At 41.4% G+C, this 72,089-nt stretch overlaps 1 protein-coding gene across 1 annotated transcript; it reads left to right on the top strand.

The window, feature by feature from the left end:
- Positions 1-16,261: 16,261 nt before the first annotated feature.
- On the top strand, positions 16,262-71,414 carry LOC105927980 (armadillo repeat-containing protein 4). Its single transcript, XM_036125198.1, has 21 exons — positions 16,262-16,336; positions 16,796-17,027; positions 17,597-17,754; positions 18,015-18,195; positions 18,403-18,509; positions 19,005-19,141; positions 22,549-22,665; positions 24,077-24,234; positions 24,755-24,877; positions 26,189-26,342; positions 41,107-41,253; positions 41,586-41,795; positions 42,821-43,054; positions 45,997-46,107; positions 46,270-46,424; positions 54,462-54,642; positions 54,728-54,789; positions 61,618-61,732; positions 65,274-65,462; positions 65,644-65,865; positions 70,884-71,414. The coding sequence occupies exons 2-21, from the start codon at positions 16,804-16,806 to the stop codon at positions 71,007-71,009; spliced, it is 3,111 nt and encodes a 1,036-aa protein (XP_035981091.1). The 5' UTR covers positions 16,262-16,336; positions 16,796-16,803; the 3' UTR covers positions 71,010-71,414.
- The last annotated feature ends 675 nt before the right edge of the window (positions 71,415-72,089 follow it).

Genomic DNA, 72,089 nt, shown 5'->3' with positions numbered 1-72,089 from the left:
AGAAACCAAACTTAAAACAATAACTGTAAAAGAAACCTCAAAACTCACACTAAGACACAAACCAAAACTAAGACAGAACTCCAACTATGACAGAACCCCAGAACCTAAAACACAAATAAACCAAAAAGCAGGGAAAAGCTAACTTTAACCAAATCATAAACAGGAACCAAGACAGAATATTACAGTCTCTGCTCTTCTGTAACCCCCAGTCGGTCGAGGCAGATGACCGTTCACACTGAGCCCGGTTCTGCTGGAGGTTTTTCCTTCGCGTTAATGGGAAGTTTTTCTTTCCACTGTCGCTTCATGCTTGATCAGTATGAGGGATTGCTGCAAAGCCATGAACAATGCAGACGACTCTCCCTGTGGCTCTACGCTTCTTCAGGAGTGAATGCTGCTTGTCGGGACTTTGATGCAATCAACTGGTTCCATTATATAGGAAATGTTTTGGCCAATCTGTATAATCTGATTGAATTTGATTTTGTAAAGTGCCTTGACATGACATGTTTCATTAATTGGTGCTATTTAAATAAAATTGAATTGAATACTGTCACTAGATGTCGCCACATCTGTTTATATTTATTAATCGCGCCTGAGAGGAAATTATTTTTTGATTCAAAACACTATCAAGCTTGATTTATATAACCTTATTTTATCATGATCAAACGGTTTTGGTCTTTTTATAAGCATATTACATGGCTATATACCTTTAAATTACAAAGTACTTCATCTGCTCTAACATTTCTATGTTTGTTTGGCTCTGTTTGACTTAAAGGAGTCTGAGCTGGGTTTGATTTCACTCAAACTGCTGTAAAAAGTTAAGTCTGGACTCTTCAGACATGGTTTATGTTCCAAAGAACTCCTGATGGAGTGTCATCATTGGCAATGAAGGACACACTGGTTCAGCTTCTCTGTTATTAAAATGCTGTCAGCTTGTACCTTGAGGAGTGTGTTGGAGCAGCCCAAATGCTCTTTATTTGCTTCCAGTTGAAGATGACAGAAACATGTGTTCACAGGTCAGGTTGGTTAAAGAACAGACAGGATCAGATATTTATACCAAGGTACTTAAGATGACTGATGATGCATTCCTTTGATTTTATGTGTGTACTTTACATGTGATATATTAAATGGCATCGCACAATGTAAGCACACTAATGGCAAGCTTCATAAATCTTCATTTAATGCAATCAAAGGAGGCTGCCTGGCCTTAACTGAGTTAAGATAACAAATCCCTTTTTTCCCCTTTTCTTCATCTTTCTCTGACATTCTTTGAAAAGTGAACTGTCATGTAAGTAAGGACCAGCCAACGGCCTCCACAGCTTGGTTATGAACACCAACTGCCACCAAATCAAAAAAGCTGATCCATGTCTGTTTCCTCCTCCTGATGACTAGAAGGTTTACCTTAAAAACTCTGGAAGTCTGAAGATTTATAGGGAGGAAAGTTTTGCTTGCGTCTCAGAACCAGGAGATTCATGTTGCTCTGTGGTACGGTCTGATGAGTCGCTCTCTTCCTTTGTGATGTATTTATATTCATGTCTGTAAATCTATGCAGAGCTTTCGTTCACGAGAAGATGGAAACAGCCAGAGAAGCAGTGCTGGAGGAGGGGCAGTGGAAAAGTCAGAAAGACCGGCCCAGTCTGAGAGACCAGCCATGGTGGTTCTTTCAATGTTCCCCTGCTGCAGTTTAGAAACCATTAAACCGAAATGTCTCCCATCTCAATATATTCTGCAATCATTTTTATTTATGGACCATATCCTAACCAGAGCCCAGACCGAGAGCCTCTGTCTAGATAATATGCCTAATTATTCAGCATCAGAAGGACGCAGTCTGTGGACTCCTGCTGAGGAATCTGGGCTTTTTCTTAAAGCAACCTTTCTTTCTGAGGTTCCTGCTGCTTTTTCACGTCTGTTTCTCTAGTCGGCCTTTTGCCCGCCTTTCATGCAGTGATTCACTTCATTACCTTTACTTCACTGTATGAGCCAGCCTGGATGCTCAGTTTTCTTCATTCTCTGGTAAATGTTCTTGACCAAAAGAGACTATTGGTGACAAATGGAGCATCAGGCCTGGAGCGTCCATCAACTCTGTTCTCCACCTAATCATTCTCACTGTTACCTCATGTCTGCAGCCAAACGTCTTTAGGCCATGTTATGCGGAGCTGGATTTCTCAGTTAAAGGACGTCATGACCAGGATGGATGAGAAGTCCTTAATTCTCTTCTGGAGATTTGAGAAATTTAGAACATGCTCAGTATGATACTCACAGACCAGTTGGTCATTGACGTGGGATGTATGACACTGGCTTGTGGGCCATGCAGCTTAATTCCTCACTGAATGAAAAATTTATCCATTTGGTCAAAGTTAATCTGTAATGTCATCACAGCTGAAGAGTTATTCTGACCTATGTGGAGTGAAAGCAGGGTCCAGGGGCCGAGGCTGCAGAAGGACTCTGGCTCCTTTCTAGAAGAATTCACAGCTGGATTTTCTGAAACTTTCACTGTGACCTTCTCACAGCTTTACTGGCCTCTGTTGAAGCAGTTTGTAATTGCACAGATTCAGAGCTGACATCTTTTAAGTTGGGGTTCTCTGGAGGTCAGAAGCTTTCTTCTTTTCTCCAAATTAGTCTCAGTGCTGTCATAAAAAATTGCGGAAGAAAGAACAAAACGTCCTCTTATTGCCAAGCTTTCTGTATTTATTGCTGAGAAATATTCTTCTTCTAGTGGGTATTATTAACTTGAACAGATTTAATTTCGTAAAAGTTCTACATATCCACTGAAGGAATGTAGAAGAACATCTAGCTGATGTATGAATGCCTGCAGCAGCAGCCATGGTGACCCTGTTTAATGATGTTAAGTGGATTACAAGGTCGTTGTGGCCTCTGGTCATTAATACTGAGTCTGCTGGAGTTTCCTCCATGTGGCAGCAGCTCTACCACAGGGACGGAGCTCAGAACCTTCAGTGATACCTGAGAAGCTCACTGGGACGAGCTGGGCCTCAGATGAGCTGACAGTCCTCTGAAACTGGAACGCTCCTTAGACATTAAGAATGGTCATGGATGACAGTTGATGGGTCCAGGAAATCTGTAAAATGAAAAACATTTATCATAACTGCAGTTTGTCTTTAAAATGAGTTAGATCCTGAAAGGTGTTTAAAGGATTTAGATTTTTTTCTGCCTGGAGTTGAAAGATTCATCAGGGACACAAATTCCACAACTTTTATAATTCCTCTCCCAAGGTTTGTTCATGTCAAAAAAGTAACAGATCAATAAAGTTAAAGGAGCAATAAGCAAAATTTCATTTTAGATAGAACTAAAAAATAGGTATGTGAAGAAATAAAGGTAATATTTCAGATGGACTATGGTATGACGTCACATCGCATCTCATGTTGTTCTCCAGTCTCTTCTTCACATTGCTGGGCCGGCTAGCAGGGACGTACGTGCACGTGTGGCCGGCTGTTCACATGTAAGTATATGTGAACAGCTGTTGCTTAGTGCTTAGCCCCTCCCTGCCCTAAAATGCCACCGTCAGAGCAGTGCCGCGTTGGAGCAACATGGCAAAGAGCACCCCCAGCGGATCAAAATGTTCTCTAGCTAACAGCATTTTAAAGTTATGAGTTACTTACTTCTTCACTAGAAATGTTTCTCTGAAAAGTGATGCTGTTTTGCTGTGTTTTTATCCTTTACAAATATGTGCATGGAAGGCGATGCGTGAGAATGGAAAGGATGGACCGGGTGGCAGCTGAAGTAAAAGTAGAGAGAGGCGTGGCTTGATACACATCTTTTCTTGGTCTATAGACAGTGCCAAGTGGTGAAATATTGGTTATTGCTCCTTTAATGTGGATTGACTATATTTGTCATAGTTTCAGAAATCTTTTTGACCCACATACAGGAATCAATCAGGACACAGAGTTAAAGGCATACTATGCAACATTTTTCAGTTAATCAATGTGTTCCATACCGTTTTGGATGATTAAATGAGTCATTTCAGGTCGAACAAAGGTTTTCTCCGCCGCCCTGGTGGTCTGTGGGGGAAATACCGCACTTGCAATTGCAAGAGCCCTCGGCCCGCACCCACAGGCTCAGAAGTCTCGTGCAAGACCGCGAGAGTCGGTCGGTCCATGTGTTTTTGCCCTGCCATTCACTATATGCACGCGCGAAAGCAACAAAGAACCGCGTGTTAACCTCAAATAAACATGCAAGCATATCGAGTTTTATTATTATTATTTATTTATTTTATTTTATTTTTTTTGAATGTTGGCGAGACGCTACCGCGGCGGCCGCCTCGCCAAGATAGCGCTGCGGGAAGAATTGATGTTCATACCTTCACTGTGTTAGTCATTGTTTGTACTGCCATTTTTTCCACTTTTCGTTGCGTTCGCCTGTCTGCTAAGCTCAAAACAACCGCTCCTGGCTTGACGGAGAAACCAGAACATCTGAGCATATTTATTACAGTGCACTTTTACTTTCAACCTCTGGGGGGAGCCTCGCTGGAAAATCAACCCCGGTTGCATAGTATACCTTTAAGTTCAGAAATATTTGTTTAAAGCACAGAGTGGGGGTAATGGGAACAGCTGGTTCTAGTTCTGGGTTGTTGGTTCTGGTGTCTGGGGAAGAAGGAGACCAGTTAGATGTGGTAGTTGTAGAGAAAAGGTGGACATTTCTGAGAAAAAAACTGAGTGTAATTCGCAGGTTCAAGAGATGACAAAGGACACTGGGAAAGAAGAGAATCCCTTTGTGTGAATTGTCCAAGGTCAGTTTGGTTCCAAAAGATTCATCTGTCAACCGAAAAGAGAGGGGAGATTTATCGGCAGGTGGTTATGCCGCTGGCGGAAGGGGTGATTGAGGAGAGCTGCAGTCTCTGAGTGCCACCTGTGGTCCCGGTCAAGAAGAAGAATGGTGAGTGGAGATTTTGTATTGACTACCGCCATTTGAACTGTGTGACAGTCAGAGATTCTCATCCCTTTCCAAGAGTGGGCGATACTTTAGATGCACTGTCAGGGGTCCTCTGGTTTATCACACTGGACTTTGCTAACGGTTATTGGCCGGTAGAAGTTACCGAGGGAGATAGGGAGAAAATCACTTTCACAACAGGACTATTAGAGGCAGTCAACGCCTATAGGTCTCACTAACTTGCCAGCAGCATTTCAACCCATGATGGAGTTAGTACTGCGGGGTTACCCTGGCAAGTTTGTATGGTTTATCTGAACGATGTGTTCATATATAATTCCACATTTAAGGATCATCTGACTAGCCTGCGGGAGGTATTTTCCCAGATAAAGGCAGCAAGTCCAGTCTGAATCCTGAAGTGTCACCTGGCACGGGACCATGTAGTTTTTCTGGGGCATGTTGTTTCTCGGCATGACCGTCAAACCGATCCAAGAAATACTGAGAAAGTCAGAACTAGGCCAACGCCTACAAATCTGACAGAGGTCAGAGCATTGGTGGGCCTTTGCTCCTATTATACAGTAGACATTTTATCAAGGACTTTGCTCAGCATGCATCGCCATTGCACCAGCTGACCTGTACAGATGCCACGTTTGAGTGGTCAGCAGAGTGTGACAGCGCTTTCGAGTACATAAAACACCAAAATAATAATTAGTATGCCAGATGGACGGGATGATCTTTCATAAAACGTTGTATGCAACCAGATAGAGCTCCTGGTGTATATAGAAAAAGAAAAGTCAAATAACATGGCTATGCACCTTTAATGTTTTTAACTACTCCAGGAATAAATGCTTTGGTTTTTCACCAAACCAATCTTCCTATGGCCATTGTTTACATTAGCTTGTGTTTAGCTTAAAGCTAAACGAAACACCATTAAATCGACATTAATCTTCCCTATCAATGCTGTACTAACGCTCGTAGCACTTTCAAACGATGGCGGAGCGAGACGATGACCAGCATTAGGTTTAAACGGCGTAGTTACGTTTACTAGGTGGTAGCTGTAAGTTAACTTGGGAGCTAACATGCTGCTAATGCTAGCAAGAGCATCTTGTGCTCCTTAAAAATACTTTTAAGCTCTATATTGTCATAATGAGCAGAACAGAAAACACAAACATTAATGTCCCATTGATAAATGGAAAATAAAGATTGTAATAACCCTAAAAACACACTGAAAACATATCAGCATTGTCATGGTTTAAGTTTTGTCTGGCTTCTTTCTTGTTGTTTTGTAGTTCACTCAGCTATTAGTCACACCTCTGGACACTAATTAGTCTTCATTCCCGTCACCTGTCAGGCTGCAATTAGCCCTGATCTGTTGCCACCTGTGTTCACCTCTTTATAAGACTCACCTCATTCTATTCTCGTCGCCGGTCCATAGAGTTCACTCCCGCTCAGTGTCTGCCAGAATCCTTTGTCAGCGCAGTTTTTTTTACAGTCAGCCAGAAGACTTCCTTCAACTTTGGTTTTTGTTCCAGTCAGCCAATAGACTTTCCTTCAGCTTTGTTTTTGTTCCAGTCACTGCCTAGATCCAGCTCAGCTCTGTTTCCACTCCTGTCCTCAACTCCTGGTGAGCTGTTCCGGTCTCAAGTCCTCAGCTCAGATGTTCTGGTCTCAAGTCCTCGGCTCTGATGTTCTGGTCTCAAGTCCTCGGCTCTGATGTTCTGGTCTCAAGTCCTCGGCTCAGATGTTCTGGTCTCAAGTCCTCGGCTCTGATGTTCCGGTCTCAAGTCCTCGGCTCTGATGTTCTGGTCTCAAGTCCTCAGCTCAGATGCTCTGTCCTGGTCTCTAGTCTTCGGCTCCAGAGTGCCTCCCGGTCAGTCTCTCTACACGCCTCCTGCCGGCCAGCTTCTGCACCCTACACCTCCGTCTGTTGAAAGACTCTGGTCTCATCAACCATCTTCCACACCATTCAATAAAACTCACTCCTAAGAACTAGCTCTGTGTGCGTGCTGTGTCCGGGTTCATCCTAGAAAAATATCATGACAAGCATAGCATTATCTCAAAGGTCGCTAACGGTTAGCTAAGCCTAAAAGCTCTGTCTTGCTATTGGGTCAAGCCTTAAAACAAAACCGTAAAACACATTAAAAGTGAACAATTTTAAGCTTTCCCTGCTTATTCTCTCTGCCCAAACCTCTGCTTTTGAGTCTGTACGGTCAACTCTGGGCATCCCATTGGAAGAAAGTGCTCCAGGCTGAAGCTAGTTCAAAGCAGCAAGCAAGCGACTCTCACTTATTGTGAAACCCTTGTACGGGTCTCCTTGTGGTCTGCATTCAGCCGGTGGGATTGGGGGGATGATCGCAGCATGAGTGATCTCTGCATTCTTGAAACAGTGTGGCTTGGCTCAGTTTTCCTGCAACAACTGAGAAAAATCACAAAAGCTGCTTTCGGTAGAAGCTGGTTACCCTGGCGTCTGATTACGCAGAAGACAGACTGCAGACTTAGCCATCCTTCCAGCTTGAACACATGTTCATGGGTCTCAACATTGTAGGACTCCTCTACTCAAGGACCGATGGACAAAGAGAAAGATGAATTTGATAGCAGTGTTGGCACCCCTTCCTGTGATGGGCAGTCCCTTGGTGTCTGTAAAAATCTCACATTTCAGTGGGTTTAAATGTATAATCCGATTTTATTCCCCATGGCTGATTGCACAACAATGCAAATCCTCCAGAGAGGGTTCCTATTGTTTTGTATCATGGCCAACGCTTTGAGTCTACCTATATATAAGTTGAAAGTCCCTCTAATCTGTTTATCAGGGGACCCTGCTAATGCTTATTAGAGTAAACCTCCACCTAATTTCTTGCAGGGTGTGCATAATAATCAAGCTTTTATTCATCATTTTGTAACCATATTGAAATCTTTTACATTTTTTATAAGCGATTAACCATAACTTACAATCAGCCCATCCTGGATCAGCATTCTGTCAGGGTGCAATCCTGCCTACTGCACCCTGAACCTTTCAGAACCTTCCATCTTCCACCCAGCTCTGTCTCCACTCCACTAATCATCCTCACCTGTTCAGTAGTGATGTTACGTGATGCTTCGAGGCTTCGAGGCGTGTGTGGAGTAATGGAGGGGGCGTTTCCGTAATGCGCGTATCGAAGCTTGCTTCATTTAGGGGAGGAGCCGAAAACGATGACGTCCGAAGCCTCGCTGCCCGGCTGTACCACGTGACTGCTTCGGGAAGTGGCTCAGATTTTGGTGCGGATTTTGACAGCTTTAGAAACCCCACAGCAGTGTTTCCCGCAACACTATGTTGGCGAGGCGGCCGCCAGTCATCCGCGCGGTTACTATATTACAAACACACCATCACAATTTTTGCATGCTGATGTTTGCTTGTTGTGCAAATAAAGACAGACACTGTATGTATTCCCTTTTGACCAGCCACCAGAAAACAAGAGCTGGATGAAGCTCTAGTCTCCATGATAGTGAAGGATACGCAGCCTTTCACTTTTGTGGATGACGTTGGATTCAGGACATCTGTGCCATGTGAGCGTGTCTTTTCAAAAGCTGGAGAAGTAGTTTCAAAAAAGAGAAATCGTTTGAAACCAAAAACTGTGGTGAAATTGTTGTTTTTTAATAAAAATGCATGAAATCATCCAAGTTACACAAGCATTAGCCTATTCACTACCCCCTCCCTAGTTCCACAAGCAATTTCACTGTCCTCTGCCTGATTAAGCCCATGCCATTTTTCTAGAGTCACAGAAAAACATTACACAACATGCCATATCACATGACACTACTATTTTGGGAATAATTACACACAGAGAATACATTCAAACAATATTTTATTATACACATATGTGTATACATATTTTATGTAGACAAATGATTTCGTCCTACACCTTTTGTGAAGTTATTCCCAAGAGCCATAATAGACAAAAAAATCAAATCATTACACGTGTTAAGATACAGCTGGCTGTGATTATACACCTGGCCAGTAGGTGGTGTCGTGTGCACATGAAGCTCCAAGAAATGAACCCTTTCTCGAACCAGTTGGCTCAAGTGGTTCAATGCCTCATGAGGCTTCATCTCACCATCACTACTGTTCAGCCTTCAATCAGCCCGGACTCTTTCCACCTGCCAGCTCCTCTATAAAAGCCTACTCAGTCAGCTCCTCAGGTCCGGTCTGTCATCGGTCTCCTCTGACTCCACGCCTGTCAGCCAAGAACTTTCGCAGCTGCACTACTGGATTTCCTTCTGCCCCAGTGTTCCATGTAAGCTTTCTGCTATGTTGCTGGTTCTCCCTGATGTGCTGCTGATTCTCCTGCGACCTCAAGCTTTCCAGTGCTCCAAGTGATCTCTCTTCTGAGCTGCTGGTTCTCCTGCTACCCCTGCGTTTTCTCACCTGCTCTGGAGGTTTCCTGGTTCCTGCAGCACAGCACCCGCAGCTCTACAGCTCTCCATCTGCTCCAGCCCAGTAAAGACTCAAGTTCTCATCCTCCACAACTCACCTTCTTTAATAAACTCTCTAACAGTGCTCAGTGTGTGTGGTTGTGTAAGGGTTCATGAAGACAACTCATGACACATTCAGGTTTTACAGCTAACTTCATACTTAGTTATATGCCACCTCTTCCACATGTGTGTATGGATGCTTCAGGCTCCGCTTATGGCTCTGCAGCTGCTTTTTTTTTTTTCATGTGTCCTGTCTAGCAGGGTAGCCTTTAGAGTTGTATCCTAATGCCAAAGAGAGCCCAAAAGATTTTATTTTCACAAGTGGAGCATTACTGCAAAAAGCTTTACTAGATTTTATTCTGGGACTATTTCATGTTCAATGGACACACAAACGGGAAGGGAAAAGAGAACAGAAAAAGATGAGATAAAATGTTGAAAGTGAGAAAAGTTGGAAAAAAGAGGAGAGGAAAAGAAGAGACCACTATAACATCTTCTGAGTTGGCTTCTACACCTGCTAAGAGAGATATAAAAAGAGCAGCAAAACCAAACCATAAAGTATTACAGGTACAAACAACCAACGCCTTGATACCATCACTGAAGAATACACAGTATTATTTAATATGAAATGCTACAGGCAACCTTTAAAGACCTCCTAAATAATTTTAGAACCATGCACCATGTCTGTTTTACAACCATTGAAGAACTCAAATAACTGACTCGATAAGTGAATGTCCACAACTTCTAATAAAATTGTATATGCTTCTTTAATTAGTATGCTTTAGCAGGGAATTAGCAACAGCATTAAGCAATTTAACAAATTACAAATTAAAATGTAATCAACTTCCCAACTCTTATCTAAGGCTGCTTACTAATGTGTTCAGGAGAGGCTTTTAAATTTAGAGGAGCAGACTTACCCAAACGTTGACAAAGTCCCAAAGTGTCATTGATTTCTGGATGAAGGAGTTGTTCAGCTGAAAAACTTCCCCCCTCTTGATGGCAACGCTGATGTCCCATTAATGTCCCACTCACAAAGACTCACGCCTTGAGCAACTGCTTTCATGCCAGTGTCCGAGGTCCGTCTCTTCTGCTCGACAAGTTGGTTCAGCTTCAGAACTCACATCCCCGTGGGTGCGACTACCATCTCTGGAACATTCGGGTTGGTTTCATCAACTAGTTCAAAACTTTAGGTTACTTTCGTAACCTCGGTTCTCTGAGTAGCATGAGTGAGTGTCTCACATTGAGAACGCCCTCAGCGTGACCTCATCACGCTGAGGGCGTTCCCAATGTGAGACACGAAACGAATGCTATGAAAGAGAACCACAGCGATTCTTCTTGATAGACTTGCAGATAGTTGGCCCCAAATTGTGGAAAAACACGAAAAAGTGGGTACAGCATGAGGTCAGAATGAAATGAGTGAAGAAAGAAGCTTCTAATTAAAGTGTCAGAGAAAGATGTCTGGGGACTCATTAGGCAAAGGCAGCAGAATCAAAGGGATTCCTTCGAACCAGCATTCAGAACCTTCATGCCAGGCCCTAGTAGGTGTTGATGGTAGAGAGTGGTTCTGAAGTGCCTGGGAGAGCATTTAAACTTTTGGCCCTAATGAGAGATGTTTCACCGGGACTGGTGTACAACTAGTTAGATGAGAAGGAAGGGGAGCTCTGTTTGTAGAACCAGAAACATCTGGAAGAGCAGAAATGTTCTTCAAATTCTGGCTGCTTGATGCTCTGACCACTCTGCTGAGGGATCTCCTTCATCTGGGGACCCTGCTTCAAGGCTAAAACTAAGCCCTCTTTAGTCTATGCAGAGAAACTCACACACAGGCAGCAGAAAGGCTGATTAGTCCTTGGAGCTTTGGGATTCAGCTACAGAGTTAGCTCTGGAAAACCTCTGGCTGTCTTGGACTATTCAACAGCTGTAGAGAAATGTCTTCTCACTTCTAAACTCCAAAGTGGTCGGAGAATTACTCCCTATAAGCTGGGTTTTTTTTTTTTTTTTTTGGAGAACTGGAACCCTTCCTGTTTGAGCCTAATGGATTACTGATTATCTAAGGATCAAGTTAGGCCTTTTTGCATTAGATCACTGCTTTAAGATAGGAAAGAAATGCCTCACTCAAGATGTTGAGATCTACAACTTTTTAATGTGATGAAACATAATGTTTTATGTCACTTTTAGTTTCTCTGCTATTTATAGAAACGGTCTTTATAAATTTCAGCCTTGGAGTCTGCAGTAGCTTCTTGGAAAGAACTTCAATCACTCTAATGCCTCACAAAACAAACCTGCCTCACTAAATGTTTGAATAATTACATTTGAGTACTTTGGCTATTTTAGAGCTGAATGCATTTTACCACTTGCCAGGACATTTAGTTTCCTTGTAAAACACCCTTCCTGTGCAGTAACACAGTCGGGCCCCAGAAAAGGAAAAGAGCCCAATGTTTTAGATCAGCCACATATTTCTCCTTCTGTAAACGCACCACGGGTCAATAGAGGACCATCAATGTCCTCTATGCTCCACCCTGGAAGCCTGCTGAGGCTGATATTGCCGCATACCTGGACCCCTGCTGTGGCTGCATGTTAGTGCACTGTGTGAGGTTAACAGAGGCTCTGAAGGAAAAGGACAACTGAGGGTCAAACATGTGAGTTCTGCTTTGGAGAAAATGAACCGCACCTCCCAAACTAAAACCTTCTTTCTCAGCTCAGCCGATGCATAGATGGTAATAAGAGCCCACTCTACTCACGTTTCTTCTGTGCTGAGATAGGTAGCGCTTAATTACTTAATCACTCCCCTCAAACAATGATGAGTCCCCTATGCAACGTGAGTGTTTCTAATGGCAGAAATGCTGTCCTATGACTCCAAACAGTTGCCCTTCTTAGGTGCTTTCAGGTGTAGCTGGTAACCATATATCCAGTCAGTTCTATATGGCTACTTTTTCCACTTTCAACGAGTTAAGAAAATCTATTTACTGTCAGAGTATTCTGACTGTCCTTGTTCAGTGCTGAAAAAAAAAACCCATATTTGTTTAGTTTTATGATTTAAACGTAATGGAAAGTACCTTTTTTGTGTCCCTTTATTGATTACCAGTGAAAGAAGTGAACTTAGAAGAAACACCGGCTCTCCTCTTGATCAGCCAGCACCAGCCTGCAGGTATGCACTGTGGTGGTGCTATCATCCTGAACCAAGCAAAGAGTCCAGAGACTGGTGCTGTTAACCTGCTCACAACAGTGAATCAAATGATTCAATGATAATAAAAAAATAATACTAATGCAACATGAAAAGGACTTTTACTCAAGATGACAGCAGTGCAATCTGCTTTTGATTAAGGATCAAAGTTTAAACCTAACCTACCAAACATAGTTTTCCTAAGACCAACAAAAAACATCTTTCAGTAGAATAACAGAGCTGCACTCTGCTGAGCTCACAATAAATTATGTGATGAACAACAAAGTTGTCTCCAGCTTGAATCTTCTCCAAATGGAATTTGTCTGCCTGCAGGAATGTCTGTTTTCCCTTCTTCATGCCTTTCACGGTGATGTCATTATTTCTCTTCCTTTCCTCTCACTGATTGGCCTGGTAGTACCAGCACTGGAACCAACATAAAGGTTTCAGGCATAACCTCCAAATGATGGGAGAAATTATTAGGAGGTTATGTATTTTGTAGAAGGATTCTTGAAGAGCATTGCTCCCATGGTATTATACTTGTTCTTCTATTTTTATAACTTACAACTTGCAGACCTGAAAGAACCAGCATGGACATCAGCCAGTCAGAGCAGTAGAAATGATTTCTAGTTTATGATGATCTGATTTTCTCAGATATATGTTTTGTGGTCACGTTCTTATTCAGCTTCTGTGGGATCATGTTAAATCTTTTATGAAGCACCTCAACTATTTCAGAAAACGGAGCCCAGTGTCTCTCAACAGAACTGCAACCAAAACTAACAAAGTGTTTGAACTCATGTATGTAGTTTTTGACATTGGGTTTCTCCAGAAGCTTTTTCACCATAAATCTCACAATACTTCTATATTTGACAAGAGTCCATCCCCTCCAAAGAAAGCAGTGGCACCAAGGCCCAGCCCCTTTAAATACATACAAAACACATTATTCCAAAGCCACAATTGCAGGTTTGTGTATATAAGAAGCCCAAGCAGTGATATGGAAATCTTCTCAGAGGTATCAGGGTTTGTTTGCTGAGACTCATTTAGATCAGATCTGATTCATTCTCATCTAACAATCATTTTGTCTCCAGTTTGAAGTTGCATGTAGTCATTTTCATTAGGGCGAAATCAGCATGATGAGAGATTCAGAAAGGCTGATCTGGACGTGATGTTTAGACACTGACTGTCACGGTTTCAGCATTAGTTATAGTAATAGTTAAAATAAGCAGACTCTCTTACAACTCAGAAACCTCCTTTATCAGGTCAGAGTTAAAAACAATCTGAGCTGGTCAATTTGCAGCTCCGAGACTAAGAGGAGTTTAACACAATGTCAGGAAGGAAAGAAAACAGCAATGATTGTTGTTGCTGGAGATCTAACAGTTAGAACAAGTCATTTCTATTTCCTTTCAGCCATAACTGCAAGTTTTCCTTCAGAAGTCTATCTGATGAATTTTCTAACAATAACTCAATCATTTAGAATCACTAAATGATCTTTCTACCATCAGCTTAAAAAAATTGAGCAGCTAAACTGTGACTGAGTACAACATGTGTACCATTAGGAAAAAAGCATGTTTCACCCCTAAGTTACCAAAGTTTTAAAGGCTATATCATTTTTTTCTGTTTGACCTAACCTCAGAGGATTGTGGGAAAGGACAGGCTGGTCTTGGGAGTATTTTACAACTGTGGGATGTGGTCACACATATCTACCAGCTCCTCGCTGCTATGACCAGAGTCACCTCCATATTTTCCTGCTTTAACCACACTGCAATGAGCCACACTGAACTGGATTTAACACAGAGCCAGGAAAACAAATGAACCCCTTGGAAGATGAGAATCTGTGACTGAAAAAAAAAAAAAAAACGACAACAGAGACTCATTCCGACTCTATCCAAACCAGGAACAGTAGTCAGAGTCTGAGCACCTTCTCATCATCACTCTTATTACTCACATAGTCCTTCTGTGTGTGTTTCATCTGAGCTTTAATGGAGTGTTGGATCCACTGTGAAGTGCAGCATATTTCTGGATCATCTGGCAGGTTTCCATGAAGGTCAATCAGTGCCTGAGCTCATACAGTGGAGAACCAGCATGGAGAATAGCCTGTGTTTATTATGCTGTATTAGGTTTTGGTCACAGAACATCTAAGGAGAGCAGGAGCTTCTGAGCACGCTGCAGAGCTGTTTTCCTTAGGAAAAGACCCGGTCTGGGAGATCATTCTGTTTAATCTCTGCTTTAACAAACAGTAATTAGGCCGACTAATGAGACCAGAGTTAGATATATTAAGACCCTTGTTTATACTTCTTTTTCTTCCACAGTTTCACCCAGTCTTTAATCCATCTTCTTTATTTATTTTCCTGTACAAGGCCAGTCAACTGCAGACACTAAATCATATGCTGAGTTAACTCTCTCGTGTGTCTGAACTGTGTTGCGTTCAGCTCTCCACATTAACTCCAGCAGCACATTGCATGTTTTCAGGATCTCCTCCAAGTAAAATAGCTGCAGAAGTAGGGATCATAAATTCACCTTTCTAACAACAACAGTATCAAGGATGAGTTGTGTTATTACTGTAGAAGAGCTGCTACCTCTCCTCCCCTCAGGAGGAATTTACTGATTGATTCACATTCTAACCCGATCCCACTGATAACTACAAACTGTGGAGCCAAAGAGGGTCTTCCTGCTTTGACTTTGTACACACCGATCAGAAAGACAGAGCCCACCATCCCATTGGTTCTGCTGGCAGACAGCCAAGCAAGTCAGATATAGAGGAAATCACTAGTTTTACTGACCAATAGCAAGATGTTTTCTGGGGCAGACATCATGAATGGGGAGGAGGGCTGAAAGAGGAAAGGTTGCTGCCTTGTTTCTGCTGCATATCAGTGAGTGTGGTTTCAGTGTATAAAATAATGAGAGTTCAGATGATTATTACCTGATTCACTGCCTTAAATAAAGAACACCTCAGCCCGGATTCTCATAATTCTCAAATTGAACAAAGTTGTGGAAAGCTTGCTTCCTGGATAGAGGACTCTGAGATAAAAGACCTGCAGAATAACTTTTATTTTAATTTTTGAGCAAATCCTTCCAGCCTGTGTTGAATTATTCTGAAATGAGTGATGAGTGAGTGACATGTGGGTCCAAATAGTGAATGTGAATACAAACAGAATTGCCAAACCAGGAGTCAGAGAGGAAACGGGCTCTCGAATATGAGCTGAGGTGGATGATCTAAAAGGAAAACATACAGGGATTCTGAGACAGTATTTAGTATTTTTATTTTTTCATGTATCCCGTCATAGTATTTCAGGCACATCTTATAAAGAAGCTAGTTGCCACATGTTTCGGTTTTCTTTTTGCTCTACAACAAGGATATCTGCTGATGGTCTCCTGCTTGATTGACTTCATTAAATCAGGGCTGAGAAAATATTGAACTTGGCTCCTTTGGTTTGGAGACGTCAGTAAAATACACCAGAATAGCTGAAAGGTCCTCTTTTATATTATGACACTTTGTTAGCTCTTATTTGTAAAAAAAAAAATTCTTATTTGTAACTATTAGTATTTTCTGTGTCTAAGAAAAAAAAACGATAAAGGTTGTAATTATTCTATTATAATTATTATCAATAACTAGTCTAGCCACTGTGTTGCATTACAAACAGATGTGGTGTTTACTGTATATCAGGTCGATCACATCTGGACTTGGTCCTTATTTGATTCATTTTAAACAAAGTTTAGCCCAACTCGGTTTATGTTGTTGACCGTATCATAGCAACAACGGCACGCTAATGCCGGCCGTTGGTTTCCATGGTAACCTACTCACCGCTGATAATTACCACCTGGTGAAGATTCTACAGAAGCAACTTCTTAAATACGGTAATGTATCATTTTAATGAAATGAACATTTTTATCGGTGGGATATGAATAGTTTGCAGCCTTTGTTGTGTTCAGACTGCCTCCAGCTGAAGAACTGAGTTTGTTGCTCAGCGATAGTTTAGTTTCAGCTGCTTTCTGTGTAGAAACGCTCAGCTAGCATAGCGAGTGTGTCGCTGCTAGCTGTTCTAACGGTCCTCACTGCAGCTTACGGACGCTTATTTTAGTTCATTTTACAAACTCACAATGTTCAGCTGCTAAAGAGAACACGATGTCAAAACTAGGAGACAACTCCCCATAGTATTTATTTAATGCCATGCTGTATTTTATTGTGAAAGTCCTCAGATAGCAGCTTCTCAGCCTGATCTTTTGCTCAGGAATCAGTTGTTTACTCCGATGCTGAACTGAAGTGATCCACTGTAGAGTTTTTACTCCAGTTTGTTCTGTTTCTGAACTTCCCAGGAGGCGCTATGGGATTAACACTGACCAGGGCGGCCCAGTGGACCACATCCAGCTCAGGCACGGCCAAACTGGAGTCCACTCCACTGAATGAGTCCTTGTTGAAGGAAATCCTGGAATTTGTGGAGAAGATTGGTTCCAAGTCCCCACAGGAGGCAGAGCATGTGTTTGAGGAGCCGCTTCAATGGAACACCACCTTAGTGGCATCTCATTTCAAGAAAGGCTATAACACCAGGTTTGTCAAATGAAGAGCTGGCTGGAATTCTCGTTATTATTTGACTCAGACAGGCAAGCTGTCAACAGTCTCACAAAGAGATTTTATCTTGGCTGCACTCAAAGCTGTAGGCAGCAATTCATTTGTTTTCAGCTTCGGTGAGACGGAGAATGTTCCGTTTTATTTCATCAGATCTTCTGGTCTGCTTTTAGTGTGGGATTTATCCTGAACCTCAGATCTGCACTAGATAAATACTGCAACACAAATACGCTCCCCTCCATTCAATCCTTTTTTTTTTTTTTTTGGGCTATTTCAGGTCTTTTAGTCATTGCCCTTAATTAACCCAGGAAAAGCCCATTAGTGGACCTTTTGTAGCCTGTGTGTCTGCTCTAAATTCAGTCCAAACAAAGATGATGAAAGTGAGGCTTTAATTTTTTTAAAACACATTTCAATATTGTTTAGATGAACGGCAACGCTGTCTTTTCTCTATTTTAAACAAAATCTGCTTTCTCAAACATTTTACGTTTTATGATCTCTTACTAAACAACTGACAGAGTTTTGTGTTTTGTTGACTTTTATTTCCTACGCAGGGGCTCAACTGTAAAGTCTAATGAAAAAGACAGTGAGGGGAATCCGTTGCTGCAGCTTTCTCCACCTTCACTTTATGTTCGCAACTTCAGCCAGCTTTCTAAACTGCTTCATGTGGCGAAAGATAGGAAGCTTCAAGAGGTTCAAGCGTGTCTTGAAGGTAACTGTGTTGAAAGTTATTGTGAGCTGTCCTGCTTTCCTCCATAACCCTCTGGTTTCATTTGTTTGTGCTCCTGCTTACGCTCTGAGAGCATCTGGTTATGTTGCCATTGGCTGATTTCCCAGGTTTCGGGGATGAAATATTAAATATTCACTGTGTGTGAACACATGCAATACATTCAGGACCAGGGGCTGTGGTAGTGTAAAATAATAAACGCCGTCTGTATTTGACTCTGTACATTTGATCTGCTCTGTGTCCAGAAAATAGAGACCCCATGGTTAACATCCTTGGTTGGAACTTTATCTCCAAGTTGGACAGAACACGTTCTCCTCCAGAGGTTCCCATAGACGCATCAGAGAAAGATGTCAAAGTCAAGCTGTTCATCTTGCTCCAGGATATTGATAAAAAGATCCTCAACAAGCTTGTTGCAGAAATATCAGAGTGGGTACCTCTCTGTCTCTCTCTCTCTCTCTCTCTCAGACACATTTTCAAATTCAATCAGATCACTACTGCTGTCCTCGTCCAGACTGATCTGTTGGGACCTGTGGTTTTGTCTGACAGAAACTGCCAGAATGATGAGAAGGAACTATGGCTGAATCAAACTGGACCTTTTTGATCTGCTTGTTTTTTTCTCCATTTTAATTTCAGACAAGTCCAGCTTGATCCCACCATCGTCACAAAGGAAGTGGAGTTATTCAAACAGTGCTGCACTGAAGGGGAGGAGAGGCTGCTGAAGTCACTGAGATACACATCAGGTTGGACTTGTGTTTACATTTCACTGTTAACAGGGATGATGGATTGTCCATAACATCTAAGCTCAGTATTTTGCTGCAACATCAAACATGGAGGTCTTTCTATGTCAAATTGCAGTTTTCAGTCAGATGTTGTTGCCTAACTTAAAGTCCTACAAAGCCTGCAGTAGCACAGGCTTCCATGTCCTTCTGCTCTCCAGCAGCATCAACACCTTCAATTAAAACACCCTCCAAACCAAGTTTAAAGCATGGTGGTGTGACTGAGGCTGAGGTTCTTAGTGGATGATTTGCATTATATGTGAAAGTGTGATTCAGGATTCAGATCTGTTCTGCTCACAACTTCTATGCTATCACCATAAGTTTTCCAAACCTGGTTTTCTTTGACACCCAATCCTCCTAAACTCCTCAGTATGAAGTCTGCTAGAAGATTTCTGCAGGTTTTAAATGAAACTTTGTGCTCAGGTTTAGTGTGCTTCTTTTTTTTTTTTTTTCTTTCAGATTTTGAGTTTTCAAACGGCTGTCGCGCTCCACTTTGGAGACAGGCGCTGGGTGAGATCTGTTACCTTGTTATTGAGCCGTGTGACGGTGAGATCCTGAACATCACCTGCAGCTCTGCTGGAGTCTTTCTTAATGCGGTAAGACTAGAAAGAAGAAGCTCTGTGACCTGCATCAACAACAGCCAGTATAATGGGCTGCTGACTACTAAAAGTTGAAACTGTTTCATTTCACATTACTCAGTTTATTAAAATGCAGTGATGTCATCAGTTTGAAGGGTTTAATTTAGGTATAATACATTTTATTCTAATGCCAGCAAAGAGCTGATCTTGCTAAATATTAGCAGCTGCCAATATTTGGAAGAGATTATCTTTTTATCAAGACAATTTAATTACTCTAGTTGACTTATTGCTGCACCAGTTTAGTTCAGTTCAATCCAGTTTTTATTCTACTTCAGTTCAGCCGAGTTTAGTTTAATAGTGTTTGCAAAAGGTTAGATGTCTAGTCTTGGTTCTTCTTTAGAGAAACCAAGGCAGAAAATCGGAACCACTAAAGACAACAAACAGGTGATGTAGTCTGCATAAACAGATTCTATACCTGTCCAAATAAAATAATCATAAGGTTGAACACCAATAATCAATAAACATGCTGCTGTTCAATCGTCTGTTCCTTATAACTTTCACACCAAGTGATCAGTTCTGACTTGTTTTTAATCTATTTGTTCAGTTTTCCAGATATAGAGGTGTCACATTAAGGCAAAGAAAACCAGTTTCAGGAGGACTGTGTCCATAAGTCACAGAGGACACTGGTCTCCTCAGATCCTGAACAGATCACAGTAATCCAGCCATTTATAAAACACATTACCATCTTTAGTCTTCAGATGTTTTCTGATACAGTTTAAGGCAAATCAGGTTAATAGTTGTCCAGAATTAAAAAAAATAAGCTGAAAGTTGTATTTACTTAAAGGCTACAAACTACATGAACTATAATCCAGCTGTTTTGGAGTATTTAAATGCACTTTATATAATTGACCTCCATCTGTTTTCTATTGTGTAAAGAGTTGTTGAATCCTTGTCTGGAAGCTGCCTTAATGTGTTTGGAGATATTTGTCCAAGGGAATCTGTCTGCTGCCGGATTTTTCCCTCTTTTAAGGACTGGTGGTTTTAAATGGGGAAAATGTTTTGAACAAAGTTAGAATTACAGCTTTCCACCCAGCAGGTGACACTGATGTTCCTCAGGGAGTGTCTTAGAACTGCTGAAGTATTTAAAAATGGTTTTACATTTCCTCTGAGGCGGCCTGCAGATATTCTGAACCTTTCAACCTTGGCTTTTTCAGCTGTGAGCTGCGTTCTAGCTTTATTTTGGACATGGACCCATGAGGCTTTCACTGTTTAATGGAGGAACTCAAATAAAAGGAAGCTGACGGACAGTTTGAGTGTTGGTCAGGACACAAAACTGAAGCTTAGAATTTGTTTGTGTTTATTGAAGAGTAACAAAAGAGTACAATCATCACCATTCAGGGCGGATTGTATGTCTTTATGGGGTTTTTGGATGTGACTGTGTGGTTCTCAAGTAAATAACAATTTAAATCTCCAGCTAAAGTTTCTTACATGCATTAATCCACCAATAAGCATAAAGAATGACCTGAATTTTAATATTCAACTAAGCTACAGCTTAACTGGAAAAATAGACCACAGGTACTGTTTAGATGGATACATCTACAGACTGACTTGCTAGTGACTCAGCAGTTATGCTGTTAATTAACAGTGAACAAACGTTTAGAATAAACGGGATACATTTAACATGGTATTTATGCTCATAATCAACAATGAACAAATAAATATTTCTGAAACAGCAAGTGATTCACAAGTGAACAGTGACAAGCTAGCTTACAAACAGCATATAGTTAGCACAGTAATTAAGACTAAACATTCCCTGCTAGAAAAAACTGAAGCAAACGCACCAAAGATCCAACTTGAGGAACTACTTAGATTGTTCAAGAATGCACATCTCTAAACTGGTTTTCTCAGCAGCCACACCATTAAAGAGGACATATCATGCTGTTTAATGCCTTTCTTTTCACCCTGACATCATTCAGTTGTGGTGTTTCATTAAATTCAGTTCAAAAATACTTTATTAATCCCAATGTGAAATTTAGGTGTGATGTAACTCATGTTATGGGCTTTATTCAACCAGTTGTTGTAGCTGCTGATGGCTGGAGGCGAGAAGGATCTCCTGTAGCAGTCTGTCTTACAGGGTTCTGAAGAAGCCTCTGACTGAAGACACTGTTATCATACAACAGTCTGATGAAGAGGATGCTCAGGGTTGTCCATAATGTTCTTTATTTTATGGAGAATCCTTCTCTGCGCAGTCATCTCCAGAGTTTCTAGAATCGCCCCTAGAACAGAGTTGGCCTTCTTTATCAGCTTGTTGAGCTTCTTCAGGTCAACTGCTCTGATGCTGCTAGCCCAACAGATGATAACAGAGGAGGTCATACTCTCCACAAAGACTTATAGAAGACCAGCAGTGTCTTGCTGCAAACCCTGAAGGACCTGAGCTTCCTCAAGAAGTCCAGTACATGGGAATTGAATTCCTCTTTAATTTACTCCCACATTCCCCCCTTTTTACACCCAGTTCTGAGCTGCATTTGATAGCAACTAATTTTGGTGCTGTGTTTTAAACCCTAGTGGTGCACTTCACACCTCGCCCCTCTCCAGCTCACCGAGCGTTCCTCTCCACCCTGTTCAGCTATTTCTATTTTATGCTGGGGGACGATGTAACGAGCAACCGATTATTTTCACTGAGCCACTTGTAGCTTTGGCATCATTCAGCTTGGACTGTAAAATCGCTCTGGGGGAAAAAAAAAAAAAAGGTTATTTTGGTAAACTGGAAGTCCATGACATCATTTAGCAGTTCTGAAGCAGATACTGTGATATAATTGTTCAAAAAACATAATGGAGAATAGCAAAAACCAGATGGCTTGAAAAATATGACCCAAAAAGTAATTCTAAAGATATCTGTGAAGCTCCTGGAGAGACTAAAATTAACTTTTCTGAGGATAAAGTGCACACCAAAATGTAATTCTTTGCTAAAAAAGTGTATTTTGCACGTGTCCCCTTTAACTGTTGTTCTGTTTGCCATGCTTTAGCTCTTCCTTCCTTTTCACCAATAGGTGTCGCATCATAACCACATATAAAACTAAATCCTAATAAACTTTTTTTTTGCCAAGTTTGTTTTGCGAGAACAAGGAATTTGACTTCTGATTCCAAAGATCCCATCTCTCCAGTAAACTTGATCTGATTTTTACTGAACTGTAAACAAAAAATGAATAAAATAACAGGTTGTTTTTTGATGCATTTATACATCAAGAGAAGCAGGAATATTTAGTCTGATGCATTTGTTGAAAATGTAAAAAAAAAAAAAAAAAGAAAAAAAAAAGATGTTATATATGGTCAGAGTTGATTAAGAGAAAAATGGCCTTTAATTGGTTGCATCACAGCTTTTTAAATTTTACATGATCATGTTTTATTGGATGTTTTTACCACAGGGCTTTCAACAGGAAGGAGACGAGAGTCACTATGAGAGAAAAAGTGATTTTTATGAGGATTTAGCATCACTTCTAAAGAACAGATCCCCACATTTTGCAGAGAACATAAACAAACAGGTACAGTGGAACCCAAACAGTATGTCCTATGTTTTCCTGTTTCTGTTCAGAACATCTCTTTCCAGCTGCTGACACATCTGAAGGTGCTGTCATAATTAGCTATGGGGCGAGTAAAGACCTCAATAAACCAATGAGCTGTGCCAGACTTAACCAGATTAAAACACTTCTCAAGCTTTAATGTTTTCTGACTGCTGTGTGAAAAGTGATACCTAGAGTCTGAACAAGGTAACACTGATGGACTCCTGCAGTAAAAATGGCTGTAAAAGAGGATGTGGCGGCACAATTCGTTGTCTGGATCTGTTCTTCTCCACATATTCGTTCACTGCTTTGATGTGTGCAGCTCACACCACCCTGTTAGTTTAGGCTTAAATCTCTCTGCACAATGTCTCAATGCATTGTTTGCTGATGATACCAGTAAAATAGGACAATATGCATCCTCTGTGGGAAATATAATTTAAGAAACGAATAATGTTGCATCATTGCAGCTCCCTCCTCTGATAGCAGAGCAGAAAGCTCAAACCTAAAAAAGCTGCAGGCTTATGTAACATCAGCTGATCTCCAAACATGTCTGCTTGTTCTTGAAGTTTAAACAGTGGTGCTGGAGCAGATGATCCCAGAGAGGAAGTTGGGACACCTATTACTTTTTAGTGTTCAGAATCTTCCAACATCACTCTGGCCTAAAATGTTCTAAAGGCATCTGTAACAGGGTGTTTCTATTTTTGGGAGTGTTCCCTTCTCAGCAGACACATGGACTTGTTCCATTTCACATAGAAGAGAATTACAGGAACTTGGTCAGCCTAATAAAGTCTATCAGGCTGTGGTTGGGTGAATGAACATGTATGTTTCCAATAGAGGGTCGCTTTGTGTTTAATGAAGAACATGTATTTAGAAAACCGATCGGCCTGCTTGGCTCCAGCTGATGGTGAACACAACCTGCAGACGTACACGTTCATTCTTTCCTTGAATCTTAACGATATGGAGCCCCTTTGAGCCAATCAGAGTCTGAGCTGCTCCTGCAGAAGCAGGAGTTTGGGATTAACCTGGCTCCTGCTCACCATATACAGGCTTTACTGGCGTTCTTCTTTAGGCTGTAAAGTTTGCTGTTAGGAGCTTAAAATCCTCAGGAAACACAATCATTCCTGGAGAATAGCAACACAAGGTGTTCCTCAGTCTGAGCCAAGCTGAGAGGTTTGAGCTGAACTGTGAGGAACAGTAAATGTTTTGATGCTGTTCATTCAAAGAACAAAGAGGGATCTGTGCTGTGGAAAGCTTTTGGAACGTGTTGTTTTATCCCAGTTCCTCCAGAAAAGACCCGGTTCTGCTGCAGTTCTGCAGATTGTTCACAAGGGATTTTATGGGAGTTTAGTTTTTCTTTTGCAACCAAAATCTGCTCTGTTGTTTTTATCAACATGTGGTTGATGGAGAGGAGCGAGGCCGAGCCCAGAAGTCGGAGAAGCAGCAGGAAAACATTGTGCATCAGTGGGAGAGACTACAGCGAGCTCTGTACGGCAGGAAGAAATGTGACACATGTCAGAGATGGAGGAATCTTGGTGTGCTGACTGTATGTGGGTAAGTGATAACTGATCTGAAAACGTGGTCTTAAATATGGTCTGGCTGCCGTACATAGAGTGATCCATCTGTTAGTGCAGAGGAGCTTTGGAGCTGAGTGATGCCAAGCTACCACCACATCTGCTCAGTGGGCCTCAGCTGTCCCACATTATGATGAGATGATTGGATGCTTTATGAAGATCAGTGCAAATATTTCTGATGTCTCTGTGATCTGATTTAATAAAGACTTCACAGTGTGGAAACCCTGTCTGTCCAATTTCAGCCGCCAAACCAGGGGTAGTTGTTTAAAACAGAGTGATCACATCTGGTCACTGATGGATAAATAGATCTAGAAATAGTTGAGCTGTTGCAGCTGGAGCTTTTGAGAAGTGGACACACTGGAGGAAAAACAGTGGTTAAAAAATCCCAATTGATCCCCTGTCTTGGATTGTTAGATAATGTTACAAATGATAACATTTGTAACATTATGTTATCAGAAAACAGGAGCAAGAATGATGAATCTTATTTTAAATCATTATAGCCCAGCAGAGGAAGAGAAGGCCAGGAAGAGCTCTGTAGAGAAGAAGAGGCCTGGAGCCAGGAGCAGGATGAAAGCTGAATTGTCTGCTTCCTATTCACCTGGACACTTGTCCTCCCAGAGAACGTAAGTGTTGAGGATTATCAGCCCTCTGTCTGAATCTAGAAGGAAAAAGTTTTGCTCCACAGGTGAAAATTCTCCCCGTTTACAACAGAACAGAAAAAAAGACAGTGTGTATTTAGTTCAACGAAAGTAGCGAATTGCAACAATAGTCAACCTGTAAGACTGACAGATACAGTGGAAGTTTACATATGGCACTGTAGCACATGTGGTGCTGAACAAATTAATACAAGAAGAACAGATTCATGAAAAAAGTGGAAGACAGAACTGGTCCCTCTACACCTTTTTATTTATTTCCTGCTTGGATAAAACTCCAGAAAATGTGTTTTTCATTCACCTTTGATAGTTTCTAATATTTATCTGCCAAATGTAGAAGTGGAAGAAGCTCCTAAATGGTCTCTTTGCATTTACCTTTTAACTCTAAATATGCAATATTTAACAGTTAACCTCTAAAAAAACAACCTTGATGTGAGATGAGCTTTATAACATTTGTGTTTCAGATTTTGATCCTGACAGAATGAACAGGATGTTGTTTGTTCAGTAAAATCAGTGATTACTTTCTAACATTAAACTGAACATGAACCTCTGGAACCAGTTTTTCCTCCTGTGCTTCTGGCAGCTACTGCTGTCCAGCTGTCTCCGTACCTCAACCTGCCAACGGAAACAAATCAACAAAGTGGATTCAAACTACCGTTCTCTGATTGCATTCTCTGCTGCTCATCATTCTCTGTCCATGCAGTGAAGACTCCAGGCTCGGCCCACTCATCAGCTCACATCACAGCAGGACTCCACTGTCCTGGTCGCTCTGGAAGAATTTCATTCAGTGTTTCTCTGCCGCATCATGAAAACCACTCAGAGAAGCTCCCTCTCTCTGATAACAGGCTCCCTGGAAATGCTAGCTGGATGTTTATGGGAACTGTCTCTCAGTGGAACAGGGACCAGATTTCATTGGTCCACATAGTAAAGTTTTCCTGATCCAAGAGCCCTGCAGTTTTAGAGAAACATCTGCAGTTCTGGTTGCATAAATGGCTCCACAAGTATTTGCTTTCTGTATGATGACAGCTCCAGTCCTCCTGCGACATTATTCTGCTGTCTGTTTTCCTGCTGCTTAGATCTAGAAGTTCTAACGTGAACCCTAAAGATGAATATAGTTAATGGGCGTTTTTGTGTGAGATGATCAGACTGTGAGTTTATACCCCCAGAAAGAATCATGATACTACAGCCAGCACTTTTGTCTGAAATGGATCCTCTATCTGACTCCTACGTTTATTTTTATCTATAATCAGACATGTGGTGATGTCTGCTGTTTGTGTTCAGGAAAACCTCAGCAGGAGCAGTCGTTGAGGAGCAGTTCAGTGAGAGCTCCTCTGAGACTGAAGAGGAAGAAGAGCAGCCAGAGCGGCGTTCAGAGACCAACCCGGACCTGCCCTCTGAATACTGGCAGATCCAGAAACTAGTGAAGTACCTCAAGGTATGAGAATGTCCGCATTAACACTGTTGTCTTTCAATTCAATTAAATGTTATTCATATAGTGCCAATTCATGAAACATGTCATCTCAAGGCACTTTACAAAGTCAAATTCAATCATATAATACAGATTGGGTCAGATTATACAGATTGGTCAAAAATGTCCTATATAAGGGAAACCAGTTGATTGCATCAAAGTCCCGACAAGCAGCATTCACTCCTGAAGAAGTGTAGAGCCACAGGGAGAGTTGTCTGCATTGGCCATGGCTTTGCAGCAATCCCTCATACTGAGCAAGCATGAAGCGACAGTGGAGAGGAAAACTCCCCATTAACGGGAAGGAAAACCTCCAGCAGAACCGGGCTCAGTGTGAACGGTTATCTACCTCGACCGACTGGGGGTTAGAGTAAATTTAACTCTTAAATCAAGTAATATTTTTTCTAATCCAATCATTTAATCATCAGTGAATCATCAGTGAACATTTTTATTAAATAAAAACATTTCTAAATACTTGCATCACGTAAACAGTGGTAGCCTCAGTCTGAAGCCTGGAGACGGTGTCATTTTGCTCTGCAGCAGATGGGAATGGAAGGGCTTTAAAGCGAGGATCCAGTGCTGACGCTGCATACAAAGCGTCCTTCTGTCCATCTGTTGAAAAAAAAAGTATTGTAACACTACGAGTGAGGAGAAATACATGATCGAATATGAGTCACTGAATGCTACAACTAAGAAAATGCACATTGAAAGGACAAATAAATAAATAAATACATAGATACCTTGTCCCCAAATTATTCTTCACAGCAGCTTTTAAGTCCCTCCCTACAGCGCTGTCTTCAAGGCTGGGGGTGAAGGCATCCTGAAGTAGGGTGAGAAGTGGGGTGAAGACGGACAGAGTTATTTGCTTGTCCTTTGACATTACTAGTGTAGCTTCTTCCATCGGTTTCAACACCTGGACCAAATCTTAAGCAAGCGTTACATCCTCCTCTGTTAAGGTGCACAAATCTTTTTCATTCCTGTGCATGTGTTGTGAAAGGAAAGTAGCAGAGATGGCTGGTTGTTGGCATTTTCATTTGGATGTCGTCTTTCACTTCTTTGTACATTATGGAGATAACTATTTCAGTCAGATGTTTGCGTTGCACCATAATGTAGCGTGGTTCGAGCACATGAACGAGCCGCTTGACGCCTTTATTTTCCACTACAGAGTAGGGCTGTAAATCTTTGCACACAAAAGTTGTGATGGCCTCTGTTATCTTATTGGCCCACGGAGAATCTGCTGGTAATGCTACTGAGTCCCCTCAATTTCTTTTGTTTAGCTCCGGAAGGTTTGTTGTTGGATGTTAGCATAGCGTGATATCATGTCTGGTGATTTCTGAGTTTTGTAGTGTTTCTACAATAACTGACCTCCGCTTGGCAGGTCAGGGAACTGATGACTTTCTGACTTCCAGAGAAGATCCTGCTCACTGCAACTGAGGAAAGGTTTTTGGAGAAAACTCTGGAGTCAAGAGTTATTCTGTGTGGGAATTTTTAGCTGAAGAAAATAGAAAATAATGGGAGGAAATTCCTCCTTTTAAGAGGAGGAATTCACAGTTTCCAAAAGGGGAAAAAGATGTAAACGATATGAAAGAGGCAATGTTCAGATAAAATCAACACACTGCTGAATGCATTTTAAATTTTTAACAGCAGGACTGATGATGGCTTTAGGGTTGTGTGTGTGTGTTTGTGCTTCAGAAAGATGCATGTAGCTCTGAGCAAGATGTCTCAGCTTTCTATCTGTCTGGAAACGCAGTGCAGTTATTTCTGGCCTTTGTCCTGCCGTCATTTTATAATATTGTTACCATCAGAGGCTGAAACTCAGCTAGAGCCAAGTTAAATATCTGTTCTATATTAGATCACAGACTGCTGCTTGTTCTTTAGGAAGTTTAACACTTTCACACAACGACACGTGGATGTTCTGTTTTGTGTTTTAATGATGTTTATGTAGGGATATTTTTCCAGGGCTCTGAAGTGTTTGTTTTTATACCTGAATGACTGGAGATCTTTGCCTCCATGAGGAGGGTGTTGACTCTCACAACATCCAAAACGCAGACTGAGGTTAGTTTCTGACAAACATGAATTCATGGGTTTGTTTTCCATAATTCTCACTTCATACCGCAGCTTCTAATGCATCAGTGTTAAAGTAGAAGTTGCATTTTATCATCCCTGCTATAAACATGTTTAAAGTAGCAGGAAGGCTGCAGCAGATGGATAACCTGCCTGTAAGCTGAATTCTTGTGTATTTGTGTGTTCACAAATGGACGAGTATTGATCTTTTACCGCTCCTGCTTCAACCATTTGGGACCGAACCAAAACAGGCGGGACATACAGCTGTGATAAAGCAGTGTTTCCCGCAGCACTATCGCCAAACTCACGCTACCGCCTCGCCAACATTCCAAAAAAATATATATATAGTAACTCGATATGCTTGCATGTTTATTTGACGTTAACACGCGTTTTTTTGTTGTTACTTTGTCGCGTGCATATAGTGAATGGCAGGGAAAAAACAGGAAAAACTATATGGATACTTTGAAGCGAGAAGTAGGTCGACTTCACCGTCGGTGTCTGCATCGAGACCCTCCGCCAGTCATCCGTGCAAAACGTGTTCCGGCCGACAACTCACCGCCTCGCCTAAGCAAATTCCTGCGGGAAACACTGGATAAAGGCAATAGCTGCTGAGTCCACAGCCACATCAAAATAAACAGGGCAGCACGGGAGGACACGCGTGTAGCTGCTATCAAATCTGTTTGGTCAGAATCCATGATTTCCTCTTTAAAAGAAGAATAGCAAGAAGTGCCTTGACCAGTGTAGATTGTTGTGGTTTCTCATGACGTCTGCTGCCTACATATTTATTTGATACCGTGATTGGCTAAGACTAACCTTTGGTAGGTGGGCACCAGGTGCCGCTTCGTCCAATCAGCTCAGAACATTCTGCTGCATGTTCCTCCTTTTCCCAAATGGTTGCGTTAAAAGCAGACCCAGATTGATAATGTTCAGAATGGAGAGTGCCACACATTATCAGTCTGGCTGGCCAGGTTAGAAGATTAAAACTACTGGAAGATTTATAAAGCATCAGTTTAATTATTGGATAAAGAAACAAAATTTATAAAAGACTGGAGATATTTTAGAAGAAAGTCAATTCCACTGAGGGCTTTAAAAATAAAATTAGGACTCGTAAACCAGAAAGACTGTAAGCAGTTAGAAAATTATTTCAGCCAGTTCAGTATTAAGACACCATTCATGAAACTAAAATCAATAACATTACCACCACCTTCCTCGTTGCTTTTAAACATATCTTCCTTTTGGATGTAATGACATTTGTTTTTCCATACTGTTGTGCAATTATACATTGTTTAAAGTTATTTAATGTTTATTAAATATTCCTCTGTCTGTTAAGTATTGTCTGGTGATGATCAGCTGTTAAGCTGATATCAAGACAATGGTTGAAAAGGATGAATTCGAGTACCATCGATATTTGAACAGCAAAACCTGCACACACATAGAATAAAGGAGTGGCAACTTATTTTTAAGTCCAAGAATTTAATAACATAAATAAAATGAACATCCAGAGAACATCACTATGTAATGCTGTTTATCTGAATTAACACAATATTTCGATTAACAAATCCTCTCTACTAGGCTAGTGAAACTTAACTAAACTACTGAGCAAAATGAAGATAAAAAGAAGCTAAGCTAAGGAACTATTTACATGCAAAAACAAACAAAAGACAAAACAAAAGAGGTTGGTCATAATCAGAATAATTCGGTGAATCCTTGTTCACTGCAGATCTGATTTAAAAAAAACCCAACAACAACATGGAATGGTGTTAAAAACATTTGGTATGTGTTTCAATCCATTCGCAATGCAAAGCCCAAGTTAAACAAAACATTATTTGATGAAATAACATTCTGAGGACCGGTTTGTCCTGTAAAATCATTTAAACCCTTATGACCGAGTTTGTTAATGCGATTCTCTCTCCGGGTGTCTGGGGTCGCTATAGCAAATCAGTGGCAAAAAGGTTACGGCATAAAGTTATCAAAATTGCCTTTACACCAACATTAATATTCGATAATAATGTGGGAATAAGGCTCATAGCACCATCGAAGGATGGCCGAGCAGAAAGGTTAAGCATTAATGCTTCAAAACTGCTTCTTTTGAAATGTCCGAAACCGGAAGTTAGCAAGGCTTATAGCAGTTTGGCTAGCGGGCATTTAGCGCTAACAGGTAAAGGCTTTAGCTTTATTTTTAGTCATAATGAGGGGGCTGGATAACGTAAACATTAATGTCCCATCAATGTATGAAACCCTTGTGGAAGTAACCTTATTATAACTGTGATTTGCTACTAAAGGCCCATTTTTACCCCTGTTTAAGATTTGACAATAAAATAAGGAATCATTGATCAGAGGTAGAACGGTTCAAATACATATTTAATTCTTAGAAATTAAATATGGAGACAGAGTACATACCATTACAAGATGTTGTTCTCACCGGTGGATAAGTCTGTCTGTCTAAAGTAAGTTTTACCAAGACATTCCTTTTATTAACTTTAAACTCCTCCTGCATGGCTCAGTGGGAGGATGACTGACCCCCTCTCCTTCTGACCACCCCCTCAGGACAATAAAACTCCATGTTTATCTTACGCTGGAGCAGGGAGGGCAGACTCCCCTCTGCTTTCCTCAGTAACCCCAACTAAGATATATTTTTAATTCTCAACAACCCCTCTGTTTTGATCCCTCAAAGATCAAACCAATAACTAGGCTAAACTAAGTATATGTCTTGAAACCCTTAAACAAAATGTAAATGATAAGATGTAATATTGTAACCCACTGTCCCCTCTGTTGGCGACTTATGAAATCAAATGAAGTTCAAATGTTCCCCTTAAATGTAAAATAAAGTATAAGCTAAAAAGCTACTAAACCTATCTGAATCTCTAACCTACTAGAATCAAGAAAAGTAAGCACCTTTATCCGAGAGGTGCAAGGCTAACATAAATGTGCAACTACCAGAGACTATTATATGATCTAAATATGACTTTAAGAGTCCTAACCTAGATTAACAAATTGCTTCTTAGAAATAAAGATAACCCATGAAAGCACTACACTCAGATCAAACCATAGAATAAAAAACAGATTTTCATGCAATGCAAAACCAAGATTCTAACGATACTAATATTGAACACCTTATGAATATGGAACTTATAAGACATATGCAGTGATTACAAAAACTCTCATTTTCTTTTTTCTCTTTTACACAATGCATTCAATTGTGGTCATGATGTCTTGCATCTCGGAGATGTCTTCTTCTCGCCTTTAAAGGAGATGGTGTAAAGAGTCAGTGTTCCAACCGCGGTCTCCACACAACTGTATGTTAATCTTTATTAAAAATAAAAAACGAAAACAAAATAAAATTACAGCTGCCCCTTCCGTGGGTGGCTCTGCGAGATAAGTTGTTCTGGTGATCTTTCCTGGAACTTCTGTTTGGCTGGTACACACGGCTCTGGAATCAGATGGGCCCCTGACCTCTGGCCCACCACATCTGTCTGTCATGACCTCAGCGCGCACTCCTTCGAGGTTGGGGGTCGGTGGACTCCATTCACATTTCTCCTAATTTTATGTCTCCTGAAACTTACACGACAACCGTTTAGATATCACATGTTGTGTGCTACCTGTAATTCCGGAGGTTGACTTCGGTCCCGAAAAGCTCCTTTCAGTCATATGGAAACATATCCTGTAATGAAATTAACTGAACACTCCCACAAGAAACACATTTCACATCTTCCATTGTTCTCTCTCCAGCCTATGAGAAACCATTTTAGAAATGTAATAGTTAATGAGACATTTTATTGCAATTCCTCTTTCCTGACGCTGGGCCTCTGATTGTCCTGCAAAAGAATGCCTGCACAAAAACTTTATACGGTGGGAATCGCCATGTCTGTGGAATCCAAAATTAGTTAATTTAATTTGAAATCAAAGTACATTTTCCTGTAAGAATGTCGGAATGCTCTCTGAATTAAAGATTAAAGATTACCATCCATCACACCACTTCACATAAAACCTTTCAGCACGTCACCACACTTTGCTTCTGTACCCTTTACTCAGATGTCTATGCTGTAAAAAAAGTTCCTATTTTTAATCTGAGAGGAAAAGCAAACCCTTATTTTGTTCTCATTTTGTTTTATCCAGTTGTTACAAATCCTGATCCAGTTTACTGCAACAGATATACGTGGCTTTGAAACCTTAACTAACCTACCTGACACACCAATGATTTTAAAGTAAACTAAATATGCATTAAGTTACCCTCTGTTTATCTCTGTTTTATCCAGTTTTTTGTAGTTTATGTAGTTTTTCTGTTTACTTCTGCCAAGGGTTGATATAAAGTTTAAGGTCTATATAACTTTACGATACAGTGTTATCATATAAATGTTTGTCATATCCCTCTGCTTGGAACAAAATTAATTTAACAAAACATTAACAAAGAATAGTATTAGTCACCACAGGGAATCAATTAACTGCAAATAATTATCTGAATTGAAGTATGAAAAACACTGCCCTATATCCTGGATTCCGATCAAAACTTAATGCAATTTCATAATCCCCCAGATCTACAAGAAGTCCTCCAAAAGTTGTGTAAGATCAGTGTACCCATTGAAATAATGATTATTCTAATGTGCTCACAGCACGTTGATGGTATGAGAATGCTGACTGTTCCAAGGTACTTACATACTGATAAAATATTGGGTTTTACCTGAATAAAACACCTGGTAACGGCAAAGTCTGGTGAAAATCTGATAAGTTTTAGCAACAGTTATATTGTACAATAGAAAAATCTCAATACTTGTGAGCTATTTAAGAAATAACCTAACAGGTCCGTTTAACCTGTGTTGTTTAAAAACAGAATGTCCCAAGCAGGACACATCTGTGCTTACAGAGAGGCCCATGTAGTAAACCTGTCCCCTCAGGACGTTGCAACCCCCCTTGTAGAAATTTATGACATGCAGTTGTTAACCAGAACTCACAGAAACCTAAGTAGAAGTGGAGCACGTGAAAGTCATAGATTCCTCAATTTTAGCTGTTTTATTTGAGGATAACTTCGAAACTGACTCATGACTAAATGTAGGATTAACAAAATCTATCAAATTAACAGCAATATTTGTTTGCACACACTATTAAGGTACAGTTTAACCCAACTTTTAACCCTGTTTAGTTCTGCTTAATGTGGTTTTCCCAGGCCTGCAAATGAGCAAAAGCTGATAGGATTTACTACTCTCTATTAATCAGCTAGATTGAAGTCTGACGGATTATATCTATTTATTTATTTATTATAACTAGGACTATAAAACAATGAAAACCTTTTAATCACTTTTTAATCGCAAATTATATTTAATGCCTGAAAGTATATACATTCATTAGGCATTTTGAAATGCTATTTTGCATTAAAATTACACTCTAACAGAAGGTATTCTCCCTTTTTTGTGTTTTCCCAATTTATAATGCCTCAAACAGATGTTCAATGTTCAGCCAAATTTTCAACAACTTTTCCAAACTTCTAACCACTTTCTAACTTTTAGGCTACAGTTTAAAATAAAAATTTTCTCCAAAACTCACCAAGACGCAGCAGTTCATGCTCTCCAATGCAACTCACACATACAGCTTGCAGCCAATACCTCAAATCGCGTTACTGCATTGAAATTCTCCTGCACTTCAACAAACATTATTAATGCATCGACCTTTTTTCTAATGATTTCCAAATTCCCCTTAGTTTTTCACCCATATTTTTACTTATCACTTTTACTTAACAAAATTAAACTGCTCCCCAGTCTCTGCTCTTATCTTCAGACCCATGCACGCGGAGAAATTCACACCCTCATGAAGACACACACACACACATACACACCCCCACTCTCCGCTGAGTTGCAGGGTCCAACCAATCTCTCCTTCTCTCAAAACCATGGATCCCATATTACCGAGACATTCAAAACATCAGACAAGACATAACAAATATAACATTTAAGACAGACAGCCTTGCGCGCGCAGAGGGTCTCCTTTTAATACCCTTCCACTCGACGAAACCAACTATTCATTTTAATACCACCTCGGTCTAATCGTCGTGCAATCAGAATCCCCGTTCTGATGCTAGAGAACAATGTAAATGTTCCCTTGGGGCCCCTTTTTTTAATCTCTTATCTTCTATAACAGCTCACTCTTAAGGTCTTGCTGCTCTTAGCCTCAACTTAAAGATGTTACGTATTCTCGGCCGTCCTATCCCTGTGCTGCATTAGGGTGTCCCCTTCCCCAAAGAAAGCACTCCATCTTAGTCATAAATTCACCAGTTTGTCAGTCTGGTGCAGAGGTGACCAAATCTCGGGACTCTTTTTATTCTTTTTTATTTGATTTTAAATATTTTTTTGCAATCTCAACATTTAAGTTTCTCAATTGTTATTCTTATGTTATTTTATTTATTTTTGTAAAGTCACAACAGTTAAGTTTCTTGGCTGTTATTTCTAATTTCCTTCTCATACAGCCTCACCATCTAAGATTACTTGCCATTTAATTTTCTATCTAATTTTTCGTTTTTCTGACGCAAACAAACACATAAATCCCATTCAATCATTTCTCGGTTTCAACATAAATTCCATTCAAACCTAGTTATACCGTTCAGCCTCTGATATTTTGAGAAGAAAGCTTCTCATTTACAGCAACACTTGATTTAGCCTACATCTAATCTTTAGCCAATAGGAGAATCAAAATCTCCTTACCTTTTTTCGGGTCGACCCTGTTTTGCTGTAAGTGATTACTTCTTCGTGCCCAAATTCAAAATGTTCCTCCACTTTAATGTCAAATCCGGGTCACGGCTAACCAAATTGTGATTTATGTATTATTATTGGCCTAATCCTGCTTTGCTACTAAAGGCCCATTTTTACCCCGGTTTAAGATTTGACAATAAAATAAGGAATCATTGATCAGAGGTAGAACGGTTCAAATACATATTTAATTCTTAGAAATTAAATATGGAGACAGAGTACATACCATTACAAGATGTTGTTCTCACCGGTGGATAAGTCTGTCTGTCTGTCTGTCTAAAGTAAGTTTTACCAAGACATTCCTTTTATCAACTTTAAACTCCTCCTGCATGGCTCAGTGGGAGGATGACTGACCCCCTCTCCTTCTGACCACCCCCTCAGGACAATAAAACTCCATGTTTATCTTACGCTGGAGCAGGGAGGGCAGACTCCCCTCTGCTTTCCTCAGTAACCCCAACTAAGATATATTTTTAATTCTCAACATAACCAAAGAAAAACACACTCAAATGATATTAACAATACCATGAAATGAAGGCTAGCGTGAGCTAAGTCCGTTAGCCCTTTGTTCTAAAGCACCATGTGTACAACGGTTTACAAGACATTTCCCAATAAACCTTTTAACTTCTCCCTCAGCTCCCTGTCCAAACCTGTCTCTTGCCTTGTGTCAGTTCTGTCCACTTTGGCCATTCCAGGAAGGATGTAAAAGCAGGGAGAATCGTTGGTTTGTTGTTGGCGGGCTAGCGCTTAGCTCTCCAGCTATGAGCTAACCAACAGCATGTGGAGGGAATGCTTGGGGTTTCTGCGGCCTAGCAGAAACATGCATGTGTGGTCGGGACCGATGTACATTCAATAGTCTGATTGTTCAGCTTGTCTGGTGAGGGGAGGCATCCGCCGTCTCGCGTCTGCTCTCCTGCAACAGCTGACAACAATGAACAAAGCTGTTTCGGCAATCTGTACTTTGCGGCTGGTTTGCTCAGCAGTCAGAGTGAAACTTAGCTCTGTTCCAGTGTGTTGTTTATCCGGATTCAGTCAGGTCCTCTGCTTCCCCTTGGTCATTCTATTGGAGCAGCAGATGAGTTCAGCAGACCCTGGGTCAAGCATGGCTTGTGTATCGGTCATGGGCCCGTGCAGGGCCCATAGTCTGAGCAGCTTGGAGAGGAGAGTGGGTCGCAGAAGAGAACGGCTGAAGAAGGGTCTGAAGAATGTGTGCTCTCACTTTTATCTGTGGAGAATGGTCCCCATCTGGCATCCTGCTGCGAGAGAGAGAGGGGCTGTTCCTCTCTCCCTTGTGGCTGAATGGTCAGATTTCACTTTCATTCAATCAAACCATTTTGATGATCATGGCGATAATATCACAACAATACCTAGCTAAGATTGATTGTGTTTATGGCCTTAATGTTTGGTGGCACCGGCAGGGAACACGATGGGTAGACTAGGGATCTGGATAAGCTGTCCATTTTAGATAGGAGGATTATTCCAAAGATACTGATATCTCTTTGCAGCCATCTGATTATAACTGATTTACATTTTTCCATATTGCTAAAATATTCTTCTCCTCAGATATTGTTTTATCCTTACAGATGATTATTCCTAGATATTTTACCTCTTTGCTCACTTTTACATTATACAGTGGTTGCAAGGGAAAATCATTAATGGTCAAAATCTCACATTTATCCATATTTAATTGTAATCCAGATGCTTTCAAGAAAAAAACTATTTAAACTTTGTAATGCTATTGTCCAAATGCACTAATGCCTTCAATGTCACTGGACTTAATTAAAATAGATAACATTTTAGCCACCATTACAAATAATTAGTGTTGCGCCGATGCCATTTTTTGGCCCCCGATACCTGGCTGTGCAGTATAATCCGATACCGATATCATACCGATACCATCTGTTTGAAATTGATGTGTGTGTATATATGAAGAACTGCATACTACTTAAGGTAGTAGAACTTTTTATTGCCTACCTGGAATGGGTGACAATAGTTGAATAAACTTTTGGCTCTCAAAGGCAAAAATATTGCAACATTCGTGAAATTATAACCTGTATAATAGTGGTGCAACAGTAAGACAGTAAAATGACATTAATAACTGAATAATCTTTTATAAAACCTGAGTTTTGGCTCTCAATGCCAAAATAGTGCAACTTTCATGAACTTATATAACATTTATAATACTAGTCGGGAGAGAGAAGGCTGCATTCAAGTGACATACAAACATCAAAATGGTATCGATGCCTATTTGTTGCTACTCACCGATACCACCATTTTAGTGCTGGATCGGGGCCCCATCCGATATCGGTATCGGTGCAACACTACAAATAAAAATGTTTTATTTACTCTGTACTTAATTGTGCACTCAACAGTGTAGATCAAATACTGGATCCGTTTGCAGTCTTTTGTTGCAAGTTTTTGCAAGAAATAAATGATGCGGCTACCATAGCAACAAGGTCATCTATTGTCTGTGATGAGGGCACATTAACAGATAAATGCCTTACAGCTCACTTAAGTCATTTCCTAAAACAATATATTTTTGTACAAAATAATGACAGTTGTTTTAAAGTGAACCATAGCATTTTGTAGGAAAGGATGAAAAAGCTTTTTCCTGGTCCTTTTTAAACCAATAAAAATCATTCAAGAGCGATTTGGAAGTTATTCTGTTTGCGCATGCGCAAAGGAGCTGATGGCACGGATTGTGGTACCGGTACAGATAGGGTAGTGACACGCACCATTCTAGCTTCATGACTGATTGCTGCAATAAAACTAATCTGTCCAGCAGCCAGAATCGGCACGTTTTCTCCACAGCTCATTGGTGGCTGATAATGCTGATCTTTTGTGTGTCCTGCCTGGCAATTACCCATTCAGAATTGTTTTCTTAATGCCAAAGAGAATACAACAGATCTTACTTTTACAAGTGGAGCCTTACTGCTTTCACCATAGTGCTCCGGTTGATTTATATATGCAAAAAGATTTATTAGAATTTATGCTGGGACTATTTCATGTTCAATGGACACAGAAACAGTAAAGTAGAAGAGGATAAAAGAAGAGAAACAGATGAGACAAAATGCTAAAAGGGAGAAAAGGTGAAAGGAAAAGGAGAGAGCAATATAACATCCTCTGAATCTGCTTCTACACCTACAAAGACAGATATAAAAGAACAGCAAAACCAACCAATAAGTATTACAGGTACAAATAACCAACACCTTCATACCATCACTGAAGAATATACAGTATTATTTAATACGGAATGTGTAAAGTGACAGCTTAAGATAATAATGAGGGTCTTCTGTATAAAAGTGAATCTGTAAGCACCTGAATCCAAGCAACTGTAGGTGTTTGTGAGAGTGCACCTATGAATGTAAGCTAAGCTTTTTGCGCTCAATAGTGGTTGTGAGGAAAAAAAATAGTAAATGGCTTGTACTTGTATACACTACAGTCTTAGTCATTCACCCATTCACACACACATTCACACCCTGACCAGCAGCCTATGCGGGTGAAGTGTGTTGCCCAAGGACACAACGACAGTGAGAGTGGGGGATCGAACCGGCAACCCGCCAATTGCAAGATGAACTCCCTAACCTCTGTGCCACGTCGTCCCGAGTAGCCAAAGACCCACCCCTTAGAGCACCGAGGCAGACACCAGGGGAACCAAAACCTCAGATTCCCGAAGGGACCCCCAGAGCAAAGGTGCCCAAGAGGGGCCAACACAGGGAAAGCTGTCTCCCACATCCCAGGGAAGAGCAGAGAGGAGCCCCAGGAACCCCCCCCTCCCCAACAGCCACAGTGCCGAAGCCCCCAGGAGCCGTGCCGAGAAGCCCGTGGGTTCCGCCGGCAGCCAGCTACGCTGGAGCGAATCCAGCCATAGGTCCAGAGATCTAAGGCCCAGGGAAGCCATGGGCCTAACCACCCTCTCCCCCCACCACCCTCGGCGGGGGCCTGACACAGCCACAGAGGTCCTGGCCCCGCGAAGCTGCCGCCAGGAGCGAACCGGCACCCGCCTGAGCACCCAGCCCCGGACACCGAGGACCACCAATGCACGAGCAGGTCAAGGCGCCAACCAACGGAGGAGAGCGGGGTGGCTCAACACTTAGTGGAGAGCTGAGATGTCCCATGAGAGGGGGCAGTTCAAATCCAACCTGACAAACAGAAAAACACAGCCACATTCACATGTTCCCACCCTAGTGGCCCCACATGCATACACTGTTGCTGAACAAAAAAGTGGAAGCAGTACACACACTCGCACTCACCACACACATCATATACTCCCAGGTCCAGGCACCGGCACCCTAGACGGGTATCCAGCCCCCAAACCTGGGAGGTGAACCCCAATATCAAGATGGAGGGGAGACCACCACAACCTGACCTACCCGGTCCATACTCTGGTCCTAACCCCTACCCCGATCCCAGCCCAGATGACCCACGGACCCATCCACCCAGAGATGGGGCTAACAGGAACAGAATGGGCCAACCAACCAGAGCCCACCCCACAAACCCTGACATGCTTCCTCATCCACACCCAGCCCGCCATACTTAAGCCCTACTCCCATATTCCGTAGGAGAGCAGAAGCACCACCCCCAGCCGACCCCTGAGAGTCAACGCCCACCCCCAGTCCATACCCCGACCAGGTGGCCTGCTCCTCTTCCAGGCACCAAACTCCGAATGGCAATCTGAGAACAGGGATGTGAGAAACACCCTAAGCCTGCCTCTGCCTTCTCAAATGCTGTTCTAAAAACTAATGGTTTGGTTGTTTTCATAACTACAGCTCTGTCATGATATTATAAATTTGATTCTCATCATCCCGTCACTGTGCAGGTCCTCAAGATCCCAAGAATATTGTTTCCTTCTTTGATGTTCATTAAATCTCCAATATCTTCTACAGCCACCATATTGTTATGCCACAAGGCCTCTAGAAGTCGTTCATGTTCAACTTATTTTTATGTTTTTCAATGAAAGCTTTGCAACCTGTATGCGCAGCTCTGTGAAAAACCTTCTATCATGGTGAATAAAGACTTTTGAACAGTAAATAAGTCATGTCTTGTGAGCAAATAAAGCATCAATGCAGGTATTAAGCAGCCTTCCAATTAGTTGGAATCATTTCTTTTGAGGTTGAATAATGCTGGGATATTTTCCACTCAGAACATCTGCTCTGATCCCGCTGAAGGAAAGTCAGAAATCCTTCACCATAAAAGATTTCAGATGGTGTCAATGTTTTAAAGAATGTGGACAATCCTTCAAGACCAAAGCATTTAAAAATGAAAGCAGATGATGTGTTTTCTGACCTCGGCTATCGTTCCTGAACATCACATTTCTGGTTGTTTTTTCAAGGTAAGAAGCTCGCCCAGCGAGTCCTTTGAAGAGTTAGAATGGAGGAGACAAAGGAAGCAGCAGATTCACTGCTGTAAATGGGCAAATGGTTCACATTTAAGCTTTAGCTTCATGATATGGAGAACACATGTTCCTGTTATCCTGCAGTGTCAGAGAACTGCTCTGTGAAAAAGATCTGATTTAACACAATGATGCTATAGGTCCCCCACAAATGAGCCTGTTTAAAATCTTCATTAGATTATTAATGAGCCCATTTTTTTAGGAAAGTTTGTTTTTTATCCTACAGCTTGGTGTTTATGTTGACTTTTATGGCTGTGAGGAGAACAAGATGAAGGCACACCAAGCATCTAGATACAACTTTCAAACTGGAGTCCAGTTTGAGTCCAGGAGCTGAAGTCTCTCTCCAGAATAAATACTTCCCTCATTGTTTACCACCACACAGTGAAACACTTCCAAGTCTGCAGTAACAACCAAACAACTCCAACAAAAGTGAAATTATTCAGATAGACTGTACACAGAGTAATAGTGTGAGTGCTGCATCAACCCCTTCAGCTTTTAGCTTTGTCCTCCATTTTTCTTTGTTCCTATTTCGCAAACATGTTTTTAGGCAGCGGACCAGACAGTCACCGTGCTTGTTCTCTGTGCCATGATGGAGCTGGATCTAACGAAGGAGACCTGCCAACTGGCTATCCAGGACTTAGGTGGGCTGGAAGTCCTCCTTAACTTGCTGGATACAAACGACATCAGATGCAAAGTAAGCAACTGTGCTGAAGCTGGACCTGCAGAACTGTTTTGTGTGTTAGTCTGAGTTTTAGTGACTGAATCAGGAGTGTTGGTATGGAGCAGGCTTTTAAAGACACGGTGTAGCTGTTATTCACCAGAAGGACATGTGAGGCTACGTTTAACCTGGCTTTATTCTTACTTTTTAATTACTTTTAGTGGACATACAGCCGAGTGTTTGACCTCCAGATATCTTAGCATGGAGGTGTCTTGTTGCTATAGGAACAACAATAATCATAAACCAAACCTAGAACATTTACCCCTTCTTACATATTGTTATTCTTGTCCTACATGTCCGATGATCAGATTGGGTCTTTAAAGATCCTGACAAAGATCAGCCAGAATGGTTTCCTGCGACAGACCATTGTACACATGAGAGGCCTGCAGAGGATGGTGAATAACCTGGACTCACCAGTGAAGGAGCTGCAGGCCTTGGCTGCTGAGACAATTGCAAACGTGGCTAAGGACCGCAGAGCAAGGAGAACCGTCAGGCACCATGGAGGAATCAGGAAACTGGTGAGTCTAAGCTCAGAAAAATGGATGTTAAGTTATTAAACCCTGTAGTGTAAGATGAGAATAGCAGGAAGAAACCTGCAGCCTGATCTGTCTGCATTCACATTATTCATCCACTGTTAGAGAGGATTATTCATTAAAGATTCTGTTCACATCTGTCTCATAGTTTTACAGCTGAGCTTTTTGCGCTCAACCGCAATCTCATCTGAGAACCAGAGAACTATGATGCGTTCTTAGTTTGGAACATTTAAGACAAATATACATTTTGTCTTGTCAGCTTTATTTCTTTTAGCATGAAATCATTCAGATTTTGGGCCTGAACAAGAGCTGCTATAAAACAATGATGTTCAAAGAGAGTTCTGAAAGGATTAACATAACCCAGTTCTTAGCAACTACCCCCAAAGTACGGCTCTGTGGTGCCAGATTTCCTCAGTTCTATCATTAATTCACAAATGGACGGCAGGTTTAGAGCAACATATGCTGCTTTCAGGATGATAGCTTTTCCACATACTGCAAAACCACAATCAGCACACATTACAAGAGCATTGCTGATGAACGAGGCGGTACTGATAGTGGTACTGGTCTGACTGCCGTGTGAGTCACTCACAGAGGCAGATTCATTTCACGCTGTTCTACAAAACCATCTTAGAACAGTGCAGTGTGTAATGGTGTTGGCTGCTCGGTTTGGAACCCTGAACGATGGCTATAAACTGTCACACTGGGCTGTTTAACATCAACATCTGTCCTGACAGGTTTCCACTCTAGCATCCCTGCTGTTCGCATCCTCACAAGGTAATAGAGTTTTAATTACACCCTTAGTCATGGCTAGCAGCTTATTGTTCCTATTTGGAAGCCTCCACTATCACCCAATGTAGCACGCAAACCTCAGAGGGCTCCTGAAACCAAATTAGCTTTACTGAGTTTTGGAAATATGTTGAAATGGAGGTGTTTGGTCTCACTGCTTGTCTTCTCACATTCCTGTGTTTGTGTGTAAACTCATGTAAGTCTGGGGGTCTCTCTCTGATCAGGTGAAGCTGTTGGACTGCATCCATGACTCCGCCAACCTGAGAGCAAACATGGAGAAGGATCTGGAGGTGGCCCGCTGTGGAGCCTCAGCTCTGTGGAGCTGCAGTAAAAGTAGCAAGAACAAGGAGGCCATACGTAAAGCTGGGGGGATCCCTCTTCTGGGACGCCTGCTCAGGTCTCCACAGGAGAACATGCTGATCCCTGTTGTGGGCACCCTGCAGGAATGTGCCTCACAGGTGAGGATAGCCTGTGAATGAAGTTGTGTCCTTTGCTGTAAGACATGAATCTGATTATTTGGAATAGTTCTGACTGTAAATGGTCACTGTGATTCAGGTCCTTATGATTATATTTCAGATTATTGCAATTCAATCATTGAAGCTTCCAGCAAACTTTGCGTAACTTCCCCTAGTTTATTGAATTTTTTCTGTACATATTTATTACCACTTTTTCATCTTTTTTTTAATTTAACCTTTATTTAACCTGGAAAAAATCCCATTGAGATTAAAAACCTTTTTTTTCAAGGGAGTCCTGGCCAAGAGGCAGCAAAGTTACATATTGAACAGAGATACATCAAATTAAATGACAGGTACATAAAAAACATATAAAGTAAAACAATTACAAATAATTGAGGCTGTTTCATATTCTTTCACTTTCAACTTAAAAGCATTTAAGATCTGTTACTTCCCTAGCTCTGTGTGGGCAAAAGGAACAGTGAGCAACAGATCACTGGATCTCAGGGCATAAGAGGCCATGCTTTTTTGTGTAAGTAAGGTACAAATGTAAGAGGGCAGTAATCCAAAAAGGGCCTTGTATAAAAGTGTACCAATGACACTGCCTCCTCGTAGAGAGGGAAGGCCATTCCACCTGAGAGTACAGGTCACAGTGATGTGTCATGGCTCTACAGTTTGTGATGAACCTTAATGAAGCGTGAAAAACAGAGTACAACATTTGAAGACATGAAGAAGTAGCATTCTTATAAAAAATGTCACCATAATCCAAGACCGATAAAAACGTGGCACAGACGAGGTGCTTTTTTACTCCCAAAGAAAAACATGTCTTATTACGAAAGAAGAAACCCAATTTAAGTTTTAATTTCTTCACAAGTTTATCAATGAAAGGTTTGAAGGTGAGGGAGTAGTCATCAATTACAATTTCAAGGTATTTATATTATGTACCACTTAAATGACATTGCCCTCCAGAGTGGACACTACTGGCAGGGTTTGAGGCACCTCCTTATGATTTGAAAACAACATTAACTTTGTCTTGTCAGCATTAAGAAATAAATTAAGATTAACAAATGGATACTGTACAGCAACAAAGGCTTTCTGTAGTGAATTAATAGCCTGTTCAAGAGATGACCCAAAGCAATAAATAATTGTATCATCAGCATAAAAATGCATATTGACATCAGAGAAATTTTGTTCAACATTGTTGATGTACAAGATAAATAAGATGGGCCCCAAAACAGATCCTTGTGGCACACCCTTGTGAACTGTAACAAATTCAGAACAAAGGCCCTCACATTTTGTACACTGGGACCTGTTTTCTATTTTGTTTGAAAACCAAGCAACCACACGCTCTTACAGCCCAGTGAAAAGTAGCCTGCGTTTTAAAATCGCATGGTCTACAGTGTAAAAAGCGTTTGAAAGATCAATAAAGAGTGAGGCACAGTACTGTTTTTCATCAAGTGCTACAATTATATATTTTATCACCTTCATAGTAGCAGTGATAGTGCTGTTTATTTTCGGAAAGCTGATTGATATTTAGTAAGGATTTAATTTGAATGTAGGAACTCTTTCAAATGATCACAACAAGAGACTCCAGAATTTTGGATAAAACACATACATTTGAAATTGGCCTATAACTGGTAAGAACTGATGGATCACCTACTTTTAATAAAGGAAGGACAAAAGCAGATTTCCAAATAGATGGTATGTCCTTGTTTTCAATTAAAAAATTCAAAAGAATGCCAAGAACGCTCATGAATGCCATTTGCCAGATATGGAGAAAACTCTCCATGTCTCTGAAAAAAGTCCAAGCTAGCTCTACGTCTGGAATTAGATTTATTGCTCATTAAATTTTTAAAATTCCTTCTGCAAACAATATGGGGTTTGCATTTTGGAATCCTAGTGCTTCTACATGCAGCAACCACACAATTATCACTTAGGTCATTACAGAAGACACCCAAGGAAGAGATCTGTTAGATTGCTGGAACAAACTTCCAGAAAACTGTAAAAGTGTGGAAAGCCTGAGTTCCTTTAAATCAAGATTAAATACACATTTATTTAGGATTGCCTTCGACTGTTCTAGTTAAACTGTTTTACTGAAACATGATCAGTCAACATCATCACTATTTTTAATATTTGCTTTTAGTTTCTATTTTTACATGTTCTTGTTTCTACATTTTATTCCTACTTGCTTTTATTCTGTTTTTTTCTCTCTCCTGTATAGCACTTTGCATTGTCTCTGTACTGAAATGTGCTATACAAAATAATTTGCCTTGACATGCCTTGATGTTTAGGAGCTTCAGTCATGATTTGTAGAGTTGTTGTTGAACCCAAATAGAGACCAGACAACAGGAGAGTCATGATGAAAATGTCATAAAAAGTATTAGAAAAGGCATAAAAACATCTTGTTTTTATTCTGACCTTGTGCGACAGGTCAGAAACATTTACTACACGTAGCAACAAATTTGCACTATTAAACGTTATTAGAAATTTTACGGACAAAAGTCTGAAAGAATTTAAAGCTGTTTTTATAAATGTAAACAATGAAAATCGGATATTGTGACTGCTTAGATGAAATGTTTCTACACTTTGTGTGTTGGAGACTTTCAGCTTCCCCAAAACATTCAGTCTGGCTGCATTTGGCTTTCCAAACTATTTGAGAAATCTTCAGCATCCTTTAAAGAAGCTCATATTTAAGGTGAGCACACAGAAACTTTCCAGCAGGCAGGTGCAAAGGTCAAGAGACAACACAGCATCCACAGTGTGGTTTAAATGATGAACCTGTAGAATCAGAGCATCAGAACAGACAACATCTCAACTGATTAATACTGTCAAAATGGAAAGAAAAAGTGGAACAAGATCTTTATTTCAAATATAGAATAAAAGTAAGCCATGTATTTTAGTTTTTCTTCATGCTGATGTTATTTTGTTGGCTTCTTCTGTTCCCACAGGAAAGCTACAGGGTTGCCATTCAGACTGAAGGGATGATTGAGGACTTGGTGAAAAACCTGAGGAGGGACAATGATGAGCTCCAAATGCTTTGTGCCAGTGCAATCTTTAAGGTACTTGTTTTTCTGTTTTCTGCAAAGCTCAGAGCTACAAGTTTCTCTTTGTATAGTTTATAATACAAGTTTGATTTGGACTCAACTTCATTGACCCAAACACCTGACCTCTGTGGCTCCTGATTAGAGCACGACTGCAGATCTCTCTCGTTTGCTTCACAGTGTGCAGAGGACAAACGGACCCGGGACCTGGTCCGCAGCAACAAAGGCCTGCAGCCGCTGGTTTCACTGCTCGCTAAAGCAGACAACAAGCAGCTCCTGGCTGCTGCCACTGGGGCCATTTGGAAGTGTTCCTTCAGCATGAAGAATGTAGCCATGTATGCACAGACCCCCAGATCCACATTTTCACTATTCATTAACCCCCCTGCAGCCACATGGTAGAACATCACACGTCAGCCATACAGAGCACAGGTTCCAGCTTTTCCTATTTGTATTTCTGTGATAATGGAGAAGAATGACTTGAACAAATCTCTACCTGTTCACTAGAGCAGCAACCTAACACAGCTCTGTGTAGAAGAGGTTAAATAGGAATTAGACATTACTTCCACATGTGCCAATAACTTTTAGAGCCTGAGTTTGCTGAGCTGATGTGGTTTTACAGCCGTCTCTGATATGGAAAAAAATCTCAGCAACAATGAATCCAGAACAGGGGGGTTCAGCCTGCCTTCTACAGCTTTGTCCACATTGTGTCATCAGTACATTTGTTAGTTTTATATGCAGCTGTCACTCAGTTAGGACTCATTGTGTCGTTGTTTTCACTCTCTGTTGTCAGAGCTTCCTTTCTTTCCCCATTTGTCCGGTTAAAGTGATTATTGGTGTAAGATATCAAGTTTTTGTTCAGATTCTATCAGCTCTGATCTTTAATGTGAGTGTTTGCTTTTAGATTTCAGATTTTCCTTCATTAACAAAGAACCAGGCAGATATGCAGACTTTATAGGCTGCACATATGACATAGTGATGTCATTTAAGGCCCGGTAGAACCAGACCAGTCAGGATCTCGGTGAAATCAGCCTTGAGACATATTTTAATGTCAGAGAGCTAAAATGGCCTCTAGTCATTAGTCATGTAAGGCAGGGATTTATTGAAGTGTCACTTATTCTGGTTGGAACAGTTTCTGACTTCTACTTTAGTGCCACTGAGTTTTAAGTCAGTAATTTTCCCTCTAAAGTAAATAATGCCCTCAGACTGAGTCCTGGCAGCCCAATGCATACCTACTAGTGAGCCCTTGAAAGACTGATTTATCCGTATTTATTTTCATCTTCAGTGAGAGGCTGGATGTGGGTAATGTGTAACCCACATGCAGTGATTTAATCCCTCAGTAACACATTCATCAATCTGAAACTTCTGCTGTTGATTGCAGCCAAGCTGCTGATGAGACGTTGTCCTTAAAACATTTTAGGAAAGCAAATCTGAAGCTGAAGGCTTCAGTTGAGGTAAAATGCTTTAAAAAGTATTTTCTTCATCTAAAAGGATGTTTGGTTCAAACTGCTGTCAAAATCTAAAAATAAGATTAAAAGTGCTCAGTAGCTCTGAGAAGGATCTATCCTCCCTTCCTGGATCAGAAATGACACAATCAGATCCTGCATTCAAAGTCAACGTGAAGCTGTCCCAACTGGAACTGAGCATCAGCCGTCACATGGAGTTCAGTGAAGAGTCCTTCTTTAAAGCCGAGGAACGACTGGAACCTTATTTTAAAGCAACACAGTCAGATCAGCGTCTCTTTTATAGACTTGATGATACAATAATCTTGAGGGTTAGGATGGACGATTGGCTCCTATTTTATGGATCAAAGAGGTTCACAGATTCCACTTTAAATCTGACCGTTTAAAATGTATTTAGTGAAAAAGAAAAACTAAAACGTGATCTTAGAAAAAAGCAAAGTTGTCTCAGATTTGGACGTTCTCTGACTGCAGCTTGGTGTGATGATAAAGCAGCTTAACTGGTCCTGAGTAAAGTGGCAGCTTAACAAACTCACTGCCTCTACAGGCTCTCCTCTAGACACAATGACCCGTCACACTGTTGCTAGGTAAAATAGTCGCCCTACTGCCGATAATAACTCTAGCAGAAATAATCAGAATGATGCATTGATCAGGCGTAGCCACATTTAGTGACAGCTCAGGTGGAAATAGTAAAACACTTTGGTCGCCCTCATTCTAAATCGAACCCATCATTGAAGTTTTATTGCAGCGTATTAACAAACCTTCAACTTTGCAGCTTTAATGAGTGCTCTCATCTTGTAGATTTTTACTAGCTGTCAGATGTTGCTGTGTGGATTGTTTGCTCACAGTGAGGAATCATTTTAGGCTGCTGTAAGAACTGGAGGCTGTGTGGGTTTTCCTGTCTTTCATTAAGTTAAACTCATCTTTCTGCAAACATTATTCTGTTGAATTTAAAAGACTGATGATTTTCATAGTCTGGACAGTATGGAGGTCTGGTGGATTTGAGACAAGTAGCAGCAAATGTTAACTTTTCCTCATTAATGATGCATCCAAATGAAAGATGACTGATGTCCTGAAATACAGTTAGACCCAGAAATATTTGGACAGTGACATAATCTTCATTATTTGGATTTTAAATGAAACAACTACAATGTAATTGAAGTGCAGACTTTAAGGTATAATTCAAGGAGTTGAACAAAAATATATGATTAAACATGTAGCAATTGTAGCTATTTTTATACAAGCACTCCTCATTTCAGGGGCTCAAAAGTAATTGGACAAATAAACATAACCCTAAGTTAATGTTACTTTTCAATATTTTGTTGAGAATCTTTTGCAGGCAATGACTGCCTGAAGTCTGGACATCACCAAACGCTGAGTTTCCTCCTTTGTGGTGCTTTGCTAGGCCTTTACTGCAGCTGTCTTCAGTTATTGCTTGTTTGTGGCTCTTTCTGCCTTAAGTTTTGTCTTGAGCAAATTAAATGCATCCTCGATTGGGTTGAGGTCTGGCGACTGACTCGGTTATTGCCACTGGGTCAACCAATGACACTGGGTTTACCCAGTGCCATTGGAAGCCATACATGCCCAAGCCATCACACTGCCTCCACCATGTTTTACAGAAGACGTGGTGTGCTTTGGATCATGAGCTGTTCCAAGTCCAAGTCTATTCTGACCTTCCTATTGTTGAGGCTTATTAATGGTTTGCACCTTGTGGTGAATCCTTTGTATTTACTCTCATGAAGTTTTCTTTTTATGGTAGACTGATATACTGATAGACCTACTTCCTGGAGAGTGATCTTCACTTGAGTGGATGATGTGAAGGGTTCGTCTTCGCCATGGAAAGGGTTCTGCGATCATCCAACATTTCTGCTATCACTCTGATGGATTTCTTCTTTTTTTCAGTCTCAGGATGGTCTGTTTCACCTCCACTGAGAGCTCCTTTGACTGCATGTTGTGTTCACAGCAACAGCTTCCAAATGCAAACGCTACACCTGGAATCAACACCAGACCTTTAAACAGCTTAATTGGTGACAGGTTAATGAGGGAAGAGCCCATGCAGCCTTGTTATTTATTTTGCAGTCTTCTGAGACAATTGTCCAGTTACGTTTGGTCCCTTGAAAGAGAGGCTGCTATGTATTAAAGAGCTGTAATTCCTAAACTCTAGCTCCAATTTGGATATGAATACTCTAAAATTACAGCTGAGAGTCTGCATTTTAAGCCCATATTGATTATATAATTGTATCCTGAATAAGTTTTCATAAACAGCTAAAATAACAAAACTTGTGTCATTGTCCAAATATTTCTGGGCCTAACTGTATAGTCATCACATAAACGTGTTAAAAGCACATTGTCACAGGAGTGTACATTTTAAAGGGCTCCCACTGCACCAAGGGCAAGGTTATGAATAAAATCTGAGGACTGAGAAACAGTGAAACTTTATTTAGTGCAGATTTATAGTTGTGTCCAGATGTAGCCTCTAGTGTCTGTGGGCAGAGGCGTTATAGACACACAGAGATGCTGTAAAAGGCCTTAACAAAAGGCTGAGGCAATAACTTTGCAATGGAAAGTGGAGACTGCCAAGTCTTGGAGTGTGTTTGCCAGACCAGTAACGTTTGGGTCCAGATGTTTAGGTTTGCCTCCAGATCCTTGCTACCCTTCCATCCTACCTCTGCTGCATGTCGACCACGACCAGAATGTAATCTCCCTTTAAATGAGATTCCTCCTTCCCTCTCTGCAGATTAGTGCTCAGGCATGTTAGTCAATGCTCTGATATTCTGCTGTCAGGTATAATAGATTGATCTGTTCTGATCCACATTGAATTAACGACTGCAGGTTTCTGTGATCATTGCTGGAGAGCTCAGGGTCCCTGAAATGTCTTAAAATCACTTGGACCTGCTCTAAAGCCCAGAGTCATCACAGCAACAAATCATTCATTAATGCTTTATAACTGGTTGAATTAGTCATGAATTGGTGAAGAAAAGACTGAAGATGAAAAGTGCTGCTCACGCAAAAGCTCCAATGTGGTTCCTGTCTCTTCTAAGGTGCTTTATAAGCCTTCAGTTGTGTAGAGGCCTGTATTTTCACTTGGAGCTGCTCCAGCCAGCTTTATGTAATGTTACTCTACCATAACACAATCATCTCAGCAGGACTTGACTTAACAGAAATAGACATGATGACACAGTGTTCATTTATCCTTCTACAGTAGTGAGCTGCAGATGATACCTCAGAGATGGTGGAGGAAAATCATTGGCAAATCCTCTGTTCATTAGCAGTGTTTTCACAGTGAAGAACGGGATGTGGTTCAGTGAACCCTGACCAGAACCAGATGACCTTAGCGATCTACAATAGCTTGCAGAACATGCCAGCAACCGTAACTAGGAATAAAAACAGCCAGAGAACTTAACTGTACATCAGAGGGATGCTGAGGTTTCTGTCTGACCACAGTATATCCCTTCTGAATGTTGACTATAGTTTACTGCTCTATAGCAAAGACAAACAAGGCAAAAACACACAGTTAAAGAGGGAGGAAGAGTTTCCAAGGTCTGGTTCTGCAAAGTGAAGATGAGGGATGACTGTGAGGAGAAGTGTTTTTTACTGCTGGGTTACAGCAAGATGCCGATGTTGCTAAAAAAAAAACCAAAAACTCTGTTAGCATGCTAAGCTCTTTAGCTAAATTTATGCTGCTTCCATTCTGAGCTGCTAGCTTCACTGTACTCACTGACCTGATGTCAGGACACAGAAACAGCTGTTGCAGTAGAGTAAATCCTGTTGTTTCAGATATGCTGGTTCTGCCTGTGCTGCAGACATCTCTGAACTTTAGGTTTACCTTCATCTAGCTTTGACCTTCTAGTGATACAAGTGAGTCAGAAATACTAAACCTGATCAGTAGAAGGTTTTCATAAAGCTGGCCTCTGGTATGCATGTCACAATAAGTCAATTAATTCCTCAATAAATTTTAATCACATGATTAATTAAAACAAGCTTGATAATTTGTAAGTGCTCGATCCCCTGTATTTCCCTCTCGTCTCTCTGAGACGAGATGGAATACTGAGTTCAATACTGAGCTCAATGTTACAGCACCATACTGAGTTTCAGTATGGTGCTGTAACATTGAGCATCTTTAAGGGCAATATTACAAAACACAAAGGGGGTCTTTTTGGGTTTTGCTATTTTTGTGACAGCTGTTGAGCCTTTTAGAGGACAAATGGAAGAGAAAAAAAAAATGACACGTCAGCCAACTGACGCCTACGCCGCCCCGGCCATATTTAATACAAACAAACAAACAATCGTATGGCCTTAACGGCCGATTATTATAAACTCAGAACCACCCGCTAAAATTTATCACGCAGAGTCCAAATCCTAAAATGTCTCTCAAAAATAGTGTTCCAGCAAAAAAATAATACGTCCAAAAAATAACTCTCGTAATTCTACGTATTCAGTCAGTGTCCCGCACAAAACAAGGAAAAGTTAAAAAATCAAAAACCGTTGGGGCCCATTATAAAATCAGCTGCAGCAGTCAACTTAATAAGGGATAGGTCTCACTTTCGCCAACTGATGCCTACGCCGTCCCGGGCATATTCAATACAAACAAACAAACAGGCGATGACATGTTCCCCCTCCAACGTCATCTGGACCAGGACAGCTCCTAATCCAACACCACTGGCATCAGTGTGTATCTCAAATGGCAACTGGAAATCAGGCTGCATTAATATGGGAGGCTTTGTCAAAGCATTTTTTAGTTGTTGAAATGGAAGTTGGCTTTCAGGTTTCCATTCCCACTTTCTGTCTTTTTTTAAGGAATACATATAATGAAGCGGCTATGTCAGCAAAGTGAGAAATGAATTTATGGTAACAGCCTGCCATCCCCAGGAATCGTTGCAGACTCTTCTTGTCAGTTGGGATCGGGTAATCTAAGACAGCTTCGCTATTTTCAGGATCCACTTGAACTACTTTCCCTGAGACTACATGGCCCAGGAGCTTGAGTTCTTGTTGGAAGAAGTTGCATTTTTTTAGGTTTAAAGTCAGGTTGGCCTGATGTAGCTTGGCAAAAACCTCCTCCAGGTCTTTCAGGTGTTGTTCCGGAGTCGGTGAAAAGATGATCACATCATCAATATACACAAAACAACTTTTCCCTCTCAGCTCCCCCAACACTTTTTCCATCAGTCTTTGAAAAGAGGCACCAGCATTTTAAGTGATTCCAAAAGGGGTTATAAACAGCAGTTTTGGCTTTACTCTCTGCAGCCACTGCCATTTGCCAGTACCCGACTTTAAATCCAGGGTGCTGAAAATCAAGGCTCCATTCATCGATTCGAGCAGCTCATGTATTAGAGGCATCGGATAGGCATCCTGACGGGTCTTGGCATTTACGGCTCGGTAATCAACACAAAACCTAAAGGTCTTATCAGGTTTTGGAACGAGAAACTAATAGGGAGGCCCAAGATGACTGAGAGGGCTCTATGATGCCATCTTTTAACATGTTCTCAATGTGTTCTTTTGTTATTTGCTGCTTGAAAGGTGAAACTCTGTAGGCTCGGCAGCGCACTGGCATCTCGTCGGTGGTATAAATCATATGTTATTCAACAGAAGTCCTGCCTAGTTTGTCAGTACATACGGATGGCCATGCTTGTAGAAGCCTTTTAACCTGAGGTGGATAATAATAATTATTATCAAACTCAGAACCACCCGCTAAAATTTATCACGCAGAGTCCAAATCCTAAAGTGTCACTCAAAAATAGTGTTCCAGCTAAAAAAATACCAAAAATAATACGTCCAAAAAATAACTCTCGTAATTCCACGTATTCGGTCAGTGTCCCGCACAAAACAAGGAAAAGTTCAAAAATCAAAAACCGTTGGAGCCCATTATAAAATCTGTTGCAGCAGTCAACTTAATAAGGCATAGGTCTCACCGGCGTCTCTCCTCCTCCTGGCTTTGCGGGGCATTCCGCTCATCTGTCACCATCAGCCGCAGATCCTCCAGGAGTCCTCCCGATCACTCCGGTCAACCAAACTTAAACGTTGTTTCTGAGAATCCCGGGGATAAGAAGATCTAGCCGTTTCCCGGTTTTAACTCTAATTTGCCTCTTTCATCTGGAAGAGCGCCGTTCACCACCTGACATGACGCGCGCTGCCAGCACTACCGATGCCACACCCCGTCAACATTCAATCAACACATAAATAACTTCTCTCCCCCCAGGTTCCGTAAACCAGATGTTTTTCATAGTGGAGAATTATGAAGATTCTTATACATAAACAAGACATCCGTGTTATTGATGACCACCTTAGCGTTAATAATTTATCCTTCATAAAAAAAATTGTTATTGTCAAATCATCGCGACAACGTTACAGTGCACTGGTGTCTATTCACCCCTCCATTCTTGTTTCCTCAGTGTATGAGGAGTTAACTCTTATGTCATTTAGGCACATGTTCAAAGTTTAGCATGAGAACCTCGTGAGGGAGAGCCAGAGAAACAAAAAATAAAAAAAAAATGTAATTGAACACGACCCCTGCAGTATGGAGTTTTTTGGAATTAAGCCAAATGACGGCGACCTATCTGAGTCAGTGTGTCGAGAGGATATACTTGTTATTATGCCGTTATCATATTATTTGAAAAAGGCAAGGCAAGGCAAATTTATTCATTTAGCACAATTCAGTACAAAGACAATGCAAAGTGCTTTACATGATTAAAATATAGCAAAATAAAACAGAATAAAAGCAAGTAGGAATAAAATGTAGATAGAAAATAGAACATTAAAAAAAATCGTGACAGGCCTAGTTTTGCCTTATCTCTAAAAAAAACAAACAGTCTGTTGAATTGACTCTTGGTCCATGTTATTTGATCCGTTTTTGTTCTAAATGAATCAAAGCAGGTTCATTTTATTGTAATGCAAACATGTCTTCTTTTTGTTCCTCCAAAGCTTTCAGGAGAGCAAAGCTCTGCAGACCCTGATTGGTCTGCTGACTGATCAGCCTGAAGACGTCTTGGTCAATGTAGTGGGAGCTCTGGGACAGTTTGCCCAGAAACCAGCTAACAAGACCGCCATCTGCAACGGTGGGGGCATCAAAGCTCTCATTAATCTGCTCAATGGAACAAACCAGGTATATTACGTTGGTTCTCACTGCAGTTCTTGTTAAAACTCCCTCCTGTATTGATCCATGCATGTGCTCTGTGCCATTTAACCAGGCTCTGCTTGTAAATGTAACAAAGGCTGTGGGAGCTTGTGCCACAGAGAAGGACAACGTGGCGTAAGTTTGTTCTCTTCCTTCTCAATGTTAGATGCTCTGTTTAGGTCCATAAGAGGCGTCTGTTAACATGTGATTAGTGGCTTATTTACCATCATCGGTGAATTAGCCCAAACTCAGTCTAGGTTGTTTACTGATTTCATGTGATGTTTCGAGGAAATTACACTAATTGTAGGATCTAAACAGTCTCATGAACCTGTCATGGGCTGGTGGCCAGAAAAATTCCTATAGTTTTATTTGGAGCTGTGCAGGTAGGCATCTCTTTCACCCTAAGCCTAATGACAGCTTTTAAAAGCTGTGTTTATTGTAGCTACTGTGTTAAATGTAGCTGTGGTTTTATTCTCAGTGTTTGACTGTAGCCGTGCGGTCACTGAGCTGCTCAGACTAATGTGTCTAAAGCCTTGCCCCGTCCAACACTCCATGGCTGGAAAACCCAGAGAACCAGAGTCAAGAGCAGTGGATATCTCTCTTCATTAACCTCAGCCTGTTTGGGTACACAACAATATGGAGCTTCCACCTGGTTGTTGTTGCTTTTACAAACCTGTTCCAGACAATAAGAGCTTCTTAATTAACACTGGGCAGAAATATAACTTAACCTGTGAGTTTCTAGTTAGCTGTTTCTGCTATGGTATGCATCTGTCACATTTGTGTGGAAGGAAACAAACCCCAGAAATGTAGAAAAATGAAGCACGTTTAAATAAAGTTGATACTCTACATAAATTTGGTTTAGGGTTAGATTAGGATTTTGGACATTACTCTCAGGTCCCACCCTTAGTTGGTCTCCACAATCATTCTCTCATCTTCATCCTGGATCAGGTCATCCAGAACCTCTGAGGGTCCAATGTTCACCTCCCACTGTACCATCAGATCCTCACATGTTTATTTTCCTTCTCCAGCAGGAGGCTGTGTGCTGTTAATGACATCACACTTTCTCTATTGAACCCTGTGGAGGTACAAGAGTGAACATGGGTTTTTAATGTCTCCAAGGTTTGTGGTCTCTCCTCTAATCCATCACTGTTAGCTGCAGCTTCACTGCTGATGTGTTTCATAGCTGCATCCTGGGAGGATGGAGCTGTCCTGGAGGATGATGAGAAGCTTCACTTTTGTTTGGTCCTGGATTGAAGAGGCCCTGCAGACTGGAATCTGATGTTATGATCCCTCTAGACTGATTTATGTGCAGAGGGAGGAAAGATGGAGCAGACGACGTCCCTGATGAGCGTGGCTCATTGCAGTCACTGAGATACTGTGATTAGGGAGTGTTTAGGTCATTATGACAGCATTCAGTGTGGGCCTTGTTGGTGGAAGCACACATGGGGAACACGTTATGTGTTCTTTATAGCAGACAACAGGAGCACTGTGGTGTGATTCTTTGACTGCTCAGAGGCTGACGTCAGTCTGAAAACAGTCATGTATGACATGAAATAAAACTGCTGCTTCACTTAACTTCTCCTTCTCCTTCCTGAAATATAGAGCAACCAGAGCAATCTCTGGTTGCTGTTGATTTGGGAAGGAGTCGCCTTTCTGGCACAAAAATGAAGTCCACGTTTGTCTCAACATCTATTTATAAATCCATGAATGAAGTCTGTGAGTTAACCTCTGACTCCAGCTTTGCTGAGATTTATGTGGAGAAGGATATAAGTGGGACTGGAGACCAGTTGGTATAAAAAGTGCTGAAATCAATTGCTGCCTCCATCTTATTTAGTTGTAGTTGTTGTTAAATCTGCTGCTGCCGGCCTGATGAAGCCAAATATTACACTCTGATCTAATTCTAGTTCTCCAAAATGCTGACAACCCGGGCTCCAGACCAGAAAGCAGAGCCGTGGTTTAACACACCTCTGCAGCTTCTGTACTGTTACCCACACATTACCCCATTGAGACAGTGTCTTTCCCATGGCCAAAACTAAACAGATTAAAAACTGATTTAAAAGGAGCAAATCATAAAAAATCTCATAAAAATCAATACGATTCAACTTGAACCAAAACATAAAACATAAAAATGTGGTTTATTAAATATAAGGTCTCTCCCTCCAAAGACTTTGTGAGTTAATGAGTTGATTTCTGATAATCAGATTGATTTATTTTGTCTCACAGAAACCTGGCTGCAAGAAGACTATGTTGGTATAAATGAGTCAACTCCCTCTAATTATTTAAATTTCTACATTCCCAGAACTACGCGACGAGGAGGAGCAGCAACCATCTTTCAGTCTAATTTATTCATTAGTCCCAGGCCAATTAATAACTACAATTATTTTGAACATTTAACCGTTAGTTTCCCACATCCTAACTGCACAGCAGTAAAACCACTTCTGTTTCCTGTTTTGTATCATCCACCAGGCCCTTAGTTTTAGATCAGTTCTCAGACTTCTTATTGGATTTATGGTTAAACACTGACAAGGTTATTATAGTGGAGGATTTTAACAATCATGTTGACACAGTATGTGATAACCTTAATGTAGCCTTTAAAACTATCCTAGGTTCAAATGGCTTTGCTTAAAATGTGCATAAAGTGACACACTCTTGGCTTCATACTTGTTCTGACATATTGCATTGATCGTGAAAAATTAACAGTATTTCCTCACAACCCCTGTCCTATCTGACCATTTTTTAGTAACCTTTGAGTTACGTTTTGCATTAGACAATGTAGCCCCCTTGAAAAAGAAGGTGATTATTCACAGGAAGCTGGCTCCCTGTTTTAATTTAGAGCTGTGTTCTTTAGAGCACGTTAGGAAATTGGAGATAAAATGGCGCTTTACACATCAAGAGGAATCCTATCTACTCTGGAAAAACGGTCTACTGTTGTATAAAAAGACCCATCGCAGACCAGCATATTTTTCATCATTAATAGAAGAGAATAAAAACAATCCTAGATTTCTCTTTAGTACAGTTGCCAAACTTACCCATAGTCATAGCTCTGTTGATCCATCCTTTGCCTTAGCTCTTACCAATAATGACTTTATGGGATTCTTCCTAAATAAAATTGATTCCATTAAAAATAAAATAATTGGCATCCTCCCAAACATGATTACCTTGTCCTCAGTAAGTGAGGCAGCTTTGGAGGAAACTTTAGAACCTAACGGTGTTTGAACTGTTTAGACGCAGTAGGGCTTTCTGAGCTATCTCAAATTTTAGCTTCATCTAAACCTTGAATTTGTATGTTAGACCCAATCCCAACCAAGTTATTCAAGGAAGTGTTCCCTTTGAATATTGCCCCCATTTTAGATATGATTAATCTATCCTTAGTAAATGGATATGTACTACAGGCTTTTAAAGTAGCTGTTATTAAACCTTAAGAAACCATCTCTTGATCCAGATGGTTTAATAAATTACAGACCTATATCTATTCTTCTTTTCCTATCTAAAATTCTTGAGAAAGTAGTTGCTAATCAAGTATTTGAACATTTACAAAGTAATTATCTATTTGAAGAGTTTAAGTCAGCCTTCAGTGCTCATCATAGCACTAAAACAGCTCTGGTGAAGGTCACTAATGATATTCTCATGGCCTCAGATAATATACTTGTGTCTGTACTTGTCCTGTTAGATCTCAGTGCTGCATTTGATATAGTTGATCACAATTTTCTCCTAGACAGACTTCAAGATACTGTATGGATTAAAGGCATACTATGCAACATTTTTCAGTTAATTAATGTGTTCCATACCGTTTTGGATGATTAAATGAATTATTTCAGGTCGAACAAAGGTTTTCTCAGCCGCCCTGGGGGTCTGTGGGGGAAATACCGCACTTGCAATTGCAAGAGCTCACGGCCCGCACACACAGAAGTCTCGCTTTACGGCGAGAACTCCATGTGTTTTTTCCCTGCCATTCACTATATGCACGCGCAAAAGCAACAACAAAGAACCACGTGTTAACGTCAAATAAACATGCAAGCATATCGAGTTTTATTATTATTATTATTATTATTATTATTATTTATTTATTTTTTGTTATGTTGACGAGACGCTGCCGCTGCGAGGCGGCGGCTGCGGCGGCTGCGGCTTGGCGAGGCGGTGGCGGTAGCGTCTCGCCAACATAAAAAAATAAAAATAAAATAATAATAATAATAATCATAAAAAAACTGGCGAGGCGGCCGCCGCCGCGGCTTGGCGCCACCTCGCCAAGATAGCGCTGCGGGAGCTTGATGTTCATACCTTCACTGTGTTAGTCATTGTTTGTACTGCCGTTTTTTCCACTTTTCGTTGCGTTCGCCTGTCTGCTAAGCTCAAAACAACCGCGCCTGGCTTGACGGGGAAACCAGAACAGCTGAGCATCTTTATGACAGTGCACTTTTACTTTCGCCCTCTGGGGGGAGCCTCACTGGAAAATCAACCCCGGTTGCATAGTATACCTTTAACATAAGCATTATGCTGGTTTAAATGGTATCTGACAAATTCCAATTTGTTCATGTTTATAATAAATCTTCTTTAAACTCAAAGGTGGACCAATTCTCCTTACTATATATATATAATATAAATCCTGATGAATCCAAGCAATTCCTTCGACTACAGGCATGTCTTAATGACATCAGAACTTGGATGACATTTCCTGCTTTTAAATTTTGTCAAGACAGAAGTTGTAATCTTTAGACCAGAGTCCTCCAAAAATAAACTTCTTAATCAATCACTTAATCTGGATGGCATTAATTTAGCCTCTGGTAATAAAGTAAAAAACCTTGGTCTTATTTGACCAAGACATGTCATTTGAATTCTAGGCTTTCTTCTTTTTGTCATGATTTGTTTACCGAAGAACTCAGGAAGCGCACACGGGACTAAAGTTTAAGAGTTTTTATTTAAAGGAAGTTTGCTGGATGGCGGATGATGAAGACCGGAGGTTCAGGGCTGCAGAAGGTCAGGGATGTAGGTGATGGCAGGAGCTGACGGCCCGGAGCGAGAGTCCACAATAATCTAAGTGGCCAGGAAGCTCAGTGCTACATAGTTAGCAGAATGCAGGAGACACCAGGGCACTGAGCAGAGCTTTCTCAGAGCGGCTAGTCAGGTTTGCAGATCTCAGGAGACACCGTGGCACAGAGCAGAGCTTCTCCAGGGCAGCTAGTCAGGGTAGAAGTTCTCTGGAGACACTGAGGCACTGGGCTGAGCTTCTCCAGGGCAGCTAGTCAGGTTAGCAGATCTCTGGAGACACTGTGGCACAGAGCTGAGCTTCTCCAGGGCAGCTAGTCAGGTTAGCAGATCTCTGGAGACACTGTGGCACAGAGCTGGGCTTCACCAGAGCAGCTTGACAGGTTAGCAGTTCTCAGGAGACACCAGGGCACAGAGCAGGGCTTCACCAGAGCAGCTTGTCAGGTTAGCAATTCACTGAAGACACCTGGACAAAGAGCAGAGCTTCTCCAGGAACGAACCACAGAATAAAAAGACTTACAGAGGGACTGGCATGGAGTGGTGGATAGCAGATGACGGCCCAGTGCTGAACTGAAGACAGAGGGAGGTTTAAATAGAGCACTAACAGGTGAAACAAGGGTCTGACTAATTAACAAGCAAATGATTATCAGGTGTGACTGACTGCTGAGGAGGTTAAGTGAAAATTGACAGAAAATAACTGATGACTGAAAACAATAAATAAAATTAAACCTAACTCAAAAGAGATGAAAAAATTAAAATAACAGAAAAACAAAGCCAAACCAAAACTCAACCATGACACTTTTCACCTCTGGAATATTGCCAACATTAGAAATAGTCTGTCCAGGAGTGATGCTGAAAAAGAAGTCCATGCATTTGTTAGTTCAAGGCTGGACTAGTGTAATTCTTTACTATCAGTAAGTCCACAAAATGTAGTTCGAAGCCTTCAGCTGATCCAAAATGCTGCAGCAAGAGTTCTGATGAAAATCAACAAGAGGCATAGTATATCTCCAACTTTAGCTTCCCTTCATTTGCTTCCTGTTAAATCAAGAATACAAAAAATCAAGAATATTATGTATAAAGCCCTTAATACACAAGCACCATCATATATCAGAAATCTGATTACCCCATATGTTCCTAACAGAGCACTTCGCTCTCAGACTGCAGGTGTATGGGTGGTTCCTAGAGTCTCTAAAGGTAGAATGGGAGGCAGATCCTTTAGCTATCAGGCTCCTCTCCTGTGGAACCAACTCCAAGTTTTGGTCTGTGAGGCAGACACCCTGTCTACTTTTAAGACTAGGCTTAAAACTTTCCTTTTTGACAAAACTGTTTCTGTGATTATGCTTCTACAGCCTTAGGTTGCAGGGGGATATCAGGGTCTATTTTTCTCACTCTGCTGAGTTCTCCTACTGTTCTCCAATTTGCATTGTTTGTTTTTTAACTTTTTGTTCTGTCATTTTTTCTTCTTCATAGTAGGTACACCTGGTCTGGCGTTCTCTTAGCTGTGACATCATCCAGGGAAGACAGATCATCCGTTATTATCATATAACATAGAAAAGACTCCTGGATCAATGTGTGCGTCTGTGCTTTTGTGTCTTTTCTCTAATCCCCAGTCGGTGAGTCAGACGGCCATTCACACTGATCCTGGTTCTGCTGGAGGTTTTCCTCCTTGTTAAAGGGGAGTTTTCCTCTCCCCTGTCGCTTCATACTTGCTCAGTATGAGGGATTGCTGCAAAGCCATCGACAATGCAGATGACTGTCCACTGTGGTTCTACACTCTTTCAGGAGGAGTGAATGCTGCTTGTCAAGACTTTATGCAATCTACTGGCTTTCCTTAGATAGGAAACCTTTTGACCAATCTGTATGATTTGATTGAATTTGATTTTGTAAAGTGCCTTGAGATGACGTTTATCATGAATTGGTGCAATATAAATAAAAGTGAATTGAATTCTCCAATCAAGTGATTTTCTGTGTTTCCTTCAGAATCATTGACCAGCTTGATGGAGTCCGCCTGGTGTGGTCACTGCTAAAGAACCCCAGCACAGAAGTTCAGTCTAGTGCTGCATGGGCCCTTTGTCCGTGCATTGAGAATGCTAAGGTACAGTAAAGTGTAATTTTTCAGACACTGGAGACATAAAGAACATCATTCTTCATTCCCTATGCAGAATATGTGCTTCCTAAACACATCTGTTGCTCACAGGTTATCTATAAATCACAAAGTTCTGTTGGGTTTGGGTTGTTTCACAGTAAAGGCTTATCGTGGTCACAAGGCGGAAGCCTGCCTATATTAGCCAGCTTGTCTCCAAAGCTCTGCCTTTAATATGCTGCTGCTGGGAGGTTAGCAGGGCCAGAGCTGTGTCAGTGGGGGCTTGCAGGAGCTGTGGGCTAATATGAAGCAGAGAAGCCTCCTTGGCACTCTGGGACTGGTGAAGTGAGGAACAGGCTGGGAGAAAGATTGAGTAATATCCTGTGGCATGGCATCTGATTTCCTCACTGAAAACCACCCTCAACATGCTGAGAGATCCAGAGAAACACAGTCTGTTCTGAGAGCATGGCGGACCATGAAGCTCCTGTGAAGCCATTTCTCTAAAACCCCATGAAACTGGAACCACCACAGGACCATCAATAAAGCTTAGATCATTCTAGTTGTTACTGTTTACTTCAACATTAACAGCTCCTGTTAGTCTGTTTGAACGATTTTCTGTCATGAAAACACAAGATGTTACCTGAGTTTTAAGGATCTTTATGTTCATTGAAATCCTTGATACAGAATTTAGTGGGATCTGAGTTTTTACAGTGATGAGAAGAAGCAGCAGCTCGACTCAAACCACCTCACCTGATCATAATATGAGACTTGGACAACTCTATGGAGGACGTTTATTTGAGCTGCTTTTATCTGAGGTCTAAATGGATCCACAATTAGTAATCATCCATACCTCAGTGATTGCATCGGTACATTGAGAGCTTTGTTTCTTGGCTAAGCTCTTTATTCACTATGAGACCATGAAGTTAACGAGAGAAACGGCTGGCAGTAGATCCACCAGGAAGAGCTAAATGACCGTGACTTTGTTTGGATGTCAGCAGGCCAGTTCAGAGAGAACTTCATGAACATGGTTTCTGGGGCATTTTTCTGGGACTGGGCAGAGATGAGCTGAACCAGAGCCATCTGCTCAGGTGCAGGCTTTGTTTAGACAAAACCCCAAATGTTTGAGTTGGCATATCCATAGTGGATTTATGAAACAGCTGTGGTATAAATGCATCTGCTGGATACTCCATAGAGTGCTGTTGCTCCTCTGCAGACACAGACCCACAGTTAGGGCCAGAAATATTTGGACAGTGACACAAGTTTTGTTATTTTAGCTGTTTATGAAAACATATTCAGGATACAATTATATAATCAATATGGGCTGTAATTTGAGAGTATTCATATCCAAGTTGGAGCTAGAGTTTAGGAATTACAGCTCTTTAATACGTAGCAGCCTCTCTTTCAAGGTACCAAAAGTAATTGGACAATTGTCTCAGAAGACTGCGAAATAAATAACAAGGCTACATGGGCTCTTCCCTCATTAACCTGTAACTAATTAAGCTGTTCAAAGGTCTGGAGTTGATTCCAGGTGTAGCATTTGCATTTGGAAGCTGTTGCTGTGAACACAACATGCAGTCAAAGGAGCTCTCAGTGGAGGTGAAACAACCATCCAGAGACTGAAAAAAGAAGAAATCCATCAGAGTGATAGCAGAAATGTTGGATGATAGCAGAACCCTTTCCATGGTGAAGACGAACCCTTCACATCATCCACTCAAGTGAAGATCACGCACCAGGAAGTAGGTGTATCAGTATATCAGTCTACCATAAAAAGAAAACTTCATGAGGGTAAATACAAAGGATTCACCACAAGGTGCAAACCATTAATAAGTCTCAACAATAGAAAGGTTAGAATAGACTTGGACTTGGAACAGCTCATAATCCGAAGCACACCACATCTTCTGTAAAATATGGTGGAGGCAGTGTGATGGCTTGGGCATGCATGGCAACATTAACTTAGGGTTATGTTTATTTGTCAAAATACTTTTGAGCCCCTGAAATGAGGAGTGCTTGTATAAAAATAGCTACCATTGCTACATGTTTAATCATATATTTTTGTTCAACCCCTTGAATTAAACCTTAAAGTCTGCACTTCAATTACATTGTAGTTGTTTCATTTAAAATCCAACGTGGTTTTATGCAGAGCCCAAATCATGAAGATTGTGTCACTGTCCAAATATTTCTGGGCCTAATTGTATACAGGATCTACTCTACCTCTCTACAGGTTAACTGGAACTGATTTCACTCAGTAAAATGAACAAAAATACAGAATAGTAGATCCCTCCAATCAGACAGATAGACCCCTCTTAGCACCACATGATGAGGTGTGTTATTAATCTGCCTGGTTGCTGAATACTGTTTAGGTGGTTGGTTGATTTTTTTCCTTTATATGTGAGCTGTATAAATCCTAGAAGTGTGATTGGTCCAGAGAAGACCTACAGAGCGTGCTGCTGCCATTCTGAGCTGGGCTTTCTCCTCTCAGCTTAATATCCACACAGCAGATCATGTGTTTTCTATTTCATTTTATCCTGAGTAAGAGGAGAGGAGGGAGAGCTTAGCAACAAGAGTCTTTCCATGCGCAACCTCATAATGCAGCAATCTCAGGAACCGAGGCCAGTCCGGGCCATGAAAGGGATTCTGGGTAGTCTGTAGCAGCTGGTGGCTTGAGAGAGCTTCCTCTGTCACAGGGACTCTGAGCCAGCCATCATCAGTATTCCAGAGGAAAAGCTTCCTGTGGCCCTGGCAGCGCCCTCACTGGCCTGCACTCTGCACATGCCTCGTCCTCTGGCACAGCATCACAGGCCCCTACACCGCACCGGGACCCGCTCTGACCTCCCTGTTGGAGAGGAGACCACTGAGGTACATCCAGTCCTCCCACAGGAGCCGTGGAGCCACACTGGAAATCAGCTTCTGCTTTTTATCTTTGCTGAATTTCCTCAAATTATTTGATTTATAGAAAAGCTGCAAATAGCAGAACATCTCTTTGTTCTGTAGCACAGACACATGGAAGCTCCTGACCTGTAGACCATGTTGAAACAGACTCAGCAGCGGCAAGTGGTCCAGAATCTTTGCTTTTTAAGACATTTCAGCTGAATCTCCAAAGCCCTGAACATCACAGACGGGACCACCTTTATGTGTTCTTCTGTGGCAGCGATGTGGCGAGTTGGGTTTTCAACCAGCAGCCTGATGTACCAAGCTGTGCTGAAGCTAGAGTCTCTGCCAGTTCTGCCTCTGGTTCGGTCCGTTTGGTAGGAATCTCACCACAAGTTGTTCAGTGTCCTGCTGGACTGGATGGTACCAGGAACTCACAGCTGGAAGGTTAAAGCTCTAAAGCGTCTGTTTCAGAACCATCAGGCCAAGTTAGGCTGCAGGAAGGAAAGCTCAACAAACAGGTCAAACTGCAGAACCGGGTCAGACTAATTACAATGTCTCTCTTTAACTGTTGTGTTCAGATGTCCCTGCCTTCCTCTCCTTTTTCCTCCTGGTTGTCCCTCTTCATCGTCTCCTCTGTTGACTTTCTCTGAGCAGCAGCTAACGAGTGACTCTCTGACTGTAGGATGCCAGGGAAATGGTTCTGTTCCTGATCGGTGGACTGGAACTGATTGTGCATTTGCTGAAGTCAACAAACAACGAGGTGCGGACGAGCATTTGTGCTGTCGTGGCCAAGCTAGCCAAAGACAAAGAGATCCTGGGAGTCCTCACTGATCGTGGTGTTGTCTCCCTGCTGGCCGAGCTGATCAACACAGTAAGAACCCGTCACCAGTGGAAACAAAGCAGCTTTTACTATCTGGGCTCTACGGTTCTGTTTGAATTACAGTTAGGGTGTTTATGCTGGACTTTAGGTGGTGCTTTCCTCTTAGTTTCTCCATAAATCAGCTGATCCAGATGATGCATGTAAAAACCTCTTCCTGTCTTCCTCTCTGCAGACTGATAACAGGCTTCGCTGCTACTTGGCCGAGGCCATCGGACACTGCTGCATGTGGAGAAACAACAGGGCTTCCTTTGGTGAATATGGAGCCGTTGGTCCTTTGGTCCGTTACCTGGAGTCAAAGGACACTTCAGTCCTCATGAGCACAGCCATGGCCCTGTACCAACTGTCCAAAGAGCCCAGCAACATCATCACCATGCATGAGGAAGGAGTCGTCCAGGTCAGTTGGACTTCCTTCATGACTGGAGACCTGCGTCCTTATTCAGTTGGTTGCTCATTTCCACTGTTTTTATGTCTGTTTCACACTTTTGAGGCTAATTTTATCAGAACTGCCTTCAGAAACGTGTGCTTTGGTCTCATGCTGTGCTTGTTTTCAGTCGTGTGTGTGAAAAACACAGAGTAATAAACTTTGACAAGCTGGGACTATTTTCAGAACCTTTGAACAATGGAGCAGAAACAAAGTTGTTTTTTATTGGGCGGCAGAAACATGACTCTGCTTTCCAGCCATCATGGGAACTGAGGAAAGCAAACAGCTCAGAGTGTGCAAAGGCCCAAACGACCCTGGTACCGAGATGCCACTGCAGTTCAAGTCAAAGGGCTGTAGCTAGGGGCTGTTGCTAAGGGCTCTTCCTGGACTTCAGGGCAGAAGCAGCAGCACTATAATTCAGACCAAGGGCTGATGGGGAAACTGCTCAGAGCTGAAACCCAGCTATGGTTCTGTTTATGATTCTTTGTTTTTCCTCACAGCTGGGTTCCATCCAGCAGCTTCTTCATTGAGGCCGTTGTGTCTTCTCAAAAGGAGCTAGTTTGTATTTTCATGTTCATCTCCTTAGACTCTCTGTTTCTGTCTCACAGTAAAACTGATTCAATGTTGAGATGAAGCTGTGACTGAAGTCTGGTTCTGAAGGTTCTGAAGGATCCAATGTTCATGTTTCAGCTTGTTGGGAAAGCTTTGCTGTCCCATCTTTCAATTAAATCCTGTTAGACTAAAAAACTCCGGCGCCTTCTGGTACCAACTGGGATATAAACTCTGAGCTGGTTCTGCTGCTGCAGCCAGAACTTTTTTTTCATGTTCATTAAACTGGTGCACTGTAGCCAGATCTGCCGATTCATTGTTTGATCTTCAACTGCAGCCATACTGGGTCAGCTGTACTTAACACTGGTTGTTCTGCAAGAGTTCGACCCGGTTTACAAAACCTGTCAGGATGAAATCTGTTTGGACTTTGAGCCGTGATAAAAACTGGGCCAGTCCTTTTTGCTCTTTGTTTCTGAGTGTGAAGTTCTCCTCCTTCTGGATCGGTCCATGTGTTTGTTCTCATTAATGCTGCAGCTCAGAGTTGCAACACTTTTCCAGGAGGTTCTTTTAGACTTTTAAAGAGCTTAATCACCAAAAGGTCATGCGACTGCAGCAGCTCTGCAGTTCCTCTGAATCTCAGCCATGGAAACAGAACACAGACTGCCTCATTGGTCAGTCTGGACCCAGTCACAGCCCATCTGAACAGTAATGCTGGTACCAAGCTTTCTGGGCCCAGAGGAAACCCAGGGAGTGAGACCTTATCAGTCTTCATAGCTTTCTCTGTGCTTCATGATCTAGTGAGACGTGTTCCAGAAACTGTGTTGAAACAACTGAATGGATAAAGGCTGTTCTGGAGGCCAGATAAAGGTTCTGTGTTTAAAGAACTGGACTCCCTCGTGTCCTACTGCAGCTGTAATTCAAAGAGTGGTTCTGAGCAGCTGAGAAGGTCTCAAAACATGATCCCCATGTTGTTCTGTCCAGGTTCTAAAGAGTGAGGGCCTCCCCAGTCCAGGTAAATGTTTGACCCGGTTCCTGAAGACCCACAGGAGACATAAAGCATCTCAAAGACTAAATTTAACCCTGAAAACATGTTAGAAACCCGCCCTGATGGTTTTATTCTGCTTTAACCAGAACAGAACTATTATTCTCTCTATTTTCTCTGCAGGAAACATAGAAAATGATTCTTTGACATCTTTATAAAGCTTCACTTCCTCCTTTGATCTTCTTCTTCTTCTGTTGGATAAATAATGAAACCAACAGAAATGATGGAGCTGGTTCTCAAAGAGGAAACCTACTCCGGCCATAACATCTGAGAGATAAATCAGCCTCTGGGTTTGATCTGACCTCCACTCTCAGTACCTCCCAGTTTTATCAGAATGAGGCTTATTTTGGGTCATGTATTAAATCAATCCGTCTTCCTCATGAGTTTCACACTGCAAAAACTGATCTAAAAAAAAATTAAAATGTTCCTGAAATTAGTGTTTTGGTCCTATATTTGAGCAGGTAAATAAGATTATCTGACAATGGAATGAGTAATTTGACCCCTAAAATAAGATAATTAGATATACTGCACTTGAAATAAGATGATGGAGATGAATTTTTCCTATTTTAAGTGCAAAAATCATATCCTACTGGCAGATCATCTTATTTACCTGCTCAAATCAAGGAAAAATACACAAATTTTAATAACATTTTACTTATTTTTAGTTCCGTTTTTGCTGTGCATATTGCCTCCAAAGCTTTGGGGATTGGTTGCTGAAGCCATACATTCATTCAGGCAGCTCCAGGCAGCTGGCGTTATTAAATAGCCTCTTTCAGAAGGAAAGCTTTGTGAAGGAAATTGATGAAAATCACAAAATGTTAACCGCAATTATTGTTCATTTTCAGCTGAACATGTTCCAAAGTGAAGCTTTTGCCAGATCCTGGTGTGTATTTTAGGCTGTTACTAATCTAAATGAGGAAAATGTTTGCTCTTTAGGTGCTCTGAGTTCACCTCTCATCCTGGCACTCTGTGTTTTGATTTGTTTCTTCTCTCACAGGTTTTGTTCTTTAGGAGAGTTGCTGAAAAGACCCAAAAGTCGAACAAGGAGTAACTGGAAGTTCAGCCTCATGTTTTGTTCGAGTTGGTAGAAAAGCTGATTTCAGCTTGTGGCTGTGCTGAGTAGATTGTACAGGAACTGAGGCTGCAGCTTTGTTAGGAATACCAGGATTTAGATCCACAGAGAGAAAAGTTTCAGAGACTTGGAAGCTTCTGTCCTTCATGTCTGTCCTTCGAGTCTCTGATTTCAGAGCTCCTTTCCTTCTCATTTTCCTCTTTGGAGACCCAGAAAAAGCAGCTCAACAGTCTGTGGCTCGCTGGAGGCTGCAGGGAATGTTGTTTACCTGAACCTCCCCCACTAAGTTCCCCTCGACCCGGCTGAACACGGCCGTCTGTTTGTCCTGTTTGCCTCCACAGCTGAGTGGAGAACATGGGAATGCTGGGATGGGTTGGAGCTGTAATAGCTGTCAGAGCGAGACACAGAGGAGATTCAAACTGAGCTCCTGCAGCCAGTTTCAGTCCAGCAGAGCTCACTGAACACTGACACCTCTGTGGGGGTTAGCATGTATATGTGAGCTCAGCCTGCTGCTCCTGTTCCTCAGCTGGGCCGGGGAGCACCTTTCATGGAGGTCAGGACTCCCCGGAAACACCTCACAACTCCTGCTGCAGGTTTCAAACGCTGAGCAAGGATTCCTGTTCCTGCAGTCAGGGAAAGTCTAACAAGTGGTGGATTATATTCCAGAGATTCCAGCTGAGGGGGAAGGATGGAGCTAGAGAAGAGGCAGCAAAGAGAAACGAGCTGATCTTAGCCTAGCTTTGTTCTGCAGGAGACCTTTTTTGGCCCCGTCTGAATAACGAGCCACGAGGCTGGAAATAAACCAACCCTGGCACTTCTCAGGCATCCTGTTATTCACTAAAGAGGCTTGTTTAGAGGGCTGCATGTTTTCTGGAGTTACTGGATGGAAATTTGAAGCCCTGATGAATGGGATTTAAAATCCTACAAGATGTGTCATAAATCATTTTCATCTGGAGTTTCTAAAGAAGAGCTGACATGTTGGCCTGCAGCACAGCGTGTTCTCCAAACTGATGTGATCAGGAAGAAGGGTGTTAGTTTCTCAGGATAAACTAGACACATGCTGTCCATCTTTCATGTGTTTTCCTGTCTCTGTTTATCTTTATGCTGAAATTGCTGTGAATGTCTTCTCTCTGCCTCTCAGGCTGCTTGTTATCCTCATTAATGTGGAGAATTCATGTAACTTGGAGAGAAACTGATCAGCTGGATTCTTGATGCAGTCTGTCAGAGATCAGGAAGTAGAACCAAATCTACAAAATCCTTCCAACTTTTTTCTGCAGTTTGAGGAAATATTTGACAGACAGCTGCAGCACAATGTTTTCTAGAAGTGTTTTCCAGAATCCTGTTTCCTTCCCTGAAGAACAATTCCTCTATAGATGGAGCCTAAAGGAGCTTCAGACGTCTCAGCTGGGATTTTATCAACGCCTTGTTGTGTTTAGGAGGAGGGAGGCCTTCAGGTTGAGCTGAGGGATGGGATGCTGCCATTCGTTCCTTATGGACCAAAACAAGACTATCCAGAATAATTAGACAGGCAGCTTGGGGAACCTCAGTGGAACATCATAGAGATTAGACCACAGAACACACACTGAACAGATTTAGAACCATCTGTTGCACCAGAGCATTTATGCACACATTTCCTTTTATTTTGGTTTCATCCACTGCTGTCTACAAACATAACGCAGTGATATTAGAGCAGATAAAACAGGAGAGAATGCTGAGGCCAATAACACATGCTGCTCAATGCTATTTCATTTAGTCTGGGTCTTTCTGTTTTCTGGAAGTCATTCATAGCTCTCTGAACCTATGAAAAGCTTTTCAGTGTCTATGTCAAAAAATAAACCAGAGCTGGAGATTTCTGCAATGCTCAAAGCTCCTGTTCTACAATAAGGTCTAACCAGATCCATTACACAAGCCACAAACAGTCAAGCACAATTTGACCTTTAGAGCAGCAGCAAAGCTGTCGAACGCTGTGGTTCATGCTCAGGGTTTTAATGTCGAGCTGCTCTTCACCACTTTCATCTGAACTACCTGCAGAGGCCTGTGTGCTGGAAGCTGAAGGGCCTCTACTAAGGCAAGCTTTGGGCAAGGAACACACACACACACTGAGGACACATGTTTACACACACAGGGCCATAAGACTAGGACTGTCACCTCACAGCTACTCTGTATCAGTGCTGCTGGTTGGTGGCAGCGGTGAGAAGATGACACTAAATGTTGTCAAACACGAGTTTTTATGGTGGAGGAAGTTGACTTTGTCCTCACCTCTAAAACAGTCAATATCTTGGATTGTGTTCCTCCTGCTAGTAACTCCTGTTCTTTGCTCTCCCACAGCAACTGATCCACCTCACAGGCTCTGATGACAGCAAGCTCCAGGAGTTTGCTGCTGGATGTTTGCGCAACATCCGTCTCCTGTCACTGGCCAATCAGAGGGCCGCTTGTTCAAATGAGAACCCCTGATCTCAGCAGAAACCCTGGAAACCCACAAGAGACTGAAAGAAAGGTATCAGGATGGTGAGAAGAACCGGATGTTTCCAGATCCTCCAAACATCAGAAATAATTACCAAGAACAAGATGGAAATGATGAAATAATTATTTTGAAATCTGAAAAGGGCAACAGTATTAACATTGTCATGTTAATAAAAGACAAAAATGCTCCAAGTGTTTCAGATCTTTTCTATCAGATAATCTGATGAGATTCAGATGAAAACTATGATCTGGACTAGAGAGAGTCTATTTATTTGTCCTCTAGCTTCTGTTTAGCAGGAAACTTTCATCCTGAACTTCATGTTCCCATCAGTGACATCATCACAAGTTATTCCAAACACTCAGGAAGTCCTCCTCTGGCTCTCTGACTGTCTGAACCTGCAGACTATGATGATCTAAATAAAATAAAAAAATTAAGATGTTTCTTTAGCCGTGTGTGTGTTTTAAAAGTGAAACACTTTGGAGCCTCTGTCTCTGCTTTTGTTAAGTGGTCCAAAGGAGACCATAGTCTCTAAACAACACCCCACATCTGCTTCTGGGAGCTCTGTCTTCTCCCATATTCTCTATCCAACTGTATAAACCAAACACTCTATAAATAGCATTCAATAATAATAAGCCTTCAATGTAATTCTGTTGACATCAACAGGGAAGTGGTACAGATTAGGAGATTACAGAGGCTGGGGGCTGCAAAGAACAGCTACCAGGGAAACGGCAGATATCTCACAAAGCCAAGGACGTGTGGCATGCAAAAACAAATGGACTGTTCTCTTGGGGCAGAAAGGACATGTGGATATTCCTAGAGCCAGACTCTTTCAGTCTGGCAATGACACATATTCTGGAAGACAACATCGGAAGAACCAACCTATCCTTAGCAGGTCTTTGCTGATCTATATAAACTGACGTAACCAAGACTTTGACACTCTCCTTAGCGTCCGGAAATCCACCAGTCCCGCATTGTTTTGTGTATGAGAGTCCAGTACTGAAGCTGTAAACATCCCTCTGCCTTTTTAGATTGAATATGTTAAAATATAGTTTCTGTTTCAAGAGTCCTTT

This window comes from Fundulus heteroclitus, chromosome 21, assembly GCF_011125445.2.
Source record: "Fundulus heteroclitus isolate FHET01 chromosome 21, MU-UCD_Fhet_4.1, whole genome shotgun sequence".
Taxonomy (NCBI): Eukaryota; Metazoa; Chordata; class Actinopteri; order Cyprinodontiformes; family Fundulidae; genus Fundulus; species Fundulus heteroclitus.
Note: the sequence above shows the minus strand (reverse complement) of the source record. Positions and strands in the feature narration are given on the sequence as shown.

Excerpts from the sequence above, each read along its gene's own strand:
- LOC105927980 (XM_036125198.1), top strand. The coding sequence starts at position 16,804 with ATGGGATTAACACTGACCAGGGCGGCCCAGTGGACCACATCCAGCTCA. Across the intron at positions 17,028-17,596 it reads AAGAAAGGCTATAACACCAG|GGGCTCAACTGTAAAGTCTA; the intron begins GTTTGTCAAATG and ends TTTCCTACGCAG. Across the intron at positions 54,643-54,727 it reads TGCTCAATGGAACAAACCAG|GCTCTGCTTGTAAATGTAAC; the intron begins GTATATTACGTT and ends CCATTTAACCAG.